The sequence below is a fragment of the Cygnus olor genome, chromosome 2 (genome assembly GCF_009769625.2).
Source record: "Cygnus olor isolate bCygOlo1 chromosome 2, bCygOlo1.pri.v2, whole genome shotgun sequence".
Classification (NCBI taxonomy): domain Eukaryota; kingdom Metazoa; phylum Chordata; class Aves; order Anseriformes; family Anatidae; genus Cygnus; species Cygnus olor.
In genome coordinates this window covers 55,132,475-55,193,422 of record NC_049170.1, presented here as the reverse complement: position 1 = coordinate 55,193,422, position 60,948 = coordinate 55,132,475, and the positions used below count along the sequence as shown (strand labels likewise).

At 36.6% G+C, this 60,948-nt stretch overlaps 3 long non-coding RNA genes across 3 annotated transcripts; all 3 read right to left on the bottom strand.

Annotated features, from left to right (window-relative positions):
• Positions 1–652: 652 nt before the first annotated feature.
• On the bottom strand, positions 653–1,473 carry LOC121065487. The gene is made up of 2 exons (XR_005817104.1): positions 1,316–1,473; positions 653–1,055 (listed from the first exon to the last, which is right to left on the bottom strand). It is a non-coding gene; the product is annotated as an uncharacterized LOC121065487 (long non-coding RNA).
• Positions 1,474–2,760: 1,287 nt separating this feature from the next.
• Positions 2,761–5,989, bottom strand: LOC121065486. The gene is made up of 3 exons (XR_005817103.1): positions 5,126–5,989; positions 4,425–4,525; positions 2,761–2,846 (listed from the first exon to the last, which is right to left on the bottom strand). It is a non-coding gene; the product is annotated as an uncharacterized LOC121065486 (long non-coding RNA).
• Positions 5,990–33,395: 27,406 nt separating this feature from the next.
• LOC121065485 lies at positions 33,396–45,790 on the bottom strand. The gene is made up of 3 exons (XR_005817102.1): positions 45,687–45,790; positions 45,363–45,492; positions 33,396–34,008 (listed from the first exon to the last, which is right to left on the bottom strand). It is a non-coding gene; the product is annotated as an uncharacterized LOC121065485 (long non-coding RNA).
• Between the last annotated feature and the right edge of the window lie 15,158 nt (positions 45,791–60,948).

Here is a 60,948-nt window from a genome sequence, read left to right as displayed (position 1 = left end):
TACTGAATCTCAACAACACTCAGGCATAAATCACAGTCTCAGTGAAAGATTTCAACTTTAACGTAAATGATCTTGAGTACCTGCATGTGTGATAAAAACTCATTTTTAAGAATTAGAAAGTTCTCAATTTCCTTATAGCTGTTTTGTAACCAAGCTCTCAAGTGCTTTAAAAGTACAATAAAAGTGCTGCTTTAGTTACTGCTGTAATTTGTCTTCACTTTTGTTATTTCTTCCAGATGAGAGAATAAATAATATTCAAAGTGACTGTGTTTCTTCAGGGGTTCAGTTTAGATAAAATAAGAATCAACCTGCAATTTGTCTATCTCTCATACTAAGTCTAACTATATAGTCCTGTGTTAAGCTGATACGCCATGTGGTTATGTTGTGAGGAATTTCTATGGACAGAAGCTTTGCTTGGCTTATGTTCTCATTTATTCCATCAGAAATGCCAACCTGCAACATTCTGGATAAAAACTGTGCTCATATTCAGGACTTGAATTGGGCTTGCCCAATCATATCCAAAATAGCTATTGTCATATTCAAAATAGCTATTTTAATAAGTGCAGTGACAGTCCTTTCAGTGACTTTAATGACATTACACAGGCAGAGATCTGCTGCATTCAGCTGCAATGATGAGGCAGACCCCAGCTCTTTCCAGCTTCCATGGAGTGTACTCAAATTTTTATTCTGTAAAAGGTCTGTCTACTGATCCAAGATACCAAGAGAAATGCTCTGAGAGAGAGGACAGTGTTATTAGTGGGTTACAATGACAAAAGCAATACTGGAATGAAAAAATGCAAATGAAATAAAACATGCATCACTACATTGGCTTTTTTAATGCTGTCACAGAGATGATGGTTTACGGAAATGTTAGATATCAGCAAATATAGCTATTTGCCTCGCTAAGGAATGATCAAATTTTTGAAAGGAAGCTGTTACAGTCTTTTTCTACTGTAGACCAGATTTTACTGCAGGAAAAGAGCCAGCAACCACGATTAGGGTTTTGTCTTCACTGAGGTACAAACCAGTTGGAATGCCATCAAGACTTTTGACTGCTGAAAAATAGGATGAGAGGTGAAGATAAATCACTTCATATAAATCTTCATATAAAATCAGTATAAAACTTCATATAAATCAGTTAGCCAGAGAGTCAAACCCTCAGCATCAGCTGGTAAGGGATCTTAAAGACAAAAATAAACAACCCTGCCTACCCCCCTCCTCCCAAATCTTCATATGAAGAAGCTGGCTTTTGGAGAACAGGGTTTTCCAAGTAACTGTCTTCAAAATGTTTCACAGTGATGGGTGCCTTCACAACCTTTTATAGGGTTTATCCTTATGAAACTTCATATTCTGCTATCATGTATTGTCTTCAGCAGTGACAGGAACAGAAAGGGATGGAAACATAGCCTCTTGCCTTTTCTTTTTGCAAGGACATGCACATCTGGTAAGAGAAAAACATTGTGGAGGAGTCCCCTCTTAAAACACTGGCAGCACATCACATTACAAAGGCGGCAAGAGGCTGGATAGATAGTCTTAATGAGGATTTATTTGTTCATTAGTCTATTCAGTATGAAAACAAAAAGGTCAAAAATTCTGCTTAAAATCAACATAGAGGCCCCAAAAAGTCTGACGAACAACACTGCTGATAACTCATACATTTTTGCTTGTGCTAAGCAAAAGTAAAAAGTAGATTTCTGACATTTTTTCCCTCAGTCTCATTTCTTATCCTTCTTGCAGTCTTTTCCATAGTAATCTATGACACCATCTGAGGAGATGCAGTCTGAAATGAATGTCTAAAAATTTGGACTGCTCAAGTTTTTATTCCATCTGTGCCGTTGCCTTTCCACAGACTTCGGTCTTCTGTCTCAGAGTCCTGATTATACCCACCTCTAAAGTGGCTGCAGGTGATCTGAAACTCTGTACCCCACCACTGTACTAAATGCACACTGCAGGAATTCTTTTTCCCTAAATGAGAAAGGCAGAAGTGGCAAAGCAGGCCCTGATGTAGTGTGGTGACAGTCAAAATGATATTTTGATGAACTCATGAGAATGCAGATGCTAAATCTCTAGTTGTTTACCTAATGAGTTCACATCACATAGAGTAATGATTTTCCTTTCCTTTCCCCCAGGAAAACCAATTTAAAGGCATATGGTGAGGTATAATTAGTGAATGGTTCTCTTGTACATTTTAAACTGAGATTAAAATGTTGAATTCATATCCTTGCTGCAAATTGCCTTCAAGCAAGTAAGGAATTAAGATATCTGTATATCTTATGTAAGGCCAGGAAATATGATTAGTTTTACAAAACTCAGCTTTTAACTTTTATATTTCTCATAAATATTTGGCTGCTCTGCATTATTCTTATTGAATCTTGTTGCTCTAAAGAAGAGAGATTAAAACTGAACAACAATGCAAACAAAGCATTAAAATGTCAAAGTATAATTGGAAAAGATTTTTTGCATGATATATAGGGCATAAGTGTTCCAGTTCATTCTTGATACAGTGGTATTAGATAATGTTGTATGACAATCTTAAAGTAATAGTCTGATTGTTATCTTGCTGTTCTCTTTGGTTTAAAGTAATTTATGGAGTTCAACAACACTCTTGTCAAAATATTCACATTTCAGTATGTACATTATAAACATTTGCAAGACAGGCCAATGATTTGACTTTTGTTAAGGTCAAAAGACTAGCAAAGTCTGTCCTATGAAGGAAGCACAGTGGGACATTTAAATTAAGATATGAGTTGCCCTACATATCTTGAGTAGAAAGTAGATACCAAAGTGATTTGTCCTTTGTCTGGAATTTCTTGTTTTCCAGGCACATATGGAAATTCACCCAATGGCTGCAGGGATGTGGAGAAAAAAAAATAAAAATAAAAATCTTTGCTGAAGGTATGAATAAGGGACGGTTAATTACAAGAGGCTACAAAACAGCTCTTTGGCAAGATAACGTCCAGTGGCAATGTGAAATTGTAGTTTCCTGGAGTTTCAAGAGTTGGATTAGGCTTTTATCCTGAATGCTAAAACATTCGGAAGCCTAAAATTCAAACAGCTCTAGTGTTTGATTATCTGGGCATGACCAGATAATTCTAAGAATAAATTCTCTCTAGTGCTTTAGCATTGGACCATTTAGAAAACCTCAGACCCTCTTGGAAATCAGACTGTCAACATGATCCAGTTTTGTAAATTATTGATGCCATAACTTAGTGCAATAGTGTTATGTAAGATTTCATAAACACTAAAAAGCAATGCATCAAGACATTAGATACTCTAGTAAAACTAGGCTTCTTTTTTTTTTTTTTTTTTTTTTTTTTTTAATGCATAAGAGTACTCATAAAAAAAGCCAATTTAATATGTACTGGTTTCTTAACAGTATTCGAGACCTACCTGCATGTAATTTATGCAGACATATAAGTATTTGTGCAACCTATACCCATTCCATTATTAACTATAAATGTGGCTTGACCTTGTGCTGGTACAATCATATGATCATTAAGGTGTGGAATCTGAACAATGAAATGATATAATGAAAGATTTTGCTTCAAAGAATCAGAAACCTGGAAAGATGATAGTTACATTCTAAGTGTTCAAATCTTTTTGCTGAAGTAAAGCTGTATATAATTATTGTTCCTGAGAAATAAATTTTTCTCCCAGGTCTGCTGCATGGTTGTGGTAGCTATATGCTTTAAGTGTGAACTCTTAAAAAAGTGCTTCTCAACCACAAAGAGTACATTTTTGAGGGCTGGGGATGTAGTTACATTTTACATTGTTTTTTGAAAAAAAAATAAATATTGAAGCTACAAAGAGTTTACTTCCTAATAAAAGACTAGAATTTGGCAGTTCTACCAGTTTCAGAAAACGTGTGTGCACTCAGCCATCTCAAGTTTACAAGGAGATGAAAAATACAGAAAGCCTAATTATATATATTGATGGCATCATTCCTCCAAAATCAATAGAGTTACTCTGCCTTGCCTTTTGCCAAGAATCTGCCACCCTGTCCCCTACTACTAGCAACTGCTTGCCAAAGGATAATCTGTGCAGATTGTGGCACAGGTACACAGGTATCTTCTTTGAATTAAATACAAAGCCAAAAAAAAGCTTTCTTGTTTTCTAAATTAAATAGGAAACCACTAAGAAACATTAAAAGGAATGAGATGTAAAGCTATTAACACTTTGTCTGACTTCCCCTTTCTTAGTCAGAAGTAGGGGATGAGATAATTTGCTAAGGAGAATTTCTGAACAATCTTTATCTGGGAGGTATATTTTCTTGTTGCTAACAAAAGACATTTGTCTATCATTTGATATTTTCATTTCATCTGAATCATTTTATGCCATTTTTGTCTTTTGCTTTGTATATCTCTCCAGGGCATTGTAATTGAGTTTGAGCTGCTTCAGAGACTGATATCTCTGTGCATACTCACCTTTGTTCACTGAGAGAGGTCTTCAAACCCAACAGTCTATCCATACTTCTTCAAGTCTTGCTTTAGGATAATCAATAGAGATTATGTGGAAGAGAGAAGTGCTGTCATGGATTATGAAAGCATAATTAACTATTCATTCTTTTAAAAATTAATTTATTTTTTTTTCAGTAGATCAGACACTGAAGGTCTATACACCTACAGAAAGAAAATAACACCTTAAAGTTTTTGAATGAAAGTGATCTTGCCCCAGAGGACTCCAGTGTGAAATCTGTTACACATCCTACTTCTCAACCATCTTGCCATAGAAAGCACTGCATTTTCAATGAGTGAAATATTGTTTAAGCATATCGCTAACTGATCTACCATAAAATGGGTTTTAAGCAATGCATATTTGTATCCCTTAGTGCATTCCACAGAAGTAACTTAATCTAATTTTTATACTATTTACATGAGCTTGGCTTTTAAGGACCAGAGATGCATCAAAAAAATAAAAATTAAATAAATAAAATAATAATAACCATAATGAGAAACCAAGTACAATATACACAGGCTCATGGGTTAGAGTCTGTTTGATTTATCTGAAAACAAAACCTACATACCACACTCTTCAGTCACTGTAGAGATGGCAAAGCTAAGTTAATTAAAGACAATTATCAATTATAGAGAAATTTTTGCTGTTATTGTCAATGAAAGTGTTTTACCTCAAAACAGATCTGTGGAGAAAAATACAGAGAGTTGATAAAGGCTTATATTCTAGAAAATCTCCACAGAAACAGCTTTATGGATAAAAAAACAACTGCTGTCCTGCAAAGTCAAGGAGTGACCCTACACAGCAGTTATTTGAGCAAGCCCATGATCCACTGAATTTTTGGTTATTTATTCATTGCAATAACTCTAACAACAGAGTTTGAGAACTACTACTCAGCTCTGCTGTAAACTGGTGGTGAGAGTTTTTTCCCAGGAGACTGAGACTAGGAGCTAGCTGGATGAAAACAGGAACTGCATATTTCTAGAAGCCACATGAGTTTTCTTGGCACTCCCCATGGTAATATAGGTTATAGCTCCCCAAGCCTCCAAGTCCCTGAGCCAAACCAGTATGACTTGCTTTATAGAAATTTTCTCAAATGAGTACAATTTAAGCATTTTTTTTTCTCTTATGTGTAAGGTACTTGAAATTTCCTCACATATTCTGTGGGGCGAAACATATTTCTGGATTACTTTGATAGAGCTGCTGGTACACAGTCTGTCCTGGCTCATTCCATGTATAACACACAGGAGTCAGGATATGTGATGCAGCACAGCCGACTTCCCTAAAGAAAGGAGTGCTTGGAAACTAAGCATTACAATGTGAAAGTGTGCAAGCTCCCTACCGCTCCAGCCCGAGAGCTACAATTTTTTTGTTGTTGGTTTGGTTTTTTTTTGTTTGTTTGTTTTGTTTTGAGTTTAAAATCAGTCTAATTTCATTTAAGATAGTAATTCTGTTTATGTGCACAAAATCTTAAGACCAAAACTTTGCTTTTTCTCTCTTACTGTTGTGCCAAGGAGACATTTTAAAATGACAGGTCTCTGTAACACATAGATGAAGAAGCCCCATTATATTTTATATCAGTAATTAAAATGCTTGTTTTTTTCATTAGACTTAGCACTTTTCCAATTTCTTCTTCCTTACTCATATAAAATGTTCAAGGCCTATGCCTTGTAGCTTGCTCTTGTTTAAAAATATTCCATTTTGTTGGCAAGGAGTAAAGCATTCCACACTATCCAAATATTTACAGAGAACAAAGTCTTACATTCCTAGAGCCCTGATACGTGAATTTGGACTGTCAATTGACTGCTGCATCATGTTGATTAAGATTAATGATATCACAATAGGAATTAAAGTTTTCAAGTTCTCTGCTTGGTTGTATTTGAAACAAAATTGCTTTTGTTTTGCACTACCCAGAAGATTTTCAAACAAATCAAAATTGTGCTAATTCTTCTGGTCTTGGAACTCCCTGATATTTCAGCTTTTTTTTTTTTTTTTTTCTACCTTGCTTTATGCCTTGTTTTATGCCACATGAAGCAAACCTGGAACTACAAAGTTACAATTTAAATTAAAATATTTTATGTTACTGAGAACTGGACTCAATTCATGCTGTTTGTGCCTTTGTGAGAAAGCTTCATGTCCAGTTTAAATCAAGGTTGAAACTGGGCTTCGTACTAATTATAAAAGGCAGTTTTTTACTGCTTCAAACTGAACTAATAGGACTATTTTTACACAGAAAGTTAAGGATTTATGTAAATGTTTGCAGGATGAAGGCCTAGAAAAATAAAGTTCAGCTATTCCACTACCTCTGCAATTATGATAACTGCTATCATAGCACAACAGAAAAGTTTAAAGCACTGTGCGGTCAAAGAGTTCCCTGGTTTACTTGAAAATAATGGGGAGAACTACAAGTCACTGATTAAAATTGATTATTAAAGTTAAGAGGCAAGGCCCATTGTAGTTTTAAAGATTAGGTACCGATTACTCGAATTTATAGATGTCAAAAAATGTCTAATTCTACCTTTATTATATTTCACTCTGCATATTTGTAAAAAAATGTTTCTCTTCTAATTTGTATAAACGAGACTTCATTGTGAATATGAAGCACAGGATTTGATGATCCTTGTGGGTCTCCTCCAACTCAGGATATTCTATGATTCTATGATTCTTACCTGTGATTCTTTACAGCACATAAAGAGGCTATAATTTATAAAAATACAAAACATCTGGTCATCTTCAGTCATTATAAATGAGGAAAAGCATGGAGGTGTAAAGATTCTCTCTTCTTCACTGTTTGATGTAGAACTGAATGTTTTACACCGAAATTTGCATCTCTTATGAAACACCTTTTTCACTTTCAGGGTGATTTTAATTATACAGGAAAAAAAATTAAGAGATACAAGGCATCATTTCTTGAGCACAGAAGAATGGCATTCTGTAAGTCATGATAAGAAAGACAGGGATTACTGGATTGCTCACATGGTTACAGTTTGATTTACTATAAGCAGTACCTTTATTAATGAGATGTTAATCCAGACATGCTATAGCAATTTAGAAACAAAGAGGATCTAATTAAAACTTCCTTTATCTTTTCTAGTAGGAAGATTGCCTAATAGTCCTTTCACAGTCAGCATTGTCAGATAACACATCTGATAAATTACTCTACTGTATAGCAGAATGTTCCTGATCAGCTTTCCATAACATCTTTCCCAGCTATGAAAGATACTATTGCCTGAACCAAGGCGAGTAAGTACTTAGCAATTAAATTTTTTTTTTTTTGGTCACAGTTCTGTATTTACCTGTTCTTTCCAATTATATGTATTTTAAAACTCAAAAAAATACCCTCCTCTAAACTATAACCGTAGTATTCAATAAACTAGCCCAGAGTCCAGCAGAGAGAAATAAACATGCTTCTTTAAAATATTAGTTTATACTAACATACAATTTTGCATCAGAAAGTAATTAAAAGCACTGGCAAATAAATTATAAATTGTTTAGTAATCATATTGTTTAGGAGTTGCCTGCTAAGCATGCTTGCTAAATCAAAGTTACAACTTGAACTGGTTGGGGTTGTAACTGAGGACTTTCCAGAGCTTCTATCCATACTGTACATAGAAAAAACATGTACATAAATGTTTAGTGATGTATTATATGTTAGAATTGCCTGAGACTCAATATTGAGAGACTGACGCTCCATATTGTGAGACTGACTTTTCAGTTGTTAATAAACTGGACAAACTTACATCTTTTGAATTGAAATTTTCCATGCTGAGCTTTAGCCTTGAGATGAGCTTTTCTTTTTCCCTTTCCCTTTTTAAATTTCAGCAAAAACTGTTCAGTTGTTTCCAAAAATGAGACCAGTGACAATGATAAGTTTTTGTCCATGTGTGAAAAGTCTGGTAACATTTTTTCTTTGACTAGTCCTCATTCTTTAGAGCAGAGACTTCTCTTGACACAGAATGCTGGCTTCTGGTCCAAGAATACAGCTTTTGCCTATTGAAAATTGTCAGACTGACCAACTTTTCTGCAGACTTTAAACCTCTGAATAATTGTATTTTATTTTTTTCTCCTACATGTGAGAGGAGAGAGAGTGATTCCAGAATATTATATTTGCATGAAGCATGTCTCAGCTTTACTTACCCATAATAGGTCTAGTTCATGGTGCTGGATTTTATGCAGCCAGATCTCCAGAAAAGCAAGGAAATGACATTTCTAATGTGAAAGGAGCAAAAAGGTAAGCCTAGAGAAACAAGTAATATTATATTTTTCAAATGAAATTAATCTACAAAATACTGTAAATCTGTTCTAACAATCTGCTCTTGCTATTGTATCTCTGGAATATTATTATCTTGAGGTAGGTGGGGATGAGTCTTGCTCAAAGGCAATTTTATTTTTATTGTAGTTCAGGCAACCAGAAGGCAGCAGTCTTTGCAGACATCATTTGGGCCAAAAAAGCATCTGCCAGGAATAGAAGAAACCAGGGAGTTAGGGAGGATAGGGTACAAATCATTTAATGAAATCCAGAGAAAGGGGAAACAGCATCTACAAGCTGTTGATGGAGAAAGAATTTTAGAATAAGGGAAAACCAAAGACTGAAAGAAGACTCCTTAATGTAACACACATTATTCTGGAGTTGTACATAAGACAGAGGAAAGGGTAACAGGAAGTCTAGAGAGATGAGACTAAGGAGCTGAATGGCAAGAAGTGAGAAACTACACTCGAAAAACAATAGAAATTGAGACTGTTTAAACTGAAATACAATTGGATAGGAATCAGAAATAGAGGTGAAACAGAGACAGGGCAAAATCATGAATAAACTGTCTAGGAGACCTGAAATCATTCTTGGAAAAAATGAAGGGAACAGGCTGAGTCACTAAAGTGAGTGATACTCTGAAGCTTTGAATATGAACTTCAGACTTGAAGCCTCACCACTATGTTTTTGAGGCTGCTCAATACAGATATAAAGATGGTACCACAACAGGTTGATCATGTCCTCTGAGTTTGCTAGAAAATGATCTGTATAATAGCATTGTATTGAAAACTTAAATTCTTAAAGTCACACATACATCGTTTAGGGAATGACAGTACTAAAGATGTCTGTTTATTTCCTAATTCATTCTCCTTCTCAGTATTTATTTTAATTCTTATACAATTAAAACTTCTCTTTCTCTCCATGGATGTTATACATCTTTCAGGTCACAGGATACATTTGTTAGAAAAATATATATTGGTTTTGTAAGAAAGAAACCTGATCTCCAGAGGAGCAGTCACTAGTTGCAAAATTTGAAAGACTGTTTAGTAAATAAAAAAAAAAAAAAAAAAAAAAAGGAAGAGAAGCATAGATACCTAGTTAAAACAACAATCATATCCTTGAGTGATGTATAATCTATTTAACTTTTCTACAAAATACAAATGCAAATCAAACATTTTACAGATAGTCATTATGTTACTTTTCCTTGATGTTTGCAGAATTACTTTCATAACTGATATGCTGTCATATCAGCAGCTGAAGTTACTCTTGAATATACAGGGAGTTACGCAACCACAGCTATAAGAACTAAGGTTCTAGATATTTCATTAATACAATCAGGATTCATGAAAAATTTTGACTAAAATTTTGTTCTGACACAGCTTCCTCTTTCTAAATGGGTGATATTATTACTACCTTACTTTGATGAATCATTGTGAAAAGAAATAAATACATATGAAATGCAAAAATTCTAACTGTGATGAGTGTTGTAGCAAGGCCTGTCTGGAAATTAACTCCTTCACAAAAAACGGAGGATGACTACAGTGAAGCACTGAATGAGAAGAAGAAGAAGAAAAAAAAGCAGTTAAAGTGTATGTGTAGTATGCAGTTAAAGGTTATGTGTAAATCCTTAATCTGTGAAAGAGCAGTTCAGGTTTTCATTTTAGTATTGCTCACAAAAGCACAAGCATACCCACAGGTACTCACTCAGTTTGCCTCAATATTCTTCAGTGCTTATATTAGTATTCTTCAATGTTAATAATAGTTTGAATATGCATATAATTAAAAGAATACAGATATGACTGTGTATTTTTGCATATAAAGTATCATCATCAGTCAATACATGTTAAAGAACCATCAACAGTCTGCTGAGCAAAGATGGGCATGCCCACGTATCTGTACATTTGCTGTCATAAAAAAAAGCATGAAGTTTATTTCCTTATCTATACTATTCTGAAGTTATATATGTGCCCTGAAATGATCTGCAAGATACTTTTTTCCTTTCCTTTTAATTCTATCTCAGGGCTAGACTGATGGAAGAACACTTGAGGGTGTGACAGAGCTGAGCTAAGGTAGATAAATGGCACTCAATTTATAAGCAATAATAAAAGCACAGAATAATTATATAAACAGAATGCATGTTTCTTTAACTTCCTCTTTTTGCACCCTGAATACATTTTTTGATATGATATTAAGCTTGGACCAAAGCTATCATGGACATTGACCTTATTTTTGCACTTACAATTTATACATGGAACATCTACCAGCTGCAGTCCCTATGTACTGTTGTCATAATAAAAGCCAGTGCAGCTGAAGCTGTTTGGGTGACTAGTGTAATTTGACTAAATCTCCCAATTTTCCAGAAAATGTCCTGTACATCTTGTTCTTCTTCGGCTTCAGATGCCATGGAAACATTCTATTTTTCAATATATTCATATTTCTTTTTCAGTCTGGTCAGAACCAGGAAGAGAAAGGGCAGTACAAAGCACAACACAGACAGGCAGCTGGAAATTCTGGTTACAGAAATTTATACATGACTAGGTTTATCATTATGGATCCTTCAAGAGTTTCATGAGGTTTTATGCTCTTCATAAGGAATTCTGAAGATGTTTATCAATCTAGGCCAATCATTATTTGACGATCAAAGTCTTAAAAGTGGCTATATGGACACATAAGAATATATGAGTACTTATCAAAACATATCTATGACTTGGAGAAAGTATTTTATTTTTGTGCCAGTGCAGACTTCAGATTAGGAACAACTAGATCTGAATTTAAAGAAACTCCAAACTAAATTTTGTTGTGTGGGTACAGTCTGGGACTTTGTATTTGTAGTAGCAGTGAACTGAGCTGCTATATACAAATATCATATAGCCACCAGTATTAAAATATCAGTTAAAATAAAGAAAAACTTCAAAATTTTAGTGAAAATTTATGCATAAAAACTAAAATATAAACAGAATAATTTATTTGTTAAATATTCTTTTTGGGCTTTCAAGCTCTATGAATTGTTCTGCAAGTAAAGAATTTTATCAGGGTACAATCACTCATCATGCAGTGTCAACAATTATCAGAAAATAAGCTGAAGTTTGGAAATTGTTATCTTTAGTTTGTAAGCAATACTATCTATTTTTCCCCTTTCTGTTACTGTGGAACCACCTAAACAGTTGACCCTGGAAAGGAAAAGGAAAAGGAAAGGCTAAAGGAAAGGGAAAGGATAGGGTAATGGAAAAGGAAAAGTATTTTAAGTCCTTCAGCTGCTAGAAATATACAGGTTCTTACTGCTGGCACATGGAGTGTGTTGGCTTGATATCAGAGCAAACATTTCAATAACTGTGGCAGAAGCTACTATTTGGAAAAGTTGATAAAATATAGCTAATTCCTTAAAATAAGTGCAATAATTATTTGAGAACACTTCTTTTGTGTTCATTGCCCATAAGCAGCAGCTAAAGCATGAGGTGAAGATGCAAGGTCTCTTATGAAAGTCAGATTTTACTTATTTAATTATTTATTGCCAGAAGACTTTTGCTGTAAGCTATCTGTGAGCAACCTATTTCCTAGTGTTTGTATTTAGCCCTTCTTTTTTTAACTTGACTTTAGAGCTGATATGAGATTGTAATGAAATAGAAGGGAGATGCACTGATTTCTGCCTAACGTTCCATGAGCCAGATCTCTCAAAATTAAGATTCACACAGGGAGCACCAACTTCTCAGGCCTCAAATTTGATGTTCACAACCATATTTTATAGTAATAACATACCAAAGATAGTTTGATTATTTTTTTTTAATTGTGTGATTTCATTCTTCATTCAGCTCCACCACACAAAACCTTACTCTCACAGAGACACACAGTAAGGACAACCTGAAGCTACTCAGCAAAACTGGTGTGCCTAAGCATCTGAAACGTCACAGTTAAAAAGAGTTGAAATAAGTGAGTTTTGCCAGATCGTAATAGAGGACTATTCTAAAACAAATATAAAACTGTTTGGGCTTGGTTTGTACTACAAAAGTACATGTAGAGTGCTCATATGAATCAGAAAGGGAAGTAACAGCAGGCAAGCAAGTCTGTCTGAAAAGTCAGTGCCTGCTTCTGCTCTGGATGTTGGATGATTTTTAACGTCAGAAAAGTTATTGGGTAGTATGACATAACCTTGAAGTTTGGGATGAAGACAAGTTAGTAGAGCAAAGTGGATATATCAAGATGAAAGGAGCAAAACTGTTTATTCAGGTGAACTTTGAAACATTTGAAAGGAATACTGCAAAGCAGAATTTGCTGATGGACTGGTTTGGGAAATGTATGTACTGTTTGTTGTCAGCTGCTTACAGTTTAATGACATCATCTTGCTTTCAACACCTATCCCTACAATCACATATGCCCATGCTAGACACAGACCTAAAAGTGAAAAACAATGCAGGGTGCATAATTTTTTTTTAGATGACACAGTCTTCCCATTTGCTTTTTCTGCATTTCTAAAAAGAGAACAGAATCCTCCCAAGCAGAATTTAACTTTCTTCCTCTCTCTCAAAAACAAAACAAAACGAACAAACAAAAATCCACAATGGTTCTAGATTTTGTGTTCGCAAAAGAGAAACATCTCTAACAGAAAGCTTGATCATTCTATTTCATCTTTATACTTATTAAACCAGTTTTAACAACCCCAAGTCTTCAGATAGCATGTGAATTACTGACATATAAGAAAAGGTCATACTTAATCTCCACACCTGAAGCTGTGAGTGCTGCGAAAAACTCCCTTGCATCTGTTTCTTGTGAAAAAGATAGGGTGAGTAAATTGCTTTGATCTTTTATACAGACCATGTGGGGTGCTTACTTTTAAGAATCTCTATCTTGCATAGGCCTGTTGGGAGAATTTCTGGAATTTAAAAACGGCAGAAGGATGCCATAAGAAATAATCTATCAGCTAAATTCTCAAACACAATCCTGACAGTATTTATGAAGACAATTTTGAAACAATGGGATTGTTAATTGTTGTTGCGGCAGCAAAACTACAATGCCTATGTAGGGAAAAAAAAAAAAAAAAAAAAAAAAAAGTAAAATATACAGAAGTTTTACAGGAAATATTACACAAAATATCAGCTCAGACTTGGCTGAGGTAAGTCTAATACTTAATAGTTCTCAAGCACACTCTAATACACCCTAAGCCAGAAAAAAAAAAAATCTTGTCTGTTTAAACTCGTAAGAATAATTGAAACAGGTAAAAACAGCAGGCCACAATTCAGATTTTTTTTCATATACATGCTAAGTTTCAGTTATGCTGATGTTATAGCTAACATTTATCCTTCTTATCTTGAATCCTAGGATCATGTTTAAAAATCCATTATTATCTAAAAATACTGTGGACAAGCATTCTAGACAAAATCTGCCCTACTGGCATCTAAATCATGACCAAAAAACCTAGGAACTTCTCATTTTTAATTAAATAAAGCAGATTTTACTATGAACTTTTATAGTGATGATGTCTAAAATTCTAGTGATTCCAACCCTGCCAATTAAACTGCTTTACAATTATGGGACCAGGTATGTAAACTGAGAAAGACTATAAGCACAAAACTATGAGGTTTAATCTAACACTTTAACACATTTTACCTCCTTACAGAATGAAGTTTAAAAACAACCAAAAGCAAACTTCAGATTTGTCACTTTGGTCTTATTGGGGCAAACACTCAGACAAAGTAATGGACATGATATGGGCTACCGAGACAGAATAAAAATGAATGCAAAACAATCTATTAAATTATAATAGACCATTTCTGTAAACATAAAGAGTTCAAGGGCTACATTTATGACATATGAAAAAATACTAAAATGAAGATGGACAGCTGGAAAATACATTTAAAATGAACATATTTCTGTGGCTCCCTCTCAGGCATTAATCCAAAGCCAATTAAATTCAATGGTAACACTAACAATTACTTAAGTGGGCTTTGAATTGGAGCCTTACCGACTCCAGTTTGTTACACTCACATAAATAGTACAACTTGACTGAAGCTAATGGAGTCCCTTAAAGATTTTTGAAAGACAAAAGCTAAGCATCCTCAATTTTCCTGAGAGTACATGCTCACGATTCTTTAGAGCACTCCCTTCTACCTATCCAACCAAGTAAAAAACTTGCTTTGTCACATTTTAAGCACTACATTCGGCCGAGCTGAACTTTATGTCTTACAAGCTTTTTCTGTACAACAGTTTGGGCTGTAAAGGGGAATTGTTTGGCAATGTATTTGGTGCTGCAAGCTCAAAAAAAAAGACAAACAAAAAAAACTGGTGGTGGGACACTGTTGATTTATAGGTTCATAGAAGACAGACGGTATTAGTGCTTAACTATCATCTCTTGGTGCAAAAGAGCCATCCTGAAGTGGAATAAATGGGCAAAATAAACTGATTCTGAACCATTGGAGAGCATGTCTAATTTGGGACAGGCAGCAAATGTTGCCAGGACATCAGTCCAGAGCAAATGTTTATTTTCAGATTGAGAAAAATTCAGGACATTAGGTAGTAAAATAGTACTGTATCTTTCTTTGCTTTTCCTTGGATACTGCAACAAAACAGAGTAAAAAGCAGTTGGAATAGCACTTTGGAATGAATGTTTTACTCTTAGAACTCCCACTTTGGAAGGCATGCATGGCAGTTTTCTCCAAGAATATTTCTATGTTTGAGAAGGAACTTTGATTTATTTCAGGGGTGATCCCATTTTGCTCTTTCCATTGTTATTGAACAATTAAGATATTCTGAAGTCTTTCAAGATGGATTCTTTCATACAGATAGTATGAAAACCAACCATACACTTCATACAGATTTTAAGTTGCTGCTTTTCAATAGTTATAACAAACTTAGAGAGTTCTTCCAGTTCTTCCAGTTTTCCAGGAAATCTTCTCTGCCATTCAAGGAAAACAGAACACATTTTGTTCCACAGAAATTTATTTGGTAAGCTCATCCTATATAAATTGTGAAACACATTTGAAGTTAAATGGGTAGTTTCCCACTTAAAGACTGTACAGGGCCAGGGTAAAGCTCACATTGCCTCCATCTATAAGTTGTACAGCACGCAGGCTCAGCTGCAAGACCTTCATACTTACTCTCCAGTAACTGCTTGTTCTTTTGAACTGTGAAGCAACTCACTTGGCAATGAGGAAGGAGTAGTCAGACTAACCTGTATCGTTGAGTGCAATCAGTGGCATTCTGCTAGCCAATTCATGTCAAAGTTGTGCCCTGTAGACCAAGCATCAACAAAATACTATTTCCCCATAAGCAAAACATCTCCCTGTGCAAGGATGTATAGAAATGGTACAATCCAGGCTGCAACATTTAATACAAGTTTGTTTCTCAAAGTCTAGTGCCCTAGGTAATGATTATCTGCAGAGCCTTCTTGAAAAGGCTGAGACTTCTGTAGAACCAGTTCATTGGTATGTACCGATTTATCTCCTCTAAAGCCTTGTGGAACCACTAAGTAACTGGAATTAAGGCATCCCATGTCCAACTAAAATTATCTAGTAAGAACAAAAGGCTCTGTGTTTCAGACCCTATCACAATATGTATATGTCTGTAATAGAATGTCAAATTATAGGGAAAATAAATGAGTTTTGTGAAGTGTTTTACAGAACTCTTTAGTCTGATTGTCTATCAGCATTAACATGGTCAGCATCAGTTCTTCCATATACTCCACTGCAATCTCAGATTCAACTGTTCCTAAAACATTTTGGAATGAAGAGTGAGAAAAAACATCTAATTTCCTACATGTATTTCAATTATAATATAACTTGAGGAAAATAGATAAATGATGGTAAGATCAGTAATGTGCAGTCACCAGTAACAAATGAGTGTTGGTGAAAAAGTGTTGTACTCCTGGAATACTTAACAACAAACAACCAGTGACACAAGTTGCATCTTTAACTAGTGCATGTGGATCTGCTCTAGCCATTAAAAAAAAAAAATAGCATTGCAATAGGAACCACATTGTGCTCAGTCTGTTGGAGACAGGGGAAAGTGAAAAAGAGAAAAAAGAAAAAAAAAAAAAAGAAGAGAATCATAGAATTTTAGAGTCCTAGAATGGCTTCGGTTGTAAAGAACCTTAAAGATCATCTAGTCCTAACTCACCTGCCATGGGCAGGTATGTCACCCACTAGAGCAGGTTGCTCAAAGACCCGTTCAACCTGGACTTGAACACCTCCAGAGGTGAGACATCCACAACCTCTCTGGTCAACCTGTTCCAGTACCTTACCAACCACTGAGTGAAGAATTTCTTCCCAACATCTAATCTAAATCTCCCCTCTTTCAGTTTAAAACTGTTCGCCCTTATTCTATCACTACTTGCCCATGTAAAAAGTCACTTTCCACCTTTTTAATAAGCCTGCTTATAAAGTACTGGAATGCTGCTCTGAGGTCTCCCTGCAAGTGCACACTGCTGGTTGATATCAAGCTTTTCATCCACCAGAACCCCCAAGTCCTTCTCTGCAGGGCTGCTCTCAATGAATTCTTCACCCAGTCTATACTCATGTCTGGGATTGCCCTGACCCAGGTGCAGCACCTTTCACTTGGACTTGTTGACCCTCATTAGGATCACATGGGCCACTTATCTAGCTTGTCCAGGTCCCTTATTTCTGTTGTAATGACTGCACCACACATTTTGGTGTCATCTGCAAAGGTGCTGAGGGCGCACTCAATCCCACTGACTATGACATTGATAAAAATATTAAACGGTACTGGTCTCAGGATAGACCCCTGAGGGACACCACTCATCACTGGCCTCCACCTATGACATAGAGTCATTGACCACCACTCCCTGCGTGTGACCTCCAAGCCAGTTCCTCATCCACTGAATGGTCCACCCATCAAATCCATTTCTCTTCGAATTTCAAAAGGATGTCAGGTGGGACTGTGTCAAAGGCCTTACAGAAATCAAGGTAGATGACATCGGTTGGTCTTCTTTGTCAACCAATGCAGCCACCCCATCACAGAAGGCCACCACAATGATGAGACATGATTTGCCCTTGGTGAAGCCATGCTGGCTGTCTCAGATCACCTCCTTGTCTTGCATGTGCCTTGACATTGCTTGCAGGAGGATCTGTTCTATGACCTTTCTGTTTGTAGCCTTCTGGTGAGGCTCACCAGTCTGTAGTTCCCTGGGTCCTCCTTTTGACCTTTTTTTGAAATGGCAGTGACGTTTTCCTTTCTCCACTCATGAGGGACATCACCTGACTGCCATGACTTTTCAAATATGATAGAGAGTGTCTTGAGTTTCATCAGGTGGTCTTGAGCCTACTCTTTGCTTACAGTGCGAGGGACTTTGCTCCCCCAGCCCTCATCTACAAGTTCAGGGAAATGAGAGATATTGGAAGCCTGAGTAGCAGTGAAGTTTGAGGCAAAGAAGTCTGAGGCAACTTCTAGACTGTAAGTGCACATTCCTGGCTCATATCGAGTTTTTTCGTCCAGCAGAACCCCCAAGTCCTTCTCTACAGGGCTGCTCTCAATGAATTCTTCACCCAGCCTGTGCTCATGTCTGGGATTGCCCTGACCCAGGTGCAGTGCCTTTCACTTGGATTTGTTGACCCTCATTAGGTTCACATGGGCCCACTTATCTAGCTTGTCCAGGTTCCTTTGGATGGCACTCTTCCTCATGTTGTATCGACTGCACCACTCATTTGTCATCTGCAAACATGCTGAGGGTGCACTCAATCCTATTGTTTATGTCAGTGATAAAGATTTTAAACAATACAATTCCCAAAACAGACCTCTTAAGGACACCACTACTCACCAGCCTCCACCTGGACCATCCAACCAATTTCCTATCTACCCAATGGTCCACCCTTCAAATCTATCTCTTTCCAGTGTAGACATAAGGATGTCGAGTGGAACCATGTCAAAGGCTTTGCAGAAGTCCATGTAGATAACATATTATAAGTAGAAATTATAATCTTTATCAGTCTCTAGACTACTAAACCACCTCAAGGTGATTACACAGTTGTATAGAGTGATTCTGTATGGCTCACAACAGCAGACTCAAGCTCAGGTGAGTCTGATACACACAAATAACTACTTTTATCATATCACATATTAAATTTTCTGAATCTGTGAGAATTCTATTCTATCTTTTTTTTTTTTTTTTTCAGTTTGCCAGCTGTCAGTGAAACCAGTTCATTATAACAGAAACTGTATTTTTCTTTCAGAACTGCCTGTATAACCTTAAGTGTTTTTATAATTTAGCAGGAGCAAGGAAACACTTTTTCCAGTATCCAGAAATATCAAGATCACTGTGAACTTTCTTGTAGGCAAAATTAAATAAATAAATAAATAACAATACTTTAATACACACTTTTCATAATTCTCTTACTTGTACTATAATTTATGTTTGAACAAAGCAAGGCTAATCATAAAATTTATATACAGAGGTTTCAAGGAAGTTATTAATGTAACAACATTCTAAAAAACAGACTCCTTTTGCTTTAACTCTACTTGGACTGTATCTTTCCTGAATCAGAGGACATTTGATTTTTAGTTACCTATTCTTCTTCGCTCTTAGGACACAAGATTTTGCTTCTTCACTATGGAGCAACAACTGCAAATCTTAGTTGTCATTGGATTTTCCTTATTGTTCTACTCATTAGAGGGAGGACAAAAGGGTGAAAGGAAACAAAATAAATATGTTGGGAAGAAAAAAAAAAAAAAAACAAACACACACATAAATATATCTCCTAGCTTTACAGAAAAGATTGAAGCATATTTCTCATCAAGTGCTCATCGTACTGGGTGGATGAAAGGTGCACAGTTGACATACAGACGAAGGACCATCCATTTAATGTGTAAAGAATATGCAAGGGTATTTCAGTATGGATCGTGATATTATAGCACTAATTAATTAAGCAAAGAAATAAGTGTGAATTTTGATATATTTGTTTCACTGATGTTTAGATACAGTGCAGATACATGTTGGTATTGTCGTAATAATATACCACTGTGAGTTTACATGTCCCAAGCTCTGGTTTTCAAGAAAATAGCTTACAACTATTTAGGCCATTTAGAGATTACCTAGTAAACTCACCATAGGACCAGAGTTCATAGGAGCATAGCAATTAGAGACAATAAAAAAAATTAGATCACTGGGTTCATTCCTTGCAGTTGCCTCATAGAGGGGTCATTGACTTCCAATGTGTTTTGGATTACATCCATAATTCCAAAAAGACAGATACAAGGAATAGTAGATCATTTCATGGAAAATGCATGATAGAAAGTAGAAACTCAGTGATGATAAAGTTGAAAGGATTTTTCTGTACATCACTTTTTTTTATGACTTGAACTTTCCAAAGAAGAAAAAATGAAAAATTCTGATGGCACCTAGATCTATGAGCTGTATTTCTTACTAAATAACATATTGGCTCAAATAAAGCTCAAATTAAGTCCAAAGCTGAGAAATGGTTACGGCTTGGAAGTCTGATTAATAGTAAACAGTAGTTCAATATTACAATACATGTGAATGATGGATGCAGCATACTTATTAGAATAAAATCTGCAAGGTAGAAATGCTGGATGAAAAAATAAAAGGAAGTTCAATGTAAAAAAAATACTTGAAAATTAACTTTTTAATCACTAATTTCAACAATGTAACAGTGAAAGAGAATATAATCTGCATGAAAAGAAAAACAAGAACAATCTATAAGGAAGCAAGTCTCATTTGAAATACAAACTAAAAATATATATATATATTATAAAATGTATAAAATCACCTTATATCTATAAAATCTAGAAAAAATATATATATAAAACTAAATTTCCTACAGAGGAATGTGGTTCTTCACACAGCAGACAGGCCTGTTGAAGTTTTTGCCAAAGCAAGATGTGGATCCTAGAGATTTACCTGGGCTAAAATGGGAAACTCTGAGAAGAATGTGGAAAAGATAGTTACATTTAACTAAATATGTAGAGGCCACATCAAGCTTGGGAAATACCCACTCTTAAAATTTTAGGAGACTCACAGTATTTCAGGGAACTATTGTGCACATATGCTCTGCTCTTGCTCTTTCTTACGCTGATGGTTGTTGTTGGAGACAGGATACAGAGTGGGACCTTTCCTCTTACAAGTATTCACAATCTTATGTTTGTAACTGTGTGTTGCCATACAGTAGTGAAAAAAAAAATTTGCAAAACTATAGACTTTGGGCTGGATTAAAGCATTTTTACACCAAGAGAGGGTGCTCCTTTCATATAGCCTGATCATTGACTATGAAAAATGTGGCTGCCTCAATATTCTTGTACAGCACTTTTGTGTGACTGCTGGAACATAAAAGGAATGCAACTACTGGAATAGAAAATATAAAAAACGTTTACCAGTGACCAGATCTCCTTGATCTGTGTTTACAGCAGAGTCCATCCCACAAAAGGAAAGCTAGTAAAATCAATAGCTTGAGCAAGAAAGTAGTTCTTAGTAGTGCTTTCTCTGAACTTGTCAACAGTCAGGCAACAGCTAAGAGGACACTCTAAAAGAAAGTTTGAATGAATATCTGAACACCCTCAGACATCCTTTCTATGAGGCCAGCAATTGTTTGAGAAGTGGACTAGTGGACAATGTTAGATGCACAGATGTCAGACACTCTACCATCCAAACAGATAATGAAATTGTCAATAACAATGATTTGAAATACCAATCAATCTTACCTTAAATCAGGACCACACATTTTAAACGAAATAATTCCTATTCCAATATAGTGCTTCCAATGCAGTTATAGCCATACTTGAAATATCATCCAGAAAAGAAAGCACTTTCTCTATGTGTTAGTGAACTAAGATAAACTTTGTGGGTTAGGGAAAAGGGGATATGCCTTTCACAGTAATTTTCTAGCCTTTTAACCACATCGATTCATTAAAAGATGTAAGCAATACTTAACTCTAAACCTACTTGAATCTTACAGAGTAAAAAATCAGTATGTACTTTGAATCATTAGTAGTTCACATAAATATGTGAAGTATATACTTCACTAAATATGTTTTTATGCCTAAGCTAAATTTTCCCTATCTTTCATAAAAAAAAAAAAAAAAAAAAAAAAAAAGGAAAAAAAAGGAGGGGGGGGAGAGAATGAGTCATTAAACAAGATTCTTTACTGTAGATATCATACTATCATAACTGTCCCCAGACCATCAGTTAAGTCCACAAAGAAGTAAAGAAAATATTAAGACACAAAGAACAACATCATCCCACCAAACTAAATGCAATGTAAAATTAAGCTTAAACTAACCATTTCTAGAATAGTGGTAATTCTGTATTATACTACATTCTCTGTTAATCAGAAGTTTCTGATTTATTCTTCTGATGCACTTATGGAGCCATCACTCTGCTCACTATGGCATGATTTAACAGGAAATCCTAGTTAGTATTCTATTTTTCGGACTTGGATATTTAACCTATTATCCCTTCAAGCTTTCCTTCATTATATTACACTACATATTAATTAAGTTAATCAACAAAATGATGTCTCAATGTCTTAATGATTATTGTCAGTATTTAGTTCAATTCTGCAATGCATTTTTTGAAATACTATCAATGAAAGCTGGTCTGCAAAATAAGGTGTTTTGTCCAGTATACACACGTATATCTTCAAACAAACTGGAGAGACCACAGGAAGTTCAGAGTCATCTGCCAGAAATATGATAACATTTGGAAGACAGAGTGGGAGGAAAGGACGTTACTCAGGAAATTTATTATTTTATGGCTTACCAAGCTGACCCTGATCCTGAGATCTGTGTTCATTCAGCTGAGCCACTGTAACAGAATTTACACATCCCCCACCCCCACCCATACAAACAAACAAACAAAAAAATACACACACAAAATAAATAAATAAATAAATAAATAAGTAAGTAAGTATTGCTGCAGACAACTGGACAAGAAGCATTTATTTTGGTTTATTTTAACATTCTTTAGTTTTCATTAGAAGCTAACTGATGTCATTTGAAGCATGTCTATTACTCAGATTTATTTGTCTATACTTTCTTGTCTCCTCACTAATCCCTTACTTAAACAATGAATTTACATTCATTTTCCTCTAGTTCTCTAATGCCTCTGATTATTCTTTGAGAAGCTATTAAAAACATCTCCATTAATGAACAAAAAATCTCTTCTGTCATCACTTTCAGATTTTAGGGTGCATAACCCATATGGCTTTAGAGTTCAGACTTTCTTTGGAAATGTTAACTTAGGCCAGATTTGTCCTAGTGTGATGTGTAACGTTCTCAATCGACTTTTAGGGAAAATGTGCATTGTTTTATACAGTCATATGTTGATGCGGCAAGAGCAAGAAAACAAGCCAGCTTCCAGCACATTGTTAAACATGGAGTGCTTGCTAAACTGTGCAGAATGATCTGAGAGAGAAGATAGCTATAATTCCTCTAGTCTCCAGGAAATCTATTTTAGCATATGGGAATGATAGATAATTTTTTTCCTAAAAGATATATATTTATTCTCCCCTGATTTCAAAACAACCTTTCAAAACAACGAAGGTCTGAAACTCATTTGAGGAAAAAAATTCCATTAAGGATTTTTTAGGTCCTGAGCTCCTGTGAGTAATGACAGTTAAGAGTTAAACACATAGAATTCTATCACAGTGAAGGGGAAGACTGAGATACCTCAAGATGATAGTCCTTCACAATGAAGAATAAACATGCCACTCAACAGGAGCATGAAGAAGGGTTCCTCTCAGTTTACTTAGAGGGATTCTCCTTTATGCTTCACAGGTAGCTTTTTCATTGCATTTGATAAAATTCTATTTTCATTTGATAAAAGGAATACTTTGTTTCAGGATTTAGGACCAGATTCAGGTTCCTCCTCTCGGCAGAATGCCATAACAACTATGCAGTGGATTCTGGTGCTTCTCTGATTGCTTTCATTAAAGTTGTGCCAAAAAGTCTTTTCCAACAATCAAATGTACGTTTGAAAATAGCTGTAGGGAACAAGTATTCTTTGATGCATCGATTTAGTCTGTACTACCACATTAAGGATATGTGGCTGAGGGAGGCTCTCCCACTGAGTCACAGGGTTCAGAAAGGACCCCCTTGCTTTCTAAAATTCTTCTCAGAGAGAAGCCTAGGTGTGGTTAGATCCAATCCTAGTTCCAGACTGGGTAAATGGTAAGGATTATGTGTATATATGTGTTGACACTTATCTAAGTCAATGCTTGCCCATTTCAGAGCCCTGACAAGGACTTTCACCAAGACAGTTTCACAAAGTTGAAAAGATCGTTAATTTATTAAGGTGACAGATAGATTCAGAATTACCATTGATAAATTCACTTACTGCAGTAATCTTGAGTTAATAGTTCCACACTTGTTATCAATATTTTCCGTTGTAACATCTGACACAGTCAGAGGTGAGAGTCTTACTAAAGAGGCATCCCTGCCTGGGGAGGTGAGAGACTCATTGACCTGTCCAATAACTGGAGTTCTCATCCTCAATCTGGAGGTTTCTAAATGTCAGATATATACTTTTTGATGAGATGAGACTAAGTCATTTATCATGTGCTGATTGGCTCTTAACAAGGCTTGTTGCATTGTTGGTCAAGAAGAAAGGAGGGAGAGGAGGTGAGGTTAATGGTCAGTACAGAAGCATGGTTGCTTTCCTGGTTTCACTTGAAACCACATTGAGTTTTGAGGCTTCTGCCTTACCCCAAACATCACTTAATTGCTATAGTTGCGAGGCCTCATACAGTTGAGCATTCAACTGCAAACCTCCAACATCTGTCCAGTGCTTTGGACATATAAGAAAGATAAGCATGTCAATCAACTCACATTCCTGAATGTTAATTAAAAGAATCATAAAATCATAAAATCATTTAGGTTGGAAAAGACCTCTAAGATCACCTAGTCCAACCTTTAACCTAGCATTGCCAAGTCTACCATTAAACTGTGTCCCTAAGCACCACATCTACACATCTTTTGCATACTTCCAGGGATGGTGACTCAATTGCTTCCCTGTGCAGCCTTTTCCAATGCCTTACAACCTTTTCAGTTAAGAAATTTTCTTTAATACCCAACCTAAACCTCCCCTGCTGCAACTTGAGGGCATTTTCTCTTGTTCTATCACTTGATCCTTAGGAGAAGAGACCAACCCCCACCTTGCTACAACCTCCTTTGAGGTAGTTTTAGAGAGGAATAAGGTCTCCCTAAGCCTCCTTTTCTCTCAGCTAAATAACACCTGTTACCTCGGCCACTCATCATAAGCCTTGTTCTCTAGACCTTTTACCATCTTCATTGCCCTTCTTTGGACTTGCCTCAGCACCTCGATATCCTTCTTGTAGTGAGGGGCCCAAAACTGAACACACTTATCTGAGGTGCGGCCTCACCGCAGTGGAGTGTAGGACAATCACTTCCCTAGTCCTGCTGGCCACACAAGGCAGGATGCTGTTGGCCTTCTTAGCCACCTGAGCGCGCTGCTGGCTCATATTCATCTGGCTATCGACCAATATTCACAGGTCCCTTTTTGCCAGCCAGCTTTTCAGCCACTCTTCTCCAAGCCTGCAGCGTTGCATGGGATCGTAGTGCCCCAAGTGCAGGGCGCAGCACTCAGCCTTGTTGAACTTCATTCAGTTGGCCTCAGCCTATTGATCCAACCTATTCAGATCCCTTTGTAGAGCCTTCCTACCCTCAACACTCCTGCCCAACTTGGTGTCATCAAGCCCAGTATTAGCAAGTCTTTGCTGACTTACACTTACAGTCACTTGGTATTTTGACACCAATAAGCCTGGTAATATTCCACATGTACTCACCTCATTAATACTAGTTTACCCACCTATTCTTTGTAGAGACCAGTGGAAACTTTCTTCTACAAACAGAAACATTCATAAAAGCCTGTTTCTGGACACTGTGATGATGAATACTCAATTACATGTAAGATCCATGATTAAACGGTAACACACAGTAAACTAAATTTTCACATGTATCTAATTCCTTGTAATGCAATGGTAGTTTTAGCATATGTGGAAATCGTGACATGAACCATTTTCCTGTTATTTGAATTAAAACTTATGGCACTTGGTACTGTTATGGCACTTATCTGCTAAATAAACTGGAAAACAAGCCTGTTTTTAGACTTCTAATAGACTGATATATCCTATAGTTCCTGTAGGTAAGGTTCAGATCAGGCAGACTGTGAATGAAAGTTTTGTACAGAACTTGGCCTATTCTAATCCCAGATAGGAAGTGAAGAATATAGATGGAAGAACAGGGAAGAGAGAGTATTTTGGTCTTTATTTCCAAGAATGAATTTTAAGAGAACACAAAGAAGAAAAAATGGAAGGATAAGTAACACCTTTACAATGAAATAGTTGATATGAAATTAGGTCCTTAATAAAATACTAGATAAACAGGAAAATAAACTTTTGAACGAAACAGCAGAATGCTTTAAGTAGTAGATTATTTGCACACCTGGCCTACTGCCTTTTGCTTGGCAATGTAAGAAAGCTAAAATCATTATACAGAGTGAACAACTGTTGCCTGTCTGTAGGGAGGTAACGGAGTGCCAGCACCCTGAGTAGGGCAGATCCTGTTAATAGCAGCCACCATGCTCAATCCAGCAATACTTTGGCTCACCCAGCACAAACAGCAGCCACTCTGTCCCTGCCCCCACTCCTCCCCTTCCCCCCCAAGCCTTCTTTCGCCAAGCCATTCTGAGATTTTAGTTGCCTGTTCCAGAGGCAAGGACTGTTACATGAGCATGCAACCATAAACAGAAGGGCATTGCTTTCAGAAGAATTTCTCCTCCAAAGTTTGTAGGTGAAAAAATGAAAGCCTGTTGTGAAAACCCTAACCAAAATTCTGATTCAAGTGATTAGAGATCACATCACAAATCCTTAGGATTTTCCAGAACACCAGGATTAACGCTTTGTCCTGGCAGGAAAGCTGTTCATAGCTACACACTGTTACAAGTTCATTGTGCTTTGCAGCTTAAAGATGACATGGAATGCTAAGCATAGATTCAACAATGACATAGAGGGAGGCATGATAACCACAGTAATTTGAAGTATTTTCTGCAATGATGTTCTACTAGCAATCTTCTGCACAACAGGCCCATATCCAATCCTAGTCATTCTTCTTCAGATCTGGCAGGATAACCACATAAGAGCAAGAATTGGAAGACAGCAGCATTTTTCCAATATTGTGCAGTGATTTTAGAGCTAGCAAGATTTGGTCAGACCATCAGTGATAATAAATTCTTACCTAGGTGCTTCCATTTCTTTCATTTGTTTTCAGCTACGGTGTACATTTGCAGCTTCATACAGCAAGAAAATTTTCCCTTCCTCAAATCATCACACAACTTTATTTTAACATATATATATATTTTTTTTGGTTGGTTGTGGTTTTATGGCTTTGTTTGTTTGTTTGTACTGGTAGCAAATAAAGTCAGTTTTAATTCCCCTCCCCTCCCCTCCCCTCCCCTCCCCTCCCCTCCCCTCCCCTTCCCTTCCCTTCCCTTCCCTTCCCTTCCCTTCCCTTCCCTTCCCTTCCCTTCCCTTCCCTTCCCTTCCCTCCCCTCCCCTCCCCTCCCCTCCCCTCCACTCCCCTTCCGTTTCCTTCCCTCCCGCTCCCTTTCCCTTTCCTGCTCCCTTTCCTAGATCTTTTTGTAATGTGCCTCATGATGCCAAGAGTTTGCAAAAATAAATAATTAAATATTTCACCTAAATGTCACATAATTTTCATTTAGACTGTGGCAAGCTTAAGAAGAGTACTCGTTAATCCTGAATGGCCCATTCATGAACTGGCATAAAGAAAAAATTATGGTTTCCATCTTACTTAAGAGACATGGAATTATTTACTGCATTATTCTGACTTTTCTGTTTTGGTTTGGTTTATTTTGATTTTGTTTACCGGCATAGTGATAGAGTTCAGCAACAGTTAACAGTTGTCTGCTAAAGACCTGAACAGTAATGTTCATAAGATGGTCTTAATGTCAGTATCCTAATGACTTCACTTGGAAATGCTAGTCCTCTGCAGGTTCTTAATCATTGTCTTGAATATGACAATTCTGAATTGCACAATCACAGGAATGCAGATTTAGAAAGAATTAAATAGATAACTATAACACATCAGAGTTTAACAGTATATTCCCAACATGTGCACAACGTACTCTTAAAAATATGCACCAGGAGATTTTACAAGCTCTATATGTACCCTGCTCCACATTTTCTCTATCCTTATGTAGTTAGAGAGTTTTTCCTAACACCAAGCCAAAATCTACTTTTCTGCAAAATGAGCCAGCCCTTACTCCTCTGTCCTCCAGTGGTGATGGAGAACATACTGGAAAAACAGTCATCATGACTTCCCTCCAGCTTCTCTTTTCCAGATTAAACAAATCCAAGTCTTTTAACTTCTTTCATTGTTTTACAGAAAAACTTCTGTTAATGAAGCCCAGAATAGAACTAGCATTTTTTCCAATATCATCACAGTTGTTCTATATTTAATTTATGACCCTTTGGATAAAAAATATATCCTATTTAGCTTCCTATCCAATTGTTCCCCATTTCAAGTTCAACAGAGAAAGCATGTGAACAAATGCAACTTCAGATGTACTTTTAGTCTGTTTTGTGAAAGTAACTTTAAACCTACTCCTACCTGGCATTTATAATTTTATGGTATATACTTAGTTTCCCTAAAAGAATGTAAAAACATCTCTGAAATAAAATCCCTAATGTTCCTAATTTTTCTTATTTAAAAAAAAAAAAAATATTTTTCCTTCTCTTATCATCTCCTTCCTTCATCTTTTAATCAAGTTCTAAGGCACAAACATTAAGAGCTTCAAGGATTAATTTATTTACTTCTTTAAGTACTCCAGAATAAATTATATCAGGGTTTGCCAACTTGAACATTTATTTTGGTTAAATATTCTTCAATATGCACTGACCTCTACTCACATATATTTGTTAAAAGTAATTATTTGGTCAAGTTAACTTTCTGTGTGAAAAGAAAATGCCTTGTATTTCACCTTCTTTCCTGTCCAAGTCAACATATGTCCATAAAAGTACCATATCAACATGTTTTTAAATGTATATTTAAATATACTTCATAGTACCTTACCTTGGCTAATTGAAATTCATTGTTTTTCAGTCTGCTCATTCGTACTTATGTCCTTGTCTCTACTCTACTCTCATCTCCACTCATATATACCTACAAAAAATTTAGAGATTTATGCACATGATATGCAAAAAATAGTTCTTAACATTACAAACAAGAATCTGACCCCAACTTCCTTTGTCGTTATTATTATTATTATTATTATTATTATTATTATCCTTTCAAATTCTTTTGTTTGTCTGTCTTTCTGTCTGATAGATCTAGATGTGACAACATGACTTATCACATTTTAATTTAATTTCTAGATTAATTCATATTTTTACGACCCTTTCTCTGCACACCAATGCTCTGCAAATCATCCTGGACTTAGGAAAAAGTTTTTTACCAGCCTGTTTTACAGGTTACAAATCTTTTAGAAATTATTTTGAAAGAGTGGATCTTTTCTTCTTTTTAACTTTGTAAATCAGATCAAATTCTTACATATTCTTTTGTTGCTCCAAACCAGCATTATCCTTAGGTAATGCTAGTTTACCTGTCCTTAGAAAAGTGTCTTCAGAATATGAGGTCATCCATAAATTATAGTACCATAATCAGATTACATATTTACATGTCATGTTAAACATCTTCTAAAGTACTGAATGCTTACCTTAGTTCATTCATTTCAAGGGGACTTGTTAAGTTACTTGGCAGTTTTGGAAATATGGTTGCTTATTTTACTGTCTACATGAGTAGAAGTTTCATATTGATTGTCTTGGGCTTGACTTTTTTTTTTTTTTAATAGATATATGAAGAATTTGAGGAAAAATGGTGATAGAAGGTTATTTCCTTGGTATTTACCACATTCAGGATTGCAACTGTTAGTGAGGCCACCTTTATTAATTTGTGTCTTTATATGTATTTATATCATTCCCTTACGTATGAAGTAAAACCTGACTTTATCATGTCAGTTTCACTGTCCTGAATTTGTCAAACAGTTTTACTGAGAACTGCATTTCAGCATACATAAGCTATTTTTCTCTTTCTCCCTCCATGCTGCTTTCTTTAATAATTCCTTCAATTACAAAGTATGTGCCTGGTTCTTACAGTAATGACTAGTCAGAGTAATGATTAGATAGATCACAATCTAACGGTGAAGTAATGAAATATTCTCGTCAAACTGGGGATAACAGATATAACAAACCTTAAGAAATTTCATTATACCAGGGCAATATTCAAATTAATATTTCTGAAAGCTGACTTTTTTTTTTCATTTATTTTACAGCTTAAAAGAAGTTTTGATTTCACATAGAACTTTTCCTTTTTCTATCTTCTGTCACTGGCTTTTGAGACCTATCTACAAGGTGTAATATGATTAACTCACAATTAAGCTGTTAAAGCTTTCTCACTTATTTTTAGCCTGGCTTATTGAAGTGTAGCTTATGTGATCAATTTGCTCTTCTGTATCAAATTCAGGCTTTTCTTAATATGTTGAAGAGCTAGACCAAAATCAGACAGATTTAACTGAGGATATGGAAATCTCCAGGATACCATGTTCCTTCATATTATGTGAAAACAGGTTTCTGTGTAAACATGTGTGACTCTCCCAGTTCCCACCCTGAGGGAACAGCAACACACATGAGCTCAAAATTTAATCTTAGGCATCACAGACTTCAAACTGAAGCTCAACTTCCAGACGTATACCTTATTTCAATTCTCTCAAAACTAGCAGTTACTGATTCTCTGAAACTTTTCCGTCTTCTTTCTACTTTGTTTTCTACCTCAGACTTTTCTGCATCACCTTATAAATGTGGTTTGTGTTTTCAGTCAGAATAATTTGGTCTTGTGAGCCTTTGTGATTGTCTTTTTATTCTTTTTCTCTGAAAAGAGATGTTTTTCTCTCAAAAACAACATTGCAATTTCAATTACCTCATGCTCAGTAAATATGTTTCCTTCATCTGCTGCAATTACCCTATAGCAGGGTAACAAACCAGGTTTTAATATAAAAGTTACAATCCCATCATTAATTAGAACCAATTTCCCTGAGTACAATTCTTGAAAAAAAAATCATAATCATATATTCTTTTTGCAGAATGTTCAAAAAGTTTCAGGAATCTTACCACAACATTGAATATACAGCTAGAAAGTATGTCCTCTGTTAAAAATAAGACTGAATGGAGCAGTTGGGTGAATAAAATCAGAAGATTCTTTGAAGACCCTGAATAATCAAGAGTAGCTGTGAGTATTCTTTAGGAGAGGCAGCTCTAGAATGTTCTAGACCTCAGATAAAATCCCATTGCACTTAGGTTACTGAAAACAAATGACGGCAGAATAGACATGCTCAGGCTCCATAAAGGTGACCTCAACTCTCCCCAGACCCTTAGCTGAGGCCTGTTACTTGTTCCCAGGAAGGGAAAACCTACTTCTCCCCTAACTGAAAGGATGTTTCTGTAAGAAACACCAGTACAGCTATTCCTCCAGGAGTAGTGGGTTGGCCCAGGACTTTCAGTGAGCTGAAAGGCCCATGGATAGGTCTGTAATAATTTCCAAACAGAAAGAGGTTTTAGCTGTCTGACATCACTCCCTTTTTAATCTGTATGCAATGTAACTGGGCTTTTTGCATGAGATGCAAAACAACAGTTCTGCGACTAAAATGTTTTGATGAAGACTTTGTTTTAAGAGATCATTCCCATTTAGGCCACAGAGGTACTTCTCTAGTGGTCATATTCAGATGACTCATAGAGTGGGGGATAAGCCTAATTTAGAAATGAAGTTTCACAAACTACTATCAGGTATACCTAGAGGCTTTTAAGAACAGAGCATTTCACATATTTGCGCAGTATTTTGAAGCAACAAGTCCTTAGGAAAAAGTATCAACCATCTCTATAGAATAATTGCAGAGCATGGATTCAATATTATAAAAATTTACTGTCCACTTTTACTCACTGACTATTCCTCTTGGTTCTAAGATGTAGCAAGGGAAGAAGAACAGAAATATCTGAAAGACCAGAGGGTAAGATTTCAAGTGTTTTAATATCCTATTTTGAAAAGGAGGAAAATGTCAGATTGACTTTGAATTGAACAAGGATTGACCAAGAGACTTTCTTACTAAAATTTATATTTTGCTTCCTTTTTGTACCCGGAAGTCTGGCATTGAGTGATCCCTCCTCACTTCATTGACAGTTTCCATTTTTTACCTCATTTTGCAGTTCCTGGGTTTTTTACATAAACCTTTGATTTTACTCAGTTTCTTGGCCAGTAATTATCATATCAATTTAGCTATAAAATAGAGTGGAATTATCCCAGTGAATAATGTTAACTAATGGGAGAAATAGTTGCACAACAAACCTTGATTCTGCATTACTTTTTTGTAAGGTATTTGAAATATTCACCCCATGTGTGGTGTCTTTACTCATCGTTTACTTATTTGTTTCACATACAAATCATTTCAGCAAAATTAAAAATATTTTATGGTACTACTCACTAAACCAATGGGTTCCTAATAATCAATAGTTACATAATTAATTATCATTTTAAATGGAAATCCTACTTTGTAGAAAATGCCAATATAATAGACAAGCAGTAGAATTTCAATTGTCTCTAAGTTACTGTCACATAATCCTTAGTTAATGATTAAAAGTATGATACTGAACAAGTTCTGCAGCTTTATCCTAATTAAAACCTGTATATTCTCCAATTAAAAACCAAATATAAATCAAATGATAGAATTATCCTCTTGTGTTTTTTTGTTGTTGTTGTTTTGTTTTGTTTTTCAACAGATTCTCAAATTCAGCATATGATGTGAAATATAACCATTTGAAAATAGAGCATAATTTGGCCCAAGTACCAAGAAACAAATAATATAAGATGCAGAATGATTCAGACTATTGATATGTAGGAAGTGACAAGAATTAAAAAAATAAATAAAATAATAAATAAATAAAATTTCACCCTGTATCTGTATAGTTAAAGATCCAAAGAAAATAAATATAAAAGTGAATCCAAAGTGAATTTGGAAAATTCTCTTGAGTAGCTTCATGTGCCAGTACCTTTCCACGTAACAGCTACCTTGTCATTTTAAACTGCACAGAAACAAAACACTCCAATATCTGAAAATGGTTACTGGTAGACCAGATCATTACAGATTACATCAGCACTATCAGAATATTTCACTGAGAAATAAAATTCTAATGTCCAGATTCATCTGAATCTTCAGTTGCAATAAAAAAATGTGATCTTTCTTAGTCTAAACTCCCACTGTTGGCAATAGGAGAAAAGAAATATGCACTTTTAGAGGAAGATTTGTTACTGAGGAAGAGTGAGGTGTCTTCGTTTCCATTGACTAGAGTAGTTTGAATGTAAGTTTTCTAGAGATGACTAGTGTCAGACAAATACAAGACTGGATAAGTTCAAAATCTTTTTCACTGAAACCTCTTACTTAACATATTCTCTCGACCAAGCCATGATACACGATGATTAATATCTGCAACATATAAGGCATTATGAACATTTTGTTTGGAATTAAAAAAAAAAAAAGTTTAATAAAAATTTAGGAAATCTGCCTGTTTTGTATATTTATTTGATTGTTAAATTGAAACCATACAATATTTGAAGTGTTTCATGTCAATGTTCACATTGCAGTGATGTTATTTTTCACATTCATAGATTAACAGAGAAAAGAAATCTGGAAAGCCTTATAAGACTCACCAAAACAAACACACACACAAAAAAAGTTAAAATATGAAAAAATAATCATATCACAGTTTTTCAAATTCATCCACTTTCCCTGAAATTAATACTTATACAGAGAAACTCAAAAGTATTATTCCCAAATTCTAATCCACAAAAATAAACTAGAAATGGTGAAGTAATTTTTATTGACCTTCATATTACAAGTCTGCACTGAAATTTCCACTGAAATTAGTAGAATTCTTAAAGGTATAAAAATATCTTTCTGAAGCTCCTGAAGTTCAATAATCGACTTAACTGAAAGGTTGTGTGTACCTAGCCATTCTGGCTGTTGAATCCTAAATTCAGGAAGTCATTTTCTCTCTCAAATCAACCCCACCGCTCACTTGACTGCAACTTCACAATCACATAAACTTCTGACCTCTGCTTCAGTTTCAGACATAAATAATCACTTCTGCTCCAGTAGGAGCTGTAGTAGTTTTTCCCTTTGTTCCCTTCATCTTGGGAAAGGATGAGGTGAGTGCAGTTTTCTTCTGTTTAATTCCAGTGCTGGAGAGGAGGAGAAAGGACGGAAAATGACTGTCCTAGAATTTACATATAGGAAAAGAGAAGAGAGAACATCCTTTAAGAAGTTTTTGCAAGTTGCTGAAACAAAGGTAAAGAAGACCTAAATGCTTTTTTCATTGCAATCAAATCAAACTGACAGGTCTTCCCCAATAACTGATAAAGCACCACCAATGCTGACATTTAGTAGAGTCTAAAATACCTCCAACTACTGGGAAAACATCACTAGCCAGGAAGCGCTCCAGGAATAGGTAATCCATATCACTAACTTAATTAAATTTAGCAGCATCTATTTCTTAAAGTCATGGAGAGTAAGTTTATCTATTTTCCTTTGTATTCTTTATCAAAATGTAAAATGGAGTTCTTTACAAATCTTTGTATCTCTCTTACGTAATTTTCTATTCCACAAGAGTTGTTTGTATCAGTGTTTGTAGATAATGAGATCTGCTCTACATAACAAGAAAATTATCAAGTGTAAAATATAAATATATACAAATTAAAAGAGTGAAGAAAAATTATCTGTTTGTGCAGAAATAATGTGATCTCAGTGGGAATCAAGCACCAAATTTTTGACAGTACATTTTTAAGAAAGATAGTGAAAGTCCAGAGGATAGCAGCAAAAATTGTTAAAGTTTTAGAAAACGAATTACAAGAAAAGATGTAAAACATTGTGGCTGGTTAATCTAAGGAAATGGAAAGTGACAGAGGAAGTACTAATATGCTGCTTCAAAGATGAAAGAAATAATCTCTTTTAGAGAGAGATTACATATACATATACATATACACATAGCTGGTGTATAAGCAAAGATAGAATGGCTTAATTTATGGCAAGGTAAATTAAGATGTTATATGTACTGGACATACAACACAAGTAACAACAAAAAAGCTTTACTTATACCTGTGTAAACCAGAAGTAAATCTGGAATTTTGTGGAATTAGAGTGGTAATGTAGTCCAAGTCAGACGAAAATCAGGACTAGTATTATTTCTTCAGTAGGAATGGGAGTAACATCTTCAAGCTCAGTAACATTATCACAAATCCAACATGAAAAGTCATCAACTTCCAGATAGCACAGTCATAATTTTCTCCTCAAGTCTTTTGTGTAACTCCAAAAAGTCTTTAAGTACAGTACTTTACTCCTGCTTTCTATTGGTATTTTTTTTAATCATTTTTCTCCTTACCATTAATTTGATAACTATGAAGAAGATATTTGACTTAAACATAATCTCATAGATTATTTGATATTTTATTTTGATAGTGAGAAGAATTAATTTTATATACATTTAAGGCTAAATAGATTAATGCAAGCATGTATTTACTCATACTAAATTTTTGAAAGTTATGACTAAGTGATACATCCTATTTATTAGATAAATTTTTATATACTTGTGCCAGGATGTATTTGTAAAAAGTATCATTAAAATTAGTGTAGGCTTTTGCCTAGAATCTGGAACAGCGTTTTAGAATACATATATTGAACCAAAATTATACCAAATATGCTGGTCATATCAAACACTTTAACCAAAACACAGTTTGCAATTAAGACAATATATTACACAGGACAACTCTACCTGTGGGATTCTGGGCATCACATTTGTCATTATTTTTGATGTAGTGGATCTCAGCCTTTCAAACCTATCTGTTATTCAAAGACTGAATGGGGAAAACTAGATGTTCTACTTTTTTAGCCTGTAGTAAGTTTCTCATCTTTGAACTAACTGATCATTGGAACTGAATGAGCTGTCCATGAGCACTGTAAAATTCTCAGACTATAGAGCGTTGTGTTTGTGATTTCCAATTCAGTAATTATTTTTTCTTTTAAAAAATAGTAATGAATTCTATTGCGTGATTTATTTTTATTTAAAATTATTAAATACATTATAATAAACTTCAGCCCTAGGTTAAGTTATGTAATTTAAAGTTTCATATTAACTATGTTTATTTAAAACAAACAAACAAAAACCAACAACGTAAAAGAGTATCTTATAGAATGCAGGATTCTGGATTTATATACACATACCTCCATTTAGTTAGAATTTTTAAATTAGCAGCCCTATTTTAGTTTAAGCAAAAATATAAAAAAATAAACAAACAAAATATATAAGGTTAACAAATGGCTGCCTTTTTTCTCTAAGTTCATAATTGATTGGGGCTAAAGGTCTGCTAGATGGGATGTACTCCGATGGCAGAGTTTTAAAGTTCTGGTTCCCCAGGTTTCCTGTCTGAACCTCTGCCGTAGGTCATATCCAAGGTGAAAGAGCAAAAGAGGAGAATCTCCAACACACATGAGCTGCACCCTTTCATATTCTACTGCACTCACACAAACTGCCAGGGAAATTGTGTGCTAAAGAGTAGTGTCTGACCCGGGGAAGAGTGAGCGGGAAGTGTACATCAGCTGCTGCCTGCTCTGCAATGACTGCAGCAGAGTTTGGCAGTAGGGCCAGACAGCTGAGGTCATTAACATCTTCAACAAGCAGCTGTTTTCTTCAGTGCACAGCAGTCACAATCCTCAGATCCTACAGACATTCTGCTGGCAAGCAGCACCCTATCAAGCTGCTGTTAACAACTGCCTTCTGTCATGAGTCTGTATGTTAAGCATGGTTTAGAGGGAAATTATCTACACTGATGCCAACTAAACTGTAGGCAAACTTTAAACACAGTTAAGTCCTTAAACAATCTGCCTTAAAATATTCAGTTTAATATACTTAAAGCAGGCTACATGGGGCTTATAAACCTTTTTGATGGCAGAGAAGCACTGACCACAAGCAGAAAAGCTGAAAGAAATAAAAACATCTATATATAGAAGTTGCCAACAAATTCTTTTTTTTCCTTGAAGTCACTTTCCTGGAATTTTTTGTATAGTAACTTCATTTTACTGATGAGTGGAAGTAATCAGAACAAAGCAAGAAAAACAGGCTGCCTGGTTTCCTTTTTGTTGTTGTTTTCTTTCTTTTTTTCTTTCTTTCTTACTTTCTTTGTTTCTTTCTTTCTTTCTTTCTTTCTTTCTTTCTTTCTTTCTTTCTTTCTTTTTTTCTTTTCTTTTCTTTTTTCTTTTCTTTTCTTTTCTTTTCTTTTCTTTTCTTTTCTTTTCTTTTCTTTTCTTTTCTTTTCTTTCTTTTTTTAATGACTTTATTTTTTCTTCTCGGACTCCTTTCCCAAAATACACCACAAAGAACATTCCTTTTCTTCTCCCCTGTCATGTCTCTTTCTTTCAGTTTTTCTAGTGCCTTCCATAAGGTTGGGATTGTATTTTATGTAGGTAGGAATCACAAAGAGGAAGAAGGAACTTACTAGCCTATAGTTAGACAACAGAAAACAAATCTGGCTTTGATTTCTACTTTTGCTAGAGACCTTCTCTGACACTTTTGGTGAGATCTTTGTTGTCTCTTCTATGGCTTCCCATCTGTGAAATGTTGTATAGTCACTGTCTTTCACAGAAGAGTCTGCTCAGTAAGGCTGCTTTCTGCTATGCAAGGCTAATGCCAGTCATAATAAGATAGAATCTAAAAGAAATTTTGCTTTTGAAAACAATCATCACTGCTTATCACCACTTGGAACCACACTGGGTGATGACTGCTTCATATGGGAACTACTGTATTTACAGATATCCTAGGCCAAAGTTTTATCAATAAATGGATGCACCAAACCTGTTTGTCAAGACAGAATGGTGGGCACTGTTCTCCAGATTCCTGGAGTGCATTGAGGATAACTTCCTGGTCCAGATAGTAGACAAACCAACCAGAGGAGAAACATTACTGGACCTGGTACTCACCAGTGTGGATGAACTCATTAAAAGCATTAAGATTGGAGGTAGTCTGGGCTGCAGTGACCACACCCTGACTAAGATTCTGATCTCACAGAACATGGGCTTGGCAAAGAGGAAAGTCAGCACCCTGAACTTTAGAAGAACAAGTAAGAAATCAAGCAGGGAAGGCAGGAAACCAATCTGAGCAAGGATCTTCTGGTCAAACTGATGTGTAAGAAGGAAATACACAGGCAGTGGAAGCAGGGACATGTGGCCTGGGAAGAGTACAGGGGTGCCATCTGGGTGGATAGAGGTGGGATCAGAAAAGCCAAGGCACAGATAGAACTGAACTTGGCAAGGGATGTGAAGAAAAACAAGAAGGGGTTCTACAGGTACATTAGCCAGAAAAGAAAATGAAGGAGAGTATACCCCCTCTGGTAAATGAGAAGGTAACAATAGACATGGAGAAAGCAAAACAAGTTCTTTGCCTCGGTCTTCACTGCCAGTCAGGCTTTCTTTGTCTCTCAAGTCCATGAACCTGTAGATGAGGGCTGGGGGAGCAAAGTCCCTCCCACTGTAAGCAAAGAATAGGCTTGGGACCACCTGATGAAACTGAACCAGTATGACATGCGTACCAGGGCCCTGAGGGAACTGGCTGATGTCGTTGCCAAGACACTCTCCATCGTATTTGAAAAGTCATGGCAGTCAGGCAAAGTCCCCCATGACTGGAGAAAGGGAAACATCACTGCCATTTTTAAAAGGGGTCAAAAGGAGGACCCGGGGAAATATAGGCCAGTGAGCCTTACCTCTGTGCCCAGTAAGAACATGGAACAAATCCTCCTGCAACCAGTGTTAAAGCACATGCAAGACAAGGATCTCCTCTCAGCACCCTGACTGCCAGTGCTGGGCTGATGTCAGCTGTCCTCGTTCTGTCCCCTCCCAGCTTCTTTGCACCCCCAGCCTCCTTGCTGGCAGGGCAGCATGAGAAACTGAAAAGTCCTTGACTTAGTGCAAACACTTCTCAGCAACTAAAACATTGGCGTTATCAGCATTATTCTCATCCTAAATACAAAATACAGCACCATATCAGCTACTAGAAGGAAAACTAACTCTATCCCAGCTGAAACCAGGATAATATCCACCCCTTATTCCATACCATCTGTGTCATACTCAGGTCCCATATTTTCCAGTACATTCCCATAAATAGTCACTTTTCCTGTCCATATATATATATATATATATATATACAGATATAATTTTCTTAGTTTATGGGCCATCCCTCTAAATTGTGCATTGAGTTGGTTTATTATTTGACTTTGGGCTCCATCTGTCATAACAGTCTTTTAGGGGAGAAGAGATGGTGTGTGATGTTGGATTGTTGCATGCTGAAGCCAATTCTTCTTCCACCACCCCTCTGCTTGTCCAGTTCTATCAAAGATTATTTGTCATTATATTGGTGACTGTTACTGTAATACCATTAATATGACATATAGCAACCACAGTATTGATGACATACAGTATTATATAGTAGTTAACATCATACAATCCAAATCAAGAGCTATTCTCACCCAACATTAAATCCCCCTGAGGTACACACTGGACTTCCCCATCCTTCTGCATTATCCAAGTGCACCTAGGTCCTTGAGCAAAAGCAATCCCAGGGATGGATTTGCCTTTGCCTGAGGCAGGAATAGGCCAGACTGTCCTCACCAGCATGTTTTTTATGTGCACTATAGGGAATTCATCCCCTTCTACAGTACATAACAGTTTTGATTGGGCATGTCTGGCTCAGTTGGCAGATCCCCTAGTGTTGACTAACCAGATGGCCTTTGCTAAATGTGTATCACAATGTTTGAATGTCCCAGCACCCATTGCCTCCAGTGTAGTCTTTAACAGTCGATGATTTTTTCCAAGATTCCTGGGCATCTGGGGTTTCTTACTCAAGCCTGTTGTGTAATCAGTGCAACACACTTACTCCACATAGCATCAGTTGCATGATGTGTAGCGGGGACTCTTCCTTTCAATATCCTGCCCAGCATCAGCAGTCAGGTTGCCAGGAGGAGCTGTGCTTCAGTACCAATTACTTCCAAAGAAGACTGAACCCCTTCATACATTTCCAATATTTCTTTTTTTGTTGTTGTTGGAGTATAGCAGGCCTTGGATCATCTGTATCCCAGACTCCAAAAACCTAGGCGTCAACCTCTAGTCTCCCTTGGTTCTTTCTGCCAGAGGCTCCAGGTAGTGTCATACTCCCCAGCTGCAGTGTAGTGCACACTTTTTATACCTTGTCCTGTTTGAACTGGCCCATGGGCTACTGCATGAACTATCTCCTGTTTAATTTGTTCAAAGGCTTGTCATTGTTCAGGGCCCCATTTGAAATCATTCTTCTTCTGGGTCGCTTGCTAGAGTGCACCCACAAGCAGACTGTGATTTGGAATGTTCATTCTCCAGAAATCCACAACACCTAAGAAAGCATGTGTTTCTTTTTTGCTAGTTGGTAGAGACATAACTGTTACTTTGTTGATGACACCCATTGGAATCTGACAACATCAATCTTGGCATTTTATTACTAAAAACTGGATCTTCTGTGCAAGTTCTTTGGCCTTGTTTTGTTTTATGGCAAAACCAGCTTTCAGAAGTATTTGGACTATTTTCTTCCATTTCTGTGCTGGGTCTGGCTAGGATGGAGTTAACTTTCCCTGCAGCAGCCCATACAGTGCCGTGTTCTGCACTTGTAGCTAGAACAACATTGGTATCACACAAATGTTTTGTCTATTGCTGAACAATACTGGCACCGCATCAGGACTCCTTCCAATTTCCCTACACCCCAACAAAAGCTAGCAGGCAGGGAGTGGGCAAGAGGTGTAGAAGGGACATCACTAGGGCAGCTGACCTAAAACACCAAAGGGATATTCCATACCATATGATGTCACACTCAGCAATAAAAGGTGGGAAAAAGGAAGGAGAGGGGGAGCCCTCATTATGAAAACATCCATCCTCCAAACAACCACTACATGTATTGAGGTCCTGCTTCCTGGAATGTGGCCGAACATTGCTCATTGATGTGTTGATGGGAACTTCTTTCTCTCTGTGCTTCTGCACAGCCTTTGCTTTTTATTTATTTATTTATTTATTTATGGTTCCCCTTCCTTCTTTTTTTAGCAACTGTACCACTCAGCTTGGTGTTGTCTGCAAACTTGCTGAGGGTGCACTCAACCCCGCTGTCTATGTCATTGATAGAATTATTAAATAGAACCAGTCCCCAAATAGACACCCTGAGGGACACCACTCATCACCGGCCTCCATCTCGACATAGAGCCATTGACCACCACTCTCTGGGTGCAGCCAATTCCTTAACCACTCAATGGTCCACCCTTCAAATCTGTATCTCTCCAATCTGGAGATCAGGATGGCATGTGGGACAGGGTCAAAGGACTTACAAAATTCCAGGTAGATGACATTGGTCAGTCTTCCCTTGTTGACTGATGCAGTCACTCCATCACAGAAGGACACCAGATTGGTCAGGAATGATCTGTCATTGGTGAAGCCATGTGGGCTGTCTCAGATCACCTCCTTGTCTTGCATGTGACTTAATACTGTTTGCCAGAGGATCTGTTCTGTGATCTTACTGAGCACAGAGGCTTACCAGTCTGTCGTGCCCTGGGTTTTCCTTTCAACCCCTTTTTAAAATGGCAGTTATATTTCCCTTTTTCCAGTCACAGGAACTTCACCTGACTGCCAGGACTTTTCAAATATGATGGGGAGTGTCTTGGCAACTCCAGTAGCCAGGTCCCCATGGACCCTGGGATGCATATCATCAGGTCCCATAGACTTGTACTTGTTCACTTTCATCAGGTGGTCTTGAACCTACTCTTGACTTACAGCGCTTACATACCTGTTGCGCAGGGCCACTGTAGGGGCAAGAGGTAAACTCTTCCTTCTTCTCTGAGCAGAGACAAGGGTCCAGACTCCCTTGTCTTATGAGTCAGTCAAGTCTATTTGCTTTCTCATGTTGTTAACTTGTAATTAACAATTTAAGCACAAATAGCCTTCTGCCTAGCTACTCTTTCCTCGTGTCTTTGTGTGTTTGAATTCTCCTAGCTATATATATATCATTTTTAAAGGTTTCTTTACTTTTACTTATATAATTTCAAACATATTTTCCACTAGTTAGCAATGCATTTCATATCTGCCATGCCTTGGAATCTATCCTGGTGTAACAATATTGAAATATTCTGAAATACAGCCTTTCGTACACCATTCAAGCTTTTATCAAAAATATTGAGCAGAGTTAGGTTCTAGAGAGAACCTTGCCCATTAAAATGACTTCTCCAATTGATAAAAAAGCATTGACAACTACTCTTTCAGAAACGGAAAAAGTTAGAAAGAGAGAGTTGCATGCACTTATTTTGCTGAAATTACACATAGATTATATTTCATTACTCTGTTTACGGCATGTGTGTTCAAACCTAATGAGTGAGTAGGTCACTGAAAATCTAGTTTTCAGTACTGAACCACTATTCCAACTTGATACTGCAGTTAGCCACCGTATAACATAGCATTGCTTTCTCCACACACCATCACACCTTTACAGCCTCTCTCATGTTCTCATACTTCCCTACTCTGTATTATTATCTGCCTCCCAGATCCCTACTGTAACATCTAGATCACTATCCTTATCAATACGGTAGGTATCTTCTGCATAGCTGCTGGCTGTCATAAAAAATTTCATCAAAGAAATATGTACTGTCACTGGGCAGCACGTGTCCCAGATGCAGATGACTGCTTTACACATACTTCTGGACAAGTAATCTGGGCTTCAAGATTAGCTCATTATATGTCCCTATTACTAATTTACTAAGTTGGACACATCCGCGTTTCAGCAGCTGTTGAGATCACATGGCATATGCTATCCCTAAGCCACTGCTGAGCAGAAGAAATGCAGTCTTTGTTCCTGTTTTGAGCAGTCCTGATGTACTAGGAGAGGGAGTAAAAGGCCAGTGTCTTAATAAAGTTGCAGTATGCCACATCTATATATATTTTCACTTACAAATACAGTTAATCTGAAATAAAAATATATATATAGACAGATTTGACCTTATTCGATCTTTACTATCTTAATTGTGTTTTATCATCTCCTTTGCATCATTTTAAGTTGCTCAAGTCATCTGTGTTTTCATTATTTTGATAATTCCTAAGCAAATTACTTTCTATAATAAAGTAATCTATCTATATCATACTTTTTTTTTTTTTCCTAATTTTTCATTGTTACAAATAACTGGGGGAAAAAAAAAAAACGACTGCCAAAATTCAGAAATGTGATTTCCTGCATAAGTATACCTGCTGACCATTAGATGACTTTACCTACCCAGAAGACCATCACTTACCACCTAGTCAGTGACTGCAAAATACCGTGCATAGATCTGCAGCTGTTTGCACTTGAAGACTTTGCAAATATGCGTTACAATGGATCCTGTGCACCTGTGCATATTAAGACTATTACATGTTAAGGGACTATTACATGTTTAGTGCCTCCTGTCCCCAGCATCTTGGGAGTCTGTACATATCTCTTCCCATGCCTCTGGAGCCCAGCATGGAGATATGGTGCTTTCTGCCCCAAGCTGATGGATATGCCTGTTGCTTTCCAGCTTGCAGGTTCAAACGTATTGCAGAGACATGGACATGCACAGTACACTGACACAGCAAGTCACATTGACTGCCCCAGAAGAGGGCTGCCTTCAACAGAACCTACACATAGGACTCATATAAAAACATAACTATAGACAGCCAAGTCCCCTTCCCCCTCTTCAGCTGGTAAAGACAGCAGGTCACTAGTGCAGACACATACACACACTCTCTAGATTCACAAGCACATCCACATTTGCAGATCACCAGAGTATCAGAATGGCTGCTCTGTTCATCCAGTATGCCTACCCTGAACTTGGAGCCTCTTATCCTCCCCATGGGTCCCCTGCTCACTGGTTGATCCAGCTCGGTGCCTGCTGCAAAAATATAGCCTTCACACACTCATCCCACTTAAACCTCACATCCACTGGTCACCCCAGACACGAGCATGTACCCTCCACCCCCCTATAAATCTGTCCATACCCAGGGCCTCATACTCATTTGCTGGCCTAGCTTGAAGTTTGCTGACAAATATATGAGCCTATCCCATGTACACCTGGTTTGGTAAAGACAGGTACTTGCTGCCCACCAAGACCATGGAGTGCGACCCATGGTCCTGCATCAGCCACAGTTGCCTGCATCAGCCACTGTTGCTGAGTCTCTCACTTGTCTCACTCACCCCATTTCCCACAATAACTGTTTTTCCTGTTCCAGCAGAAGGAGATGAGGACCCCACCTGCTCCAGTAGCTGGCACTGAGACACCTGCACTCCCTCCTGTAGCTGACAGCACAGCGCAAAGGTGCCCACATTCCCGGTCTGATTCCAGTAGCTGACATCAAGTCCACTCACACCTGTCCACCCAGTAGCTGGCACTAAGGGCAAAAAGTTTATAGGACCCACAAGGACAATAATAAGATAGGACAGACCACAGTGATCAAATCCAGAACTTGGTCATATGAGATATAGTGACAGTCCACTTTTTACATGCAAGGAGCCCATTTTATACAGAATCACATAGAGTCACAGAAAGGTTGAGGTTGGAAGGGACCTCTGGAGATCAGCCAGTCCAACACCCATGCTCAAGCAGGACCACCTAGAGACACTTGCCCAGGACCATGTTCAGATGACTTTTGAATGTCTTCAAAGAGGGAGACACCACAATCTCTCTGGGCAACCTGTGCCAGTGCTTGGTCACCTTCACAGTGAAAAAGTGTTACCTTATTGCACCTTTTGTTCCCTCTTGAACACCTTAAACATTGCTTCGTAAGTTTTACGTAGTCCCACAGATTCCCCGTCTAAGGTCTCATATCCTTATATTCCTCTTTTTTCCCATTTTATCAGTTAAAAGTCTAGGTGGCCCTCTCTAAAGCTGCAGGTTGAGTATCTTAATGGCCCACCTGTTAGTGAGTGGAGACTTCTGGTCTTTGGTATTGTCTCCATTATCTCCTCTGTGCCAGAGTTGTGTCTCTGTGCATTCTTATTTAACACTCCCCTTTTTACTTATTATCCCCCCTGCATTGAAATGGTCATTGACTGGATAACCTTAATAAAGCAGATTTTCTTCCACATACCCTTACATTACTAACCACTACAATCCTTACTGGTGGGAGGCACATTGCATCACTTGCAGTTCTTTGCAGGGACACAACTCTGAAATAATTTCAATTTTCAGATCTGTGTTAAGTCTGATATGTCCTTGCCTGTGTCAATGTGCAACCAGCAACCGGCCACAAGCTGTGTGGACAAGTTAAACTGATGATGATTGTCATGACCCACATCACTGAATAATATGCTCTATCTTGACGGAAGGGTGAAGTAAGCATTATTTGAATTCAGTAATATCTTTTTTTTTTTTTTCAGTATTGTCCAAATGCCAGTCCTTTCCTGAAGTTATTAGAGACATTTGTGATAGATATAAATACAACCTTTCTGTTATGTTTTGAATATCAGCTCAAGGAAGGCATTTGCCAAGACAGCTCTCCCAAGAGAACAGTTTTACTTACTTCCTTATCTAGGGAAGGATTCTCTGACCAGCACCATCCTTTACTTTTTCCTAGAGTGATCCAGTCTACCTTTCCTGGTTAATGAAGGCTGTACCTTATGCAAGTAATGGAGAGTGTTGTATTCAGGCTTCTAGGGTCAAATCAGTTTGGAGAGAGGTCAGGCTTTCTAACGTATTAAAAAAAAAAAAAAAAAGAAAAGAAAAAAAAAAGAGCTAAGAGACATTTTCCACATAAAATAAGTTCTTCCACTCATCTTCCTCTAAAAAGAACAACAACAACAACAACAACAACAACAACAAAAACAGAAATCATGTTGTTACTCACCTTCTTAACTATCTTTCTCCAGCTGTGTGTTATAGGGTATGATAGACAATTCAAAATGTCTGTATATCTCAGATTACTTTTTTTTTCCTAAGGTATTGATCCTGCAGTCACAGAAAGACAAAACGCAGAAGGGAGGATCCACAGGATCCCTTAACTGTTGTATTGCAGTAAACTTGTATAAGCATTAACAAGACAAAATTTCTGCATGCATATTTATCACATACAGTACTATAAGTATTTTATGAGTCTATTCCTCCATTTACAACTTTTTGTTTACATATTACTATCACAGATACTTTTTAAAGTTTCTTATATGTGTGAAATAATTTGAGTTCTTTCATGATAAAAGGCACATTTTAAATTGCTTTCATTAATTATTATGTTGTACAGAAGTAGCAACAACAGTACTTATAGCTATACAGATATTAGCTGGTGAGGGGTCTGGAGAACAAGTCTTATGAGGAGTCACTGAGGGAGCTGGGGTTGTTTAGCCTGGAAAAGAGGAGGTGCAGGGGCGACCTTATTGCACTCTACAGGTACCTTAAAGGAGGCTGTAGCATGGTGGGGATTGGTCTATTCTCCCACGTGTCCAGTGACAGGACAAGGGGGAATGGGCTAAAGTTGCACCAGGGGAGGTTTAGGTTGGATATTAGGAAAAACTTCTTTACCGGAAGGGTTGTTAGGCATTGGAATGGGCTGCCCAGGGAAGCGGTTGAGTACTTTTAAAATACCTCCCTGGAGGTATTTAAAAGATGTTTAGATGTAGAGCTTAGTGATATGGTTTAGTGGAGGACTTGTTAGTGTTAGGTCAGAGGTTGGACTAGGTGATCTTAGAGGTCTCTTCCAACCAAGATGATTCCGTGATTCTGTGATTCTGTTATTACAGATTAGTCAATCACACAGTAAAAAGCTTGTCTGAAGTGGGATAAAGCATGGGAAGTTGTTTTGTTGTTACTGCTGCTCACCAGAGTCTTAACTTTATTCTTCTAGGTCAAGGAAAGTGGATGTCAGCTGAATGCTTCAAGCTGGAATATTTAACCAAAAGTGACTGTACAACTGTCCGACTCATTACATAACAAAAGTTGCTTTCATCACTGTACATTGCCCTCCAAAGGACTTTTTATTCTGATCTATACATATATGTCTGTATATTCGTAACTGATCATAACATGAGATTTATCTTTCTCGACCTGTAAATTTACTGAAGCCACAATGTAGAAAGCAGTGCAGAAAAAACACAAGGAAAATGTCATTTATTCAAGAGCCTTCAAATGTTGTGCTTTTCTTTTGCATAAGTCCTCCTGAAATCTCTCTCTCTTTTTTCTTTTTTTTTTTTCCTACTGCTTGTGTCATAATTTTCAGCAATAAAAGTTGGAACACTGAACTTGTATGTAATTACAGGAGACTTTGAAACTAAATGGACAATATCTATCCAAGCATGATATATTGGAAAACTCCTATTTTATTTATTTATTTTTTTTATGCAAAAGGAGTTTGTGAAAGACATTCACCAGTGAGAATTAAGAAAAAAAATCCAACTTTAATAATTTATTTTTAGCAAAATGATAAGTTGCTACATCTTTCTTGAACTATGTGCAACCTAATGAGTATGACTAGGTACATCATGCAACTGTACATAATTTGGTAGTTTCAGCCTTTCACACATGCAAACAAAACATTGAACCATGTTATATGTATAACTCAACAAGCAACACTTTCATTTGTCACAGCTCTGGAACTAGTTGCAGGCCACCAATGCAGAACACCAGTCAGCAATGTGACAGATTGTACTTGCATAGGACAGTCAGAAAACTCCACCATGTCCTTCCAAAAGCTGATTAAGGAAATTAGAGGGAAGAAACTGTGATTACATGACTCCGTGCTGTAGTTCCTCCCACTAAAGTGCTGTTTATATAACTTCTATTATATCAAGTGACCCTGATACACATTATTCAGGCCTATATCAGGACTGCAGGAAAGCTTTTCTTACCTATTGAAATTAAGAAAATCAAGTTATCATTGATTTTCATGTGATCAAGATTTCATTCCAGAAATTTTAAAATTACATTTAGACTGAGGAATAAGTCTTGGATAACATCTGAAGAAAAATAATCCCTTGGAAAATAATTTCTTAATTTAACAAAGTTTATATCAGTCCTAAATGATTTCTAATCTGCATTCATAGCATTATGCAGCCAGTTAAGGTTGCTGACTGTTGGGGCAACATGAATAATTTATGTTTCTTGCATTTTAATCTTCTGTCCCTTTCCCAAAATTGAAAAGCAAGCATTAGCTTAAGGCAAAAAACATGTATTGAAAGAAGATGTTAATAGAAAACATGGTAAGTATAGGTCCCACAATTCCTGAAGCTATATCACTTTCAAGCTTCATGTAGCCCTAAATGACCAGCAAATAGCAAAGCAGAAATCCTACTTGCCTCCAGCTAATAGGGATTTAAAATAGGTTCAGAATAGGAACTGACAGGAAAGCCCTGTCTTAGACTTTTCACGTCTAAATGAAATTGTCCATAACACTAGCTAGTCTCAATTCCCTGGCTTAATCCATTTCTGGGTGGAGTTAAGTTTATGGCTATGATAGATTTGTCAAGCTTTCAACACTCAAAGTCTGTTAACTCACAGATGCAATAGCCTGAAGTCATGTATGGAGAGAAGATTTAATCTTTTGATTTAATGTAATATCAAGTAACGAGGAGTCAGCAGTCTTCCCATCACTTTTTTTTTCTTTTTGCAAGTTTATATATGTAACCTGTACAAATATGCACATTTCACTGAGTGAATTCCTTTGTATTTTTGGGTATTCCCTACATAAGATAATTTTAAATAAGACAGCAAGTATGTAGGTGACTCCCATTATTCTAAAGGTGAAGAAAGCTGGAAAGAAAATGCAATAACATCAAGTTTATACCACATTATTTAGTTGTTTTTTTCCTTGCTCACTACACAATCACTTTAACAATCTCTTAAAAGATCTGTCTACTGAAGTTCATTTTTTCTAGAACTCTAGATCCAATGATCCAAATTCAGTTAGATCAATGTATAACATTACTTATTGGTTTGTGGGGGAAATTTTTTTATTTTCTCTTTTGTCAAGGAATTAACTTGGAAATAGATGCATTGTAATAAATCACAGCTATTTTTAACCTTCTGAATAATAGTTTTTTTAAAAAAGCATAATTTGAGAAATTATTCTTACTGATTTTCTAAATATTAACTAAATATTGCTCTTTAGTTTTCCTCTGCTTGAAAGCACAAACATACAAGCACATTCACCTTCAAAAATACCAACATAATCTATAAATGACCATTGTAAGTCCACATGATATTATGAGTATAGAAAGCATTAAATTGTTCCACCCTTAGTCCCCTTCATAATCCCTTAGTCCCTTTCCTTCCTGCCCAAAGAATTTATACATTTCTGTGGCTTTAGCCTCAGTCAAATTGCAAGTTTGATTTTAAATACAACTTTTTATCCATAACCTCAAAGAAAAAGTCTATTATTCCTGTCTCTTTGCAAAAAGAACATGGTGAATAATGGGTGATTCTTGCCTTCTGATTAACTACTTTGAAGTAGCTGTTTCTTGCTTTAAAGCAAGAGCTTCTGATCAAAGCTTCTGGAAGCTGGAAAGTGTGAAGGTGGGGCACTGAGATCACTTTCTGAAGAAAATTAGAACACCTCCAAAAAAGGTTCAAATTTAGCTCTCAGAATGATTTTAAACATCCAGAACATAATGAATCACATAATAGGCTGGATTATCATCTCCTGTAAGACGGCAAAGCCTTGTTGGAGACAATGCTTTTTAGGATAAACCACATTGCAAACACAATAAGAATCACAGCTAATAGTTCTGGAAGGGGGAAAAAAAACCACGTGTAAATGTGCACATGAAATTGTATATGATTTAATCTTCCAAAGACTGTTTAGATATCTCCTTATCAAGTTTCCTGTATGGCATTTCAATTGATAATTGAAATGCTAGTAGTGGAAGGCTTTGCAAAATTTTCACTTTAAGTATAAAAAGAACCAATGCTTAAAATGCTCTGAATATGCATTTGAAATCAATATGTTGATTTATCATACTACTAACAGCAAACTTTTCTGTGAAGCACCGGTTGATTTATAAATAGAGTGATCTCTAGTTTGATGAAAAAAAAAAAAAAAAAGTCAAACAGTAATATTTGATTTGCACCACAGTCAAAAAATAGTTGTTAGGTGTGTCTAAAAAATATTTATTTGTTACAGGAGATATGGGGAGTATGGGTAAATGTTGCCTAGTAGCCAAAATTTCTATTATGCTGGGACACTGATTCAGCACTCAACGAAATCCAGATAGCTTTCAACAAGTCCGTACAAGATTAATAAATTAGCCTGTTTCTACACTGGAAGATGAAAGTGTGTAGGCTATATGAATAATACTATAGAAATAATCTCTCTTGTCAAATCAGCTCTTAAGAATAAATCCCACAGAGCATAATACCTACAGGCTCTCAATGTGTTATCAGAGCATGTTTTTATGTGATTTTATCAGCATTTTGTGGTGCTGACCCTTTCTCCTACATGTCCTGTAGCAACTGTAGTATTAGTTTTCATCCTACCCTTTGTTATCAATACAATTCCTTACTGTCAATATTAATGCCAGCTCCTAATGATTGGTTTTCAAATGTGCTGAGGGTCTCTCCGCAATTGGTCCTTGTTGACTGTAGTTAAACTTAGAGAAAGTAGTTGGATTAACCATGCTGATAAATTAGCAACTACCCAACAAGACATAGATGTCATATAGAAACACATTTGAAGAAATATGAGATAGTGACACACTTAGTTTACCCTTCAGAACAACTTAAGTTTTCTTTCAATTTATATCTGCTTTTAATTAAAATATAAAAGAAGCTCTGAGGACATTGCACAGCAGTTGCCTACAACATTAGGACTACATCTGGTTATTCATGCACACTGCAAACAAAAACTTCATCTCAATAAATGAACCCTCTGAAGTTGATGAGACCATACAATGCATAAATAATCATGAGCAAGGGCATTTGTCTAGCCCTAGCAAAACAAAAAAAAAGACAATTATTTAATTTCAATAAGACAAGTCTAGTTTCACCCAGAAATCAAAATTTCTGCTGACACAAATGGAATTTCCTTGAGTAAGGAGACAAGATCTGGGTAGACCAAAAATCAGCTTAGACCCCAGAAGAAACAAACTGGAACCCTTCATGTCAATGACAGAGATTGTTCATCCTAAATATTTAGGAATTTTCCATGATTTGCAGATGCTTCATGTATAATGTGGGCCATCCAAATGCTTATGAACAATGAATATCAAGAGTAACTTGCAAAAAATATTCACACTTGAATACAAATTGGGAAATATATCTGTTACTCATTTTGTAATTTAATTCACCATCTCCACTGGAAAAGCCAAGAGATGCCTTTAATGAAGTTGTCAACCCAACAAAGACTTAGCATACTCAGTTTTGCATGTGCACTTTATTATCTACTCTCAAGTCCGTAAGCTAGATCCTAGTGCCAATATTCAACTATCATTGATTGGAGGCATAATTTTAGAAGACGTAATTTTATGAAATTAGTCTTATTCTTTTTCCTTTTCATTTACTTTCAGTACTGACCTCATATTGAACAGAAACAAAAGTATTTATACTTATAAATCAGACTACAAAGACCTTAATTTTGCATAAAACCATGGGAGGCTTTCCTCATCCTTAGCTTTAAAGGTTTCATTTGAAAGTTAAAGACTGAGCTAGAGCTTAAGGGATTTAAATATGTAGTTCTGTAAAGACTGTGTTTTGAAAAACTGGTATTTAAACTATGCACAAAACTAGACCACCATGTAGGATAGTTGGAAGAAATGTAAGGCTAATTATATTTCTATAATATTGGTACAAATATACATAATAGCAAAACACATAAATAAGAGTTACGTAGAAACAGACTTTAATGAGGGACAGTTTATAATCAGTATTATGGCCAGTGAAAATGAGATTCTTCTCCACTGCGGTTCTAACGAATCTGAAATACAGAATATAAACAGTTTATTAAGACAAAAGAGTATATAAAATTACTTTGCAATGTAATCTTATGACAACTCTTAGCAGGAAGCATCATGGCAATTTGCAATGCTGAAAACAAAGTCTGGACAACACAGAAGTGAATTGTCTACTTCTCTCCTTTTGCCAAGTCGAAAGTTTGTTCCTACGTCATCTGCCACCCAGCATGTCTATATTAAGCAAGTTGCTGTTGATTGCCTACTATGACCAGAGCAATACGACTCTTCTAGGTAGCTCTACTAAGTACTAAGTATGAAGTACTACATTACGACAACTGAAACAGCAAACACCGAATTAAATAGCTGATATATGATGTTCTTTAATATTCCTGTTAAGTGTCATGTTGACCATGGGGAAAAAAAAAAAAAGACATGCTAATTCATACTGATTGAAGAACATTTTTGCATCATTTCTGAATGCAGTAACAGTCTCTCATGGCATTTTTGTATCCAGAAGGATTAAGATATTTTAATTTAAGTCACATCGTGGCTTTGTTAATGCCTCCTTCAGCTGTGAAAAGCATATCTCAGAAGAGCTGTCCCCCAGGTATCTGCTCACAAGAAAGATCTTACTCATCCTGTCATAAATACCCCAGTTTGTGCATTAGAAAGATGGCACTACATTAACAACAAGAGTTTGCTTCTCTGAGTTTTTTTTGGAACAGGAGAACATGATAGCCATTATATTGTGAATTAGATAGATTCACTGAGAGCAATATTTAGAACTAGAGCTGGGTGAAAGTTGCAGATAAAGAGAAGCTTTTGAGAAAAAAAATACAGAGTGAAATAAGAGCATTCTGCAAACTAAACAAAGTACAAATTATTAGGACTGTACTGGACCTTAAGAGGAAATACAATCACTTCCTCGTCGAGATAGATCACCTGTATAAGTGTTATCCTTGACAGAACTTTGTTTATCCTATTTTTAAGCATCTTCTATGATGGAGGTGCCATAGTCATTTCAGGTAATCTATTTCTGTACTTCATCCTTACAAAACTGTCTTAATTGTTAAAATATCCATTCTAATGGCTAATCTGCATCTTTTATTTATTTATTTATTTATTTATTTTTGCAACATAATCTTTCAACATTCTTTTATTCAATATCTCCTTGCAGGTCGTACTTCAGCTCTTCTGGTTTTTGTTTGTTTAGTTGTTGTTGTTGTTGTTGTTGTTGTTTTTTCTTCTAGGACTTACCTATTTTCTCTCCTTTAGGTGTACTTTTTGAGTAATTCTGCTGAAAAAATGGGACTTTGAAATCTAACAGAGGTCACCTGCCTGTACTGCAGTTTTCCCCATCAAATTGCCTTCTATTTTCTCAGTTCCTCCAATCTGTTCATGTTCAGCTTTAGGTTTTTGTTGTCCTTGACCATTTTTGCAGTTCCTCCTACAGAGAAATGTCAGATGCAAGCTCAGTAAATCTACTTTCTAGTCCAGTGTACTGATATGAACTGTTGGAGAGTGTGTATGCAGAACAGAACCCTGTGGACAGTAAACTATTGTTAATTACTCCTCACATAATTGTTCAACAGTAATCTTTGTATCTGCATCATACAGGAATTTAATTTAGATGATGAAATAGTTTTCTTATAACAATATAGGTTAAAAGAAAGCCAAAAAAATCTTACTAAAGAGAAGATACAGAGTATATCCCATTTTTCCTTTAACTACAAGCTCACCAGTCTATTGAAGATGAAAATTAGATTTGATATAACTTTATTTTTTGTTTTCTGCCAGCAAATGACTGGCAGAAAATAAAGAGTTACCTGATTACTTTTCCTTTTTTTTTTTTCATTAGTCAAATTAAACTGATTAGCATATATAATTCTATGTGTCCTCACTATCGTTCAGTTCTTCAAGTGAATTTTAAATTGTTTTTATTGGTAGAAAAATAAAGATCCTCTTTCCAATAAAGGTGCAAAAGTTTGCTTTGAATTTTAAGCAAAATATTCTTATTTTTTCAGTCAAAATCACGTTTGGCTTAAAAGTGTTTTATTTTTCCTTTGCCATATTAAGAAAGTAGCAATTACTAATGATAATAAAAAATAAATAAAAATTCACACCTATACCTGAACCTTTTTTTTTTCTTTTCCCTCAGGCCTGAAATACACTTTTCATTTGACCAAAACTGGTGTTTGCATTATCTGTGGTTGGTACTTAAAAGAGTAAATGACTTCACAATGACTTCACGTATATTCTGGTTTCAAACACAAGCAGAAACTAGCACAGTTGCCTACAAATCAATATCAGTCTAATTTGGTTCTTCAGGTTGCTTGCATTAGCTAAAGTCTCAGTCTTACCTGAACTTTCTGAAGTTCATTAAATATTGCTATTAGTCCCCCCTACAGATGCACTTACTCCTAGTTGCAGTCCTTTCAGGGTGATTTAATGCTATTTTGGAACAGGCTTATGTGTGTGGATTTGAGGAACTGGACTGATAACCCTAGATGGTCATAAATGCTGGGGTAAATTGTATGCTATGTTATCCATATTTAGCCTTTTCGTTTGATGTAGAATAGAATATTAAAATTAATATTTTAAGGTGGAGTTATGTGGATATGTACTTGTGAGAACCTAAAAAATATAGCAAGAAACCATTATTTTACTCATAAACCCATTCTCATTATTCAAATTGGCTTCATTTAAAATTACTTCTTCAGACACAGAGATTTTGTGGACATGGAATCTTACTGAAATAATCATAATCATGAGTCACGCATGTCTTTTACTAATCATTATTTCTTTTTTTTCCAGGTGGTGAAACTTAATACATTCTGACTCACCCAGTTTCATTCTTGCATTATAAATAGTTCTACGGAAAAAAAAGAAAATAAAAAAAAGAAAAAAAGATGATAAAGGAAGCTTTCCAAAAGGAACCTTCAAAGTCTTACACAGCTTTTACTCCATTGTGACTCAGGAAACTGCTGGACTATTGGATTGTTCATTACAGATCTTCTAAGCACAGTATTATCCATGTTGAAACATGCTGCTTTGGATACCAGTTACAAAACAAACAAACAAACAAAAAAACCTGTTCAATTATTTTTAATCAATACTTATAGGAATATGTGTATTATTTAAAAATAAATAAATAAACACGTGAATCTTTTCTTGTGGCAGTTGCGGACTTCCATAGCTGAGGAGATCCCAGAACACAAATCAATGACTTAAGTCCAAGACAAAATTCATAGCATTTAAAATCCTCTTGGGTTAACCGATGTCTAAAATCAGATTGTTTATTGTTATATTATGTACTTTCCCCTCTCTTTCAGTTTACACAAATCAAAAATGAAGACTTACAGAAAAAATATCAGATGTGAATATAAAGACACTGCTAGACTGTAAACATTGGTTTGAAGATATTTATGAGTCTAATAAATTTAATAGAATTAATGTAGGTAAACTGTAGTGTATGGTAAAAGTGAATATGAGAGAGCATAAGAAAAGTTTTTGGTGTACTCACAAGCAGCTATTGGAACTGATAATTCAAATATCTTAGTTAAATGTGAGCCACTATTCTAGGTGTTTTTTTCAGTGTAAATAATAGAGCTAGAAACACAGAGGGAGGTTTTCATACCAAAATAGTAACATCAGTGACACTGCTTAGAAACTTATTGTGGCTGATATTTGAACAAGCGATTTAACAACAGTGGGTTTAATCCCCCAGATTTCTTTTAAAAGATATAACAATAGCAGATTGACATTTTTTGCTAAAACATTTTTCAAAGAAAACTGTGAAAGTATTGACCAGTTTTTGACCAGTTCTATGGCAGCTGCATATCTGCCAATTTCCTTAAACACTTTTAATTTAAAAAGTAGACAAAGCATTTTCCTTAAGTCGAATCTAGCTCTTTTTAAACAAAATTATTTATTTTGAGAAAATTTTGATAAAACACCATTTGGTATATTTGGAATGGAATTTTGAGGTTTTCATTTTGAAGAGCTTGTTCTTTTCAGAATGATATTTTTTATCACAGTATAAAGTGAGCAGTAGAATTGTTAATACTGCAAAGGAGTCAGTCCCTTCAAAGTCTAGTGTTTCATATCATTTTAAAATCAAAAATAAATCTTAAGTTGTCAGAAGGAAAGGAAGTTTGCATGTTGATTTTCATCTCAACCCACTTCCAACCAGAAATTAATTTTCAGGATGAGAAAAAGGACTCTATAGGAACATAAAACTGGATAAAAAATTGGAAATGGAAAAAAAAAAAACAGATAAAAAAATAAGAAACATATTGAGTAACTTTTGCTTTCCTTCTGAACTACGTTTGATTGTTTCCTTCTCATTGAAGAAAAATTCATTAACATTCAATGAAAATATGATAGAACAAAAGCTATGACAATTTAGTGAGTATGTGGCAATGTTTAGCTTAATTTGTTGAAGTTAAAGTCTCTTGAAATCTTTAATAAAACTGTGTTAGGCTGTTCAATTTACATTTATTAGATCACCTGTGGGACATTTTTAGTAGGAAAACCACCATGTTGGAAAGTTTTAAACTATTTCTAGCTTTTTTGAAAAGGAGCAGCTACACAAGTTGTGGATATCTGGCAAAATGGAAGATCAAAATGAAGTAAGCTGCTACTAGTCTGGTTAGACTAGGAAGTAAAAAACTCAATATCAAGGGTTAAATATAGCAAATGCATTTGTTTGCATTTGTTTGTTTTGCAGACTAAAACAGACCATGTGATGAAGGCATTTGGATCATTTTAAAACTTGATCAGCTAGTTTGATTTCTTTATTCCTTTCTTGTTAATTTGGTGGTTATTTGATGAAAGCTTTTTTTTTTTTTTCCTCCTTCATTTATATTTCATATCAAATGGATTAAAATGTACTAAAAATATCTTTACTGTGAGGGTGGTTAAATAGGCTTCCTAGAAAGCTGTTTGCTGCCCCACACCTGTCTTATGTATGTTTTTACTTTTTCTTAGCCCTGAAGCCATCACGCAGTTAGACTAGATGAACTTTGAACTACTTTCTCCATTTTCTCTTCTGAAAACCAGTTGGTGGGGGAAATAAGGAATGTTACCTTCCCTTTCTTTTCCTGTGTGCTAGTTACAATACCTTTTGAGTTTTTGGACATCCTTAGGTAACCAACATAACCCTATTACTATGTCTCCAGAATATGTTTCCAGCTTTTCGTAAGGTTAAATAATTATTTAAGAATACTACTCAGGAATCTGCTCCAAGGCAGGGTGGTTATGAGTAGAAATACGTATGGGAGGGTATTGGCAGGCAACTAAAACAATGGGCACCTCCAGTGCTTTTGAACTGAATCTTTGAACAAGTGCAGAATCTGGAAGAACTGATAAAATGTTTGAAAAAAGTATGCCATCACTTTGGCCATTCCAAAGAGACACAAATCACTGCAATGTCCTGGGGCCTGGCTTACATCTAGCAAACATTAGTTAACACTGTTCAGAACCCTCAAGTAGAAAAGAAGGTCTCTAGATCTGACAACAGACACCTAAGCCAGAGTGCCAACCCTCAGCCTTATCAGTTGCTCCTATAGTCAAGAAGAAACAAGGGAACTGGAAGTCATCTCTTTTATTAAGGGAAGAAGATGCTTCTCCTAAGAGAGAGCAGGAGGAACAATCAGAAAAGGCAGACTGCTCTGCAGCAGAGCAGTCACAAGAAGAGACAGAATATCAGGTGATTCAGAAGACACCTAATCCCTATCCCTGAGTGAGCTACGAGATATGTGAAAAGATTTCAGCCTACACCCAGGCGAGGACATTCTCACCTGGCTTCTCTAATGCTGGGATACTGGGGACAATAGTCATGAATTAGAGGGCAAGGAAGCTAAATAGCTGGGATCCCTCTCTTGGTAAAGGGTCATGGACAAAGCAATTGGGAAAGGGGCACAAGTCCTCAGCCTCTGGCGGCAACTCCTGGCAGGCATGAAGGAAAGGTATTCCTTCAGTGATGTTATATGTCAATCAGGCAAGTGGACCACCATAGGAAAGGTCTCCAGTACTTGAGGGAATTAGCTGTGCTGGAGGTGATTTATGATGACACAGAAAATGACCAAGTATCCAAAGATCCAGATGAAGTATAGTGCACACAGTCCATATAGTGGAAGTTTGTATGGAGCACACCTATGTTGTATGCCAGCACCCTGACAATAATGAACTGTACAGGCACAGAGGTACCAATGGTGGATGGATTAGCCAATCAGCTCCAGCAATACAAAAATAATCTTTCTTCCTTCCTACAGGCCTGTGTCTTGGCTGTGGAGAAACTGTCACAATAGACTCAGAGGTTTGAAATGTATATGTTTCCCCCCCGCCCACACAGACCAGGATATCAGCTAACAAAAGTCAGTGCTTTTCTGTTCAAGGGAAATGGTACTGCGGGTATACACTGTGTGGCAGCCTTTGGTTTTATCTGCATGATCACAGGGAGGACATGAGGATGTGGGATGGCAAACATACCTTGAACCTAGAAGCTCAGGCACATGAATTACAAGAAAAAAATAGCACCCAGGAAAAATACTGCTACAGTTTCTATTGGGCATTCCCCTAGAAAGAACCGAATGGCTGATCTTTCTTCTGACCATAACGAAGGGACTTCTGGTTTGCATTTGCAACAATTAAGTAATGGGTATTCTGACCATGTGTATTGGGTTTATGTGGCAAAGGTTTAGTAGCAAGGGGCTGCAGGGGTGGCCTCTGTGAGAAGAGTCCAGAAGCTGCCCAATGTTAGATAAGGGACAGTTCCAGCTGGCTCCAAAAGGGACCCACCACTGGCAAGAGCTGAGCCAATAAGCAATATTGGTTATAATATTGGTTATATAGTGGTTGCACCTCAGTGAGAACATATTTAAGAAATGGAGAATAATTTCTATGCAACAGCATCTGTGAGAGAAGAATGAGAAACAACCCTGTGGACACCGAGATCAGTGGAGAAAGAAGGGGGAGGAGGTGATCCAGGCACTGGAGCAGAAGTCCCGCTGTGGTCTGTGGAGAGGCCCCTGGTGGAGCAGGCTGTCCCCCCAAAGCCCATGGTGTACCACAGTGGAGCAGATCTTCACGCTGCAGCCTATGGAGGAGCCCACAGTGGAAGTAGATGGATGTTGCCTGAAGGAAGCTGCAGCCCATGGAGACGCCCCACAGGAGCAGACTCCAGGCTGGACCTGTAGTCCATGGAAAGGAGCAGGTGATTGGGGGGGGGGGGGGGGGGGGGGGGCGGGGAGCTTCTGCCCATGGGGGCCCATGTTGAAGCAGTTCACTCCTAAAGAATGGACACCATGGTACTGATTCTTACTGGAGCAGTTCTTGAAGAACTGCAGCCTGTGATAAGCCCACATAGGATCAGTTTGGGAAGGACTGTGTCCCATGGGACAGATCCCACACTGGAGCAAGGGAAGAATGAGCAGCAGAAGCAAAGTGTTATGGACTGACCACAACCCCCCATTCCCTGTTCCCCTGTGCTGCTTGGGAGGAAGGTGTACAAGAGGATGGATAGATAGGTGGGTTTAGTTTGCTTTTACTTTCTCTCTGTTCTAGTCTTCTAGTGATAGGCAATAAATTATATTAATCTCCCTGCGTTGAATCTGTTTTGCCCATGACAGTGATTGGTGAGTGATCTTCCAGTCCTTATCTCAATCCTTGAGACCTTTCCATTGCATTTGCTCCCCATTTTGCTTTGAGGAGGGGGAATGAGAGAGCAGTTGTGGGGGAGTTTAGCTGCCCAGCAGGGTAAAGCCACCACAATATGACTAGATGGTTCCTGCCTCTGGCCAGGCAGAGGAAAGGGTCAACCGGGTTACTGGATTGTGTGGATTTCATGGCCTGGCACATCAGACCTACAAGAATGTAAGGCTCTAGTGGACACCAGCATACAGTGTACCCTAACATCATCAGGCTACAAAGAGGCAGAATCCATTTATATTTCTGGAATGACAGGGGGACTGACCTTTCAATCTGGGGCATCAGAAACCATCAGAAATCTTTTCCTCTTTGACAGGCAGGGTATTCACATTTTCAAGAAAAGGTCATCAACTTAAAGCTGTAAAATACAGCAAAATTAATGCAAAAGCTCAGAAACAATGATAACACCATACTGCTTTATGATCAAAGTACTTATTATTCCAGTCCTCATAGTTTAAATACTAGGGCCTAGGTACAGTCAAAAATCTTCAATGTGGTTCGCTTGTGAATGAGTTTTTATGTTTTGTGAATAAATATTTTCTTAATCCTGGTAATATTCTTTCAGTGGTAAGTTTCCTGCAATGAATTCATTTTGAGGGTTTGTGTTTTATCCTGTATCAAGAAGTGGAAGAATACTTAGCACAGCAAAACGTCATAAACCGAGATGACTGCTTGCTTTTTATATCCACTAACTTGACAAAGTCCTTCTTGTATCTCTTTCATAGGAAAGATTTAAAACATAGATATCAGTAATGATTAGAGTTTTGTATTGTTCCATTCTAGACTAACATCAGTAAAGAAAAATAAACTACGATTATCAAAGATAAGTATTTTACTGGAAACTGCAGTGATTTGTAGTTTGTATTCAGGAAAGATCTTACGAATGCATGTGATGCTGGAGAATCCCAGCTATGCCAAGATATCTTTCTTGCTTGTACTATGACAAAAAGGTCAAAATTGCAATGAGTAATATATTCACACATTATTTTACCAGCCAATTGTCAATGTCTTACTGGTCATGACTTCAAAATTTTTCTGTTTCTTTTATTTTCCTGAATTGAAGCAAATATTTCCTATGATATTTTAAGGAAATTGACATGCAGATTAAAAAAGGAAGTTTGAAACTCTAATGCCTCCCATCCACTCTCTATGCCCCTTTGAAAGAGATGGCTGCCCCTGAGGCATGGATATCTGATCCTTTTGTCAATCAACTGCTGTGCTTTTCATCCTAGTGCAGTATGGTTCATGACTGGATCAGACATATTTGGTTCAGGAATGGCAATGCCCAGCAGCATGATGAGGCAGTAGTAGCTTTGGCTGTTTACTTTCAATTCACCATCACAGGACTGACAGAGACCTAACAATATTCTGTATGCTCACCATATTACCACAGATCCCAGTCTCTAAGCTAGTGATGCCAAGCCATGGTCCTGTATCCCACCAGTGTGCATTGGGGCAGTATTCTTGCAGGGGGGAGCAATGCTTGGGTTGAGGTGGAGAGTGTGCTGCACGGTGCTGGAGCTACCT